Source organism: Rattus norvegicus, chromosome X (assembly GCF_021556685.1).
Source record: "Rattus norvegicus strain SHRSP/BbbUtx chromosome X, alternate assembly SHRSP_T2T, whole genome shotgun sequence".
In the NCBI taxonomy this organism is placed as follows: Eukaryota; Metazoa; Chordata; class Mammalia; order Rodentia; family Muridae; genus Rattus; species Rattus norvegicus.
In genome coordinates, this window is record NC_141554.1 from 38,442,549 (window position 1) to 38,514,637 (window position 72,089).

Genomic DNA, 72,089 nt, shown 5'->3' on the forward strand with positions numbered 1-72,089 from the left:
CCCCACTTCTGGTTATCTCCCCACCCTTGCATTTAAAGTCTGGGTAAGGCACACCCTTTCCCACCGAGGCCAAACAAGGCAGCCCAGCTAGAAAAACAGTCAGAGAACCGTTTTGGGGCTAGCTCCCTCTCCAATTGTTCAGGTTCCCTAATTCTTTATCCATAGTTTCTACTAACTTGTGTCTCAGCATATATTTTCCCCTTTATTCTTTGTTGTTCATGCGACTTCACAGGAGAACTCTGAGTCCTGGCTATTTTCCTATTTCTACCTTTTGTAGCTTGAAAAGAAGTGTGAACTGATGGCTGAGCTCTCAATGTAAAGACCAGAGTTTCAGCCATGAACTGGGAATGCAGCCATATTGTTTCTCCTCCCCTTTCTCCCCTCCTGGAAGAGTAGTGCAGATAGCCTTGCACTGTTGGATGCTTTTAAAGACTCCAGAAGAGAACTGATGTTGGTTATTTCTAGTACTGTGTTCTCTGTCTGTCCTCTTTCCACAGATCTTGCACTAGCTGTTATCTAGCTAGTTAGCTTGGCTTGTATTGAACACAAACAGATTTGAAACATACTCATTTGGAACCATGCATGTTAGTGTAAGCTTTTTTGGGGGGATGAAGTAGGATTGACATGAGTTCAAGGCTAGCCTGGGCTACAAAGGTCATCCAAGTGATATATAGCAAGAACATGCCTCAGAAATAAAATATAATGTCTACAGAGTGAAATGGAAAAGTGAAATGGATTGAGTAGGAGGGCAGTAAAAATGAAAAAATTTCAATGGATCTATGAGGCATTTCCCCAGGCTGACAAGTCATCAGCCACTATGAAATCACATGTTGTCCATGCCACTTCATTCTCAAGGTTGACTGATGTGGAATACCTAGAGGGTGGACTGGTGGCTTACTCTTCAGGGGAGGTTCCATTCTTCCTACTCAGCAGAGATCTCCACATTGGGAGACGAGTTCTGTGAACAGTGCTATGAGCCATGTTCATAATGAATTGCATTTCTGACACAGGAAAAGCCTATTTAGAATGGAGCATTTCAAGCACATACAGAGACACATGCAGAGCACGAGCCTAGGTACAACTAGTCTTAAGGAACTGTGAAACTACTTCTGTTTTTGTCCCTGTGCATTTCTCCACTTCCCATATGATGTTGAAACAAGTCCAGATGATCACAGCATTTTGGCCATAGATATGCCAGCAAGTTTCTGTGGGCTGGCATGCCATTTATAAATGAAGTATCCTGGAATGCAGCCACACTCGGTCATTTCCCTATGATCTCTTGGCTCTTTCCCAGAGTCAGCTTAAGGCTTTACAGAATCCAAAATATTTATCACTTTGTCCCTTTAAGAAAAAAGTGTACTGAGGCTTGCTTTAAACAAAAAGAATTGAAAAATTATTAATTTATTAAACAATAAAAAGAATGGCTTTTAAAAAACAATCATGATTATTATCGTGTCTAGAAGGTGATAATACTTGACAACATAGTCACTTGAGATTGTTTATGAATTTATACATTTTCAGATTCTTTGTTATTTGTTTTTCCCTTTGAATCTTGCAAAGCGAGTGTCAGAAAGAAAACCGAATCATAATGTTCTTTAAACTCCCTTTGTATGCAAAAACATGGAAGCGTAGTGAGTTTCTAAAAGAATGACCCTTGACTGATCAATTGAAGAGAACAGGAAACTGTGCTCTGCTCAGAATTAAATGGATTTTATATATTACCCACTCCTAAAGGATCTTCAAGAAAGCAGAGGCGGGGGCGGGGGAGAAAGATTGTAAGAGCCAAAGATGATGACCAGCTTCAAGGAAACTTTTCTGGTCACAGCAGGGTAGTTGCACTTAGGAACTCATAGGGATTGTGACACCTTGACAGGATGTCCACAAGATATTCCAATGGAACAGAGGTGGGCATGAGATCCTATCACAAACTAAGGAACTATTGGCATCTGACAGCTACTAGGACAGAGAATCTGTTGTCTTAATAGCCTGACACCTAGTAGGTCAACCACATTCCAGGGCAGCCCCTCCCACCACACTCCCAAGAGTAGCTGAGCAACACAAATTGGACCCGATGTATTATTTTTTTTTAATAAAAGAAAACTTAAAGTTGGGTAGATAGGGTGGGTATAGGAGGTGAGATGAATATGATCAGAAATCCTGTATGCAATTCTCAAAGGCTTAATAAAATATTATTTTAAAATGACATAAGCAAAGGCAGGTGGTTCAAAGACCACTTGAATAAGATGCCTCTATTGCATATGATGGGGCATAGAGAATTGTGAATCCTGTAATATGTGACTGATAAATTCCCATGTGTTTCTTAGGTGCTCCGTGTCAAGAGTATTTGACTTGAAAAAGCTAGTATGGGAAATATATTTCAGACATGACTTGGAGTTAATTTAAGGCAAGCCTCCTTCAAGCAGTAAAAGTAGTAGCAGTTTTATATCGAGTGAGAGTTCCTATGGAACCACTTTGAGTTTGAAGTGCTATACTGGTATTTGGAGAAAAAAAAATCCATGGGTAAGCCGTTTCTAGCATCTTCCTTCAAGAAGAACATGGTGTGTTATTTTACAGGCTAGATTGGGGCAGGGTGTGAAATGCAAGATTCGGACTGTTTTCAATTCCATGAGCACCTAGTGTCTGTAGGCACAGCCTGATTCCTTAAAACCTGCTACAAACAAAATAAAAAATAGATTTTTTTTCTTAGAAGAAACACATTGGAATTTATAACTGGGAAATTATAGTCTATATTTGAGAAGAGAATCCAAAAGAGCACATAAAAGTAGGAGATACAGTATGTTCAATAATACTTTAAAAACTCTAAGGATGATACATTCATTTGTTATTTATTTACTTATTTATTATTTTATGACAAAATCTTCTTATGTAGCCCAGGATAGCCTAAAGTTACTGATCTTCCTGCCTCATCCTTACAAACTCAAAGATTAAGAGCTTGTAACACCCAGTTTTGTTACCATTCATTGGTGCAACCAGAAAAGGCCAAAGGGAAGCATAGATCCCTAGAACTGGAGTTACTGATTGTTATGAGCCATCTGATGTGAGCTGTGGGAATTGAATTCTAGTTCTCTTCAAGAGTATTACACATACCTAACCACTGAGTCATCTCTTCGGCCCCTGATTGCCACCTTTATATAACCTGAAACCCATAAACAATTGAAGTTCATTACTGAAGCAAATTCCAGATTCTTTAAAGGGCATGCTTGTTTATACTGACTAATGAGATAATTTTTTAAAAGGACATTTAAAATGTTTTCCACAGAAATCAATTAACTCCTTAGGAGCAGGGCCCACTGCTTGATCATTTTTGTGTTTCCAGGACCTAGAACTAGATCTGGCAAGGAATATGACATTTCTTATATGTAACACTGAATGGCTATATAATGTTAACACCATTCCTTATCTATCATCTATCTCTATCCATCTCTGTCTCTATCTCTATCTGTCATCTATATCTATATAATTAAAATTGTGTTTCTAGTAATTAAGAGCAACTGATTACACTAAATCTTCACAATGGAGAATCCTAGCAGGCACCACTTTAACCAAGTGATCAAGTTTAGTATTGCCCCTGAGGAATGACTTGAGCATCAAATACCCTGTTGTGGACTTAATAATGTCTCCCAACAGTATCCAAAACCTGGCCCTATATACAGTGTGACTATATTCCTTTACATGACAAATGAACTCTGTAGACAAAGAGTTTTTATCAAGCATTAATTATGATTTTTAAGATGTAGATTATACTGGATTATCTCAGTAGAGCCAATGTCCCACAAGAATCCTTATAAGTTGGAGGCAGGCATGAAGACTTGCTCATAAAGAAGAAAAGGCAATGTGATGATAGAAACAGAGACTGGAGTAGTATGGCTGTAAGCCAAGGGAATAGTAGGCCCAGTCCTCCCAAGAGCCTTCAGAAGGTACCTGCCTGAACAACAATTTGAATTTGTCTTAACGGCTCCTTTCAGAATTTTGGGACACGGATGTGAGAGTGAACAAACCTTTCTTCTTCTTTTATACCATCAGTGATGCTCCTTGGTAATAGAAGAAATTACCACAAGTCGCTGATAAGATTTTGATGTTCTTTCTCTCCATTCATTCATCTCCTAAGTCTAATAATGAAGGATAAGGAAAACCAAAATTGAAGGGTATTCTACAAAGTACCTGAACTATACGCCTTTAAATAGTGTTAAGATCAAATTAGGTCTAGTAGCACAGGTCTGGAATGCTAGAGACTCAGAAGGATGGGGGCAGGAGGATAACACATTTGAGGACTGTATGAGCTACAGAGTGAATTCACGGCCAACATGTTAAACTAGTTTACAGGAAAAACTGGGCTCAATATTTAATAATGAACACACACACACACACACACACACACACACACACACACACACACACACATACAGCAGTGGCCTAAAGGATCATAATGATTATGTACCACAGAACATCTTGGATTGGACCCTGAAATTGAAGATGACAGTAAAAGGACCAGAAGTCTGATTAAAGTCTATAGTTTGTGCAACAGGATTGTACCAATGAGAACCTCTGAGTTTTGTAAAATGTTAACACTATGGTGAGTTGGGTGATGGATACATTTGCAGTCTTTCCCCTGTCTTTGAAATCTAAAGTTATTCCAGACAGCTATTATGGATAGGCAGAAGTAACCCAATGATGCCTTTCAGGGAATTTAGCATTTTCGGGGCAAGGGAAGACTGGGAAGAAATGGCTGATCTTAGAACGGTACCTCTCTTGCATGCTGTAACTGTTGCTGGATGGGACTGATGCCTCATGTTGTCCTGGGGCAAAGGCAAGGGGGAAATGTCCCAGTGTTTCCCAGATGGAAAAGCACAGCACAGGGCACTTCAGAAACAAATAATGTTCATTGAATTGATTTGACTTGCCCAAGCTCACTGAGCAGATATAGAGATGACATATAAATTGTCTAATTTCCAGATATATGGCGGCTGAGCAGTTTAGTTCAGCTCATTTATACTATTTTCAAAATACATATATCTTATCCAGATAAGAAACCTTGATGTTCTTGAATGACAAATGGTTTACAGGCTGCATCACTTCTTCAGACCTGACCAGATTTTCATGTCAATGAACACCCTGTTTAAACACTCAAGATTCAACTTAGGCTTACAGCACTTGCCTCTTGTGGTCCTTTTGTTTCTTTTTCCTTTTTCAATGGTTTGTGTTTTTTCCTTTTGTCCATCCATTGTCCTGACTAAGTGTGTTCTATTGGTGTGTAACAAATTATCATCAACCAGTGGTTTAACAATAACGAACATTTATTAACTCACAGTCTCTGGTGGTCAGGAATTGGTTGGTTGTGTGGTCCTGAGTCAGTGGCTATCATGAAGCTGCAGTCACCTATCAGCCAAAGCTTTGGCTCTAGATCAATGTTTCTCAACCTGTAGGTTATGACTCCTTTGGGGGTTGAAGGAATTTTTACGGGGGTCATCTAAGAACATCTGCCTACAAGGTATTTGCATTATGACTCATAACAGTAGTAAAATAACATTTATGAGATAGCAATGAATATAACTTTTTGGTTGGGGGTCACCACAAAATGAGGACTGGTGTTAAAGGGTTGTCCCAGAAATAGGAGAGTTGAGAAGCAATGCTCTAGAGAGTCCCACTCCTAAAATGTCACACAGCTATATAAGTTCTACAAGTAGTCTTATCCATAAGGCCATTTGAATGTTGTATTAGTTACTTTGTTAGCATGTGACAAAATGTTTGAGAGGAGCAACTTGAAGGAAGAGAGGAGTTTTTGGGCTTATGGTTTAGAGGGTATCTTCCATCATGATGGGGGGGATGCTTAGTCTGAGGTTGTATGACCTTGAGGTTGCTTGCTACATCTTGGCAGATTGTAGTTAGAGGCAGGATATCCTTCAAGGTCAGACTACATCATTCAGCAAGGGCCCATGTCCCAAAGCATCCATAACTGCTACCCCAAAGCACCACCGTCTCTGACCAAGCATTCAAATATATGGAACTATGAGAGGACAGTTCACATTCGAACCATAGCAAGTGTCCTCATAACATGGTGACTGGTTTCCCCCAGAGCAAATGATCCCAAAGAAGTTGCTATGATGGTTTGTTCACCATCTAGTCTTGGGAGTTGTACACTGCCTGCTTCATCCTTTTACTTGTTAGAATCAAGACACTGAGTAGAGCGCATATCCACCAGAAAGAAAATTAACCCTGGTTTCCTAAGTAGACACATTCCATGTTGCTTGTCTCGTTGCTATGAGCTGACAAAAATGGCGTAAGAAAGGAAACATTTATTTTGGCTCACGGTTCCTAGGAACAGTCCAGCATGGAGGAGAAGTTACAGTTTGAGGAGCTTGAGGTGGCTGAGCATCACAGTCAGGAAAAGAGAGCCGTGAATTCTTGTGATTACCTTGCCTTCTCTATATTCATTACAGGACCACCACCCATAGACTAGGACTGCCCACACTTAGGATGGGCCTTCCCATCTCAATGAACCTAGTCATGAAAATCCCTCCTAGCTATGCTCAGGGATTTGTTCCCAAGGTGGCACTAAGCCCACCAAGTGGACAATCAAGGTCATCCACCACACATATCAAGAACAGATGGACTTAAAAGCCACAACATTGGACATTCCTTTAACTTTGAGGTGGGTTAACAATGTGGTCTTCCTCTTCAGGCTTTCTCTGACCATCAGCATCTGTTTCTACATCTCTGTAGGGCTCAAACTGACACTTGACTCTTTGAGAACACTTCATCTTTTCCAGAAGTTTCCTGCCCATGAAAAGTCAAGAGTATTGAGAGCAGAAAAGGGAACTTGAAACAATCCCAGCGTTGTAGGATCTGGATAGAATCATCTGCCTTGTCTGTTCCTGCTGCAGTACTAAAATTTGACATCTCTGAATCTTTTCAAATGAGAGTTGCTGCAGCCCTCTACTCAGCTCCTCCCTTCTGTCGCCACAGCTCTCACATCTCCAGTGCCCACTGACCCTCAGCACATTACCTTGTCATCAAAGATGAATGTCACTCTACTATTGACTCTTTTGTCCTATGTTTGGACTATTTGACGTTCAGCATCTGGTTCTCAGTTCTCTTCATTACACATCTCTCTGTCTTCATCTCTAATTTCCAGTGATTCCTTTGTTCCTATAGTGAATTCAGTTTGTACCAGACCAGGCTCAAAATTTCCCTCTGGAGTGACTTCCATCTTGTCCTTGTTTTTTAGTCTCAGAGTGATATCCCTAAAGGCAAAGAAAACAATCACCATCCTATGGGTGAACCGGCACATACCATGATTCTCAAAACTCAGAAGGCAGAGGCCGGTGGGTCTCTGTGATTAGAGTCTTAACCCTAGTGTAGTGATGTAGCCTAAGACACCGGAACAACTCTTAGCCATTATCAGTGATATGAAGAAGCCCCAGTGCAGTGTTTTACTTTTTTGTCTATTTGTTTTGTAGTCTGCAACTCTTGGATCTCCTGCTTCAGACTCCTATGTATTAGAACCACAGTCTCACATTACTACGCTGAGCTGCAGGCCTGCAGTGGTTCTTAATCAAATTTGAGGTGGTCCACTGGCTGGTTTCATGCTGAGCCTGAACCTCTAGTTGCCCCTACCCCCATGAGCCTAGTTTCCTGTTCCTATTCTGTTTTTTTTAAACCATTGTTCCTAGGATGCCTACATCACGTAATCATAGACCTTAACCTGCATATGAGTTTCCTGGACATCTTGTTACAGTGAGGGTTATTTCTTTTAAATGCAACTTATTAGAACTAGAGTAGTGCCTAGGATCCTGAATTTCTGAAATTGTACTTATTTATTTTTGTATGTGTGTGAGCATGCAAGGGCATGTACATGCCACATAACATGGAGGTCAGAGGACAATTCCCTGGAGTCAGTTCTCTCCTGCCACCTTGTGGGGTTCACAGATGGAGTAAGCAAATGCCTCTACAGGATGAGCAACACCACTAGCCCGTGACTCTATATTTCTAGTAAACCCTGAGGTCATGCTGCTGGCTTAAGGATTTACTTTTGGGTAGCAAGAACACATAGCAGCAATCTAGATTTTTATATAAGTTCCCTTCCTTCCTCCCTCACGAGAAGGGACAGAATATGGACTGTCACGTTGACATGATCCCTATAGTCTATGCCATTAGTTCCCAGTATAACAATGTACTAGAACCCGCTAGGGACCTAAGGAAAAAGAATCATTATTGGGTTCTTTTATGAAGATTTAAAGTTAGTAATAGAGGATAAGACCTCAGAAGTTGTGCTTTTATGAAGCGCCCCTGACAATCTTGCTTATTTAAAAACATATTTTTGTCAATTATGTGTACGTGTGCATCTCTGTGGGGATACATGCTTGTCAGTGCATATACTTGCAGAGGTCAGGGACTTTGGATGCCTCCTAGGGCTGTAGTTTGTGAGACGTGGGTGCTGGGAACTAAAACCAGGTCCTCTTTTTTTTTTTTTTTTTTTTTTTTTTTTTTTTTGGAGCTGGGGACCGAACCCAGGGCCTTGCGCTGCGCTTACTAGGCAAGCGCTCTACCATTGAGCTAAATCCCCAACCCCAAACCAGGTCCTCTTGAAGAGTAGTATACACTCATAACCTCTGAACCATCTTTCTAGGACTGTCTTTTCTTTTTTAAAGATTTGTATCTTATAGGGCAATGCCAACCTAAAATCTTAAATAAAAAGTCTTCCATGATGGATCTAATGTCATTTATTTTACTTTGCGCTCTCTCTCTCTCTCTCTCTCTCTCTCTCTCTCTCTCTCTCTCTCTCCCTTTCCCTCTCTCCTTCTTCCCATCCCTTTTGCTATCTCTCTTTGTTCTGGACACAGTCACTATAGCTAATTCATCATATATATATATATATATATTCCTTACCAAGAATTTTAATGTAGCAAATAGTAGATGTCGAGCCTCAATATACATTCACTCTTAAACTACCATTAGAACATTTCTATATGGCTGTGGAAGGCACAATGCTAACGGCAGCTTTGAGAAATCAACACCTGTCCACATTTGCTTGGGAAGAAACACTAGTAGCCTAATTGGACTTAAGAAGTGAGACTGACTCAGCACAAGGACAGACAGATGAGAAGAAATAATGCCCAAAAGTACTCTTTGTGTACTCAGACTCTACAGGAAGAACTTCATAGCAATAGCAAGGGATTCAGCACTGTCTCATCCAACTGACTCTGGCTGTGTTTCATCTTGTACTTTCCTTGCCCTGTTTCTGCTAATTTGAGTGACCTTTATAAAGGGGCTTATAGTGGTTCTCTTGCTCAATACTACCCTGCTTTCTTTGTGCCATGAAGCGCATGCTGTTTTTCCTCTGTTCCAAAGCCCTGGCACACACTTAGGAAATCTTCAATGTCAGTGTCACATTTTCTGAAAAAAAGAAAAAGGTTACTCCATGATAGAAAGGGAATGGGTCTAACAAGTGACCACCCCATCAGCGGCACTCTCTAGATTCTCACATGTGTAGTGCGTGGCAACTGTATATTTCTCTTAAGTAAACAGAGGAGTTGATGACTCACTGGTGTGTGTATGGAACTCCTGTCTATTGATTTGAGATCAATCAGTCTTCTGAGCTGTTCCAAAGCAAATCTTTTCCCTTCAATCCCCAAATGGTAATCATGGTAATAGTGATAAGTAGCTAAAATTAATCAAATGGAATTAATACTATACCATCTTACCAGGGATTGTTTTTTATTGAACTTCATAAATTATCCCTGCTCTCCAAATAAAGAACTTGAACCTGAAGATGTGCAACTTGCCCAAGCAATGTGCCAAGCTAATAAATGGGAGGGTTTGTCAGGACTGAAGCTCATGTCCTGCATCAATAAGTTGTACTTCTAGCAACTGATTGACACCATTAGACTCATGTTTATTGACTCAGTCCTGGCAGGGCTGAACTCCACTAAGAAACTCTTTTACCTGCAAGCACATAACATTAGTCTTCTGACTGCAGCCTCAAAGGAACCTTTCATATTACTAAAAGGGTACTGCAGCCACCGGGGCATCAAATGCTGCAAATGTCCATGGTAACACATTTGGAAGTTTTCTTGGTGGGCCTTGACTCAGTACCAATCACACATTTCTTTATTTCTTATGGGTCCTGAAGCATGAGCCTTTCCCTAGCACTGTCTGCTATTAACTAGCTTTCTGACACATATTAAAAGGGCTGGGTCAATAGACATCATGAAGGTATGATGGATTTATTAGTGCTAGCTAAAGGTTAAGCCTCATTCTGATAGCATTTTAAATAGTCTTTCTCAGCACTCCTTTGATTATAACTCAATTCTTTTACCAGTACCCCCAACTACTGTCTCCCGTTTCCTGTTTCTTAGGAGAATCTACAACTGTTGTACACTGCAGAGGAAATTGAAAGCTTGCTAAAAATAAATGCAAAAGCTACACTAAAAATCCAGCTCATATAATTTTTAGATCAGAAGAATATAATGTACTATTTTTTGGTCTGGAAAAGATCATTGATCTATCTGTACTGAGCATGCAGCTGGCTCCGTGGTTAAGAAACGCGGTTAAGACAGAGGCTTGGGAAGTTTTTCAGAAAGAGCACATGTGCACCACGCTTCTGGTTTTCCTGAAGTCTGTTGCTGTAGGTTTAAGGTGTGAGACCGGTGCATGCAACTCTCCATAGCAGTCCCTATTCCAGGGGAACTAATTGGGACAACTCACACAAACCCAGATGTGCCGTTTTAATATATTACTAAAGATTAGAACCAGGAGAGTCATGAGTCACATCTGAGCTCATGGAGATAGTATCAGAGATATCCCCAGACTTTGCAGCGAACAGTATTTATTAAATGCCGACTATAGGTGCTGCCAGCTTGAATGAAAAGGCAATGATATCTGCTAAGCCACTTAGGAGTGGCGATCTGCTCCCTGATTCCCATTTGGAGAAAGCAGGCAGCTGGGCAGTGATTGAAGCGTCCAGCAGGGGGCCGGCATTCGCTGTATATTCCTGGCTCCCTCTTCAGAGCGGCAGCGCAGGAGAGCTGCCGTTTGCTGGGGAAGCCAGTGACGTCCAAGGCATCCTGCCTATAGGATTGGAGGCTTTCTTGGTGCAGTTTTTTTCTACCCACTTTAAACGTTCAGGTTCTACAAATCAGGGAAGACGGGGAAATGCTGTGTGAGAATAGCAATCCAAAAGTTCTTAGTAAACTGCAGCCAGAGAGACTCAGTCTAGGGTGGAGGTATGAAGAGCTGAGACAGAGTGGACTTAATTCTAAGCTTTTCTTCAGGCTGAGTTTCTGTTGCTTGTTCACTCAGTGAATTTACAGATGTATTGCCTGCTGGTGGTGTGAAGGCTGGGACAGAACTAACATCAACATACTGAGCTAGAGTTTGGAATACGTGTGTGTGTGTGTGTGTGTGTGTGTGTGTGTGTGTGTGTGTGAGAGAGAGAGAGAGAGAGAGAGAGAGAGAGAGAGAGAGAGAGAGAGAATTCAGACTGTTTTAAAGGAAGACCAAAAGCCTCGTACAGATCCTACCTTCATCACCTAACTGAAAAGAAGTTACAAAGTAGCATCCTGAAGGCACATTTGAAGAGAGAAGTCTTGAGATGGATCCAAATAATTGTTCCCACCTGAACTTGGAAGTGGATCCTTTCCTGTCCTGCAACAACACCTTCAATCAAACTCTGAATCCCCCCAAGATGGACAACTGGTTTCACCCGGGAATCATCTATGTCATTCCTGCAGTTTATGGGCTTATCATCGTGATAGGCCTCATTGGCAACATCACCCTGATCAAGATCTTCTGTACGGTCAAGTCCATGCGAAACGTGCCAAACCTGTTCATCTCTAGCCTGGCATTGGGAGACCTACTGCTGCTGGTTACATGCGCCCCTGTGGATGCCAGCAAGTACCTGGCTGACAGGTGGCTATTTGGCAGGATTGGCTGTAAACTGATCCCCTTTATACAACTTACTTCAGTGGGGGTGTCTGTCTTCACACTTACGGCACTGTCAGCTGACAGGTGAGTACTCATTGGAAGTTATACCTTCTCTTGGGGTGATGGACCACTCAGTGAATAACACGGGAGCGCTGTCTGCCTGAAAGGAAGTTTTACTCAAACTCACATTCCCTTCCAGGCACGGTTTTGTTCTGGAAATTACTTCTGGAGTTTGGCATATTAGTTTAAGAAAAGAAAAATGAGTGAATGGTGGAGACCCGAGGAGACAAATGAGAATTAAATCTCTAAGCCTGAGACTGAGGGGCATTTTTCTGAAGAAAAATCTTTGCGTCTCCCCATCTTCTCTGAAAAATTAATTGAACAGTGAGAAGGACAATCCTACCCCATAGTTTTAACCTCAGGCTAATGTTTCTTAGAAGCAATTCAGAATCTTTCAAAAAAACAGAGAAGTTCCTACTGACCCTTTGTATAATTTCCTTTGAGAAAGAACAACAACAAAAAATAGTTGGGTGTGTGACTGATCAGAACAGTTGTGTGCTGATTTTTCTAAGTCTACCTTCAGTGACTTTAAACATCATTGCTCCCTTTGGCCCAACTAATCAAGTTCAAGGTTGACTTATAATTTTAATAGCTTTATTAATGTCCTTCTATGTACAATGTCTTTGTAGCTCGGTGAGGCTGAGTTTCCCCTGTTATTCTGAAAAATGCACATCTGGAAGACACATGTGTGATATAATATATATATGATTTATATTGATACAATAATTAAAATCTGCATTTATCAAATATCAATAATGTTAAAAAAGAATACTCATGCTCAAACAAGCAAGTAAAGATATATTTGACAGATATTCACACACGTTGCTGATTGTATCTTATGTTCTGAAGACTGAACACAGAAATGATTAGACTATCAGATACAACATATGATAAATGGCTAATTTAAGAAAAATGGGTCTAGTGGACCAGAGATTACAAATTGTTGTCTTAAGTCAACTGTATGGTATATGTTAAAGGTATAGAAGACCAGAGTATATACTGGAGAAACTATAGCTGCAATTCTTTACAGTTTAGAATCTGAAGAAAATGGCCTATATTTTACTACTTGTGGTGCTTGAGTCTCTTGCTATAAAAGAACAAACTGTCCTCAGGTGAGCTGGCCTTCATAAGTAATGGACAAATAAAGATAGTGTTATCAGCATTTGCGGCCATGTGTTTGTTCTAAGCTACTTAAAGTACACTGCTCAGTACAGATGATATTCTCAGAGACTGAAAAGCAATGGTCCAGAAATGAGGGTATTGTGTGCACCAGACCTGGTTTCTCCACACACCCTCATCTTGCTTGCATCCTGCCTATTGGCCTTCCAGGTACTAATGACCACAGACACTTTCTGTGTTCGTTCAGGGCCAGCAAACTTCAGAGCTGGCAGAAGCTCTATGGCTGGTTCCCACTGGTGGAGGGCACGTCAGGCTGAGCATAATTTTCTTGATAGAAGAAGAGATTTGGGTTTCCGGGCTGGTGAATGCAGTGGTCCAGATGGTGTTTACTGTCTCCTCAGGGAGGCGAACAGAGTGGAAAGGGAGGGCATGGAATGGAAAACTGCAGCTGCAGGGACCCTCTTCCTGGAGTTCCAGACCAGACTGAGCTCGCCATCAGCAGTCAGGGACAGCTCTGTGCAAAGCTGAGTTGAATGCTACCGCAGCTGCAGTGTGTCCTCACTAACTTTTTGTAATTGGCCTTGCCTTGTAAAGGCTGATGGATCACTGGAATGACAGGTGGTACATCACACTAACTTCAACAAGAATAGATGCCCAGCCAGTTCGATAACACAAAACTAGACTTTTCTACTTATCTTATATTTGAAAGCCACAAGATTCTTACAAAGGTTTTATAGGCTTAGCCATGTAAATGTGAAACCTAAACTTTTCAACCATGTGTTATCTATGTACATAGTAAAAAGTGCAAGTTCACAGCTCGTCATTTTACATGATATCTGTGTAACTGTGCAACTATAATATTGTGGATATTGAGTCCCAATATGTTGCCCATTTCTACTTAATATTCCTAAAGAAAGGCAACTGTTACTGTGATTTCATATACCCAACATTACTTATGGCAATTCTTGAACGTATCCATGAGACCATACAGCAAAGACAACTTTGTGTTTGCCTTCTTTTTTTTTTTTTTTTTTTTTGTTCTTTTTTTCGGAGCTGGGGACCGAACCCAGGGCCTTGCGCTTCCTAGGTAAGCGCTCTACCACTGAGCTAAATCCCCAGCCCCTGTGTTTGCCTTCTTATGCTTGGCCTATTTTATGGTTTTAATCCATGTCGGCATGTTTAGCAGTGGTTTTTCGATTGTGTGCAGAGTCCCTTTGGAGGAAAAGACTTCCTGTTATCCTGACAAATAATGATGTATTTCTGATTTGGGGCAGATAACCTTTTTCTGGATTTTGTTGTTTGTTTGTTTGTTTAGAATTTCATACAATATATTTTGATGCTATTCTTTACTTATCCCCAACTCGTCCCATAGCCTATCTCATCCCTACCCAGCATGTTCTTCTCTTTTTAAATAGTGAACAAACAAGCAAAAGCACACGCACAGACACAAAACCAAACTAACATGGAGGCCATTTTGTATTGGACAACTGTTCCTGAGCATTAGTCTTACCCTGTATCTCCAGTGTCACTTCACTGAAGAAAACTGTTTTTCCCTCTCTCAGCAGCTATCAAGTACAGATAGCTTCTTGGTTAGGGCGGAAACTTTGCATCCTTTGGCTGACATAAGAATTTATTTCTTTTAGGTGTACGTTCAATTCTGAAATGCTTAAGTTACTAGTGCATACATTTAGTACATATTGTCAGTTTCCAACTGAGCCTCTATATTTGGTAACTTGGGAAAAAGGTGAACAAGACTGTCCAATGGGGATAACCATTAGAACTAAAAGGGGGCTTTGAAACAGAAGCCTAGGCCCTACCCTAAGCTACTTTAATAAGGTTTCCAACATGTGACTGGGGCTCATAACAGTAATCATACATGCCCACCCATTGTAGGTTTTTTTTAAACAAAGCCAGTATTTATCTTAGTCACCCTTCTGCAGCCCCCTGTATGAGCAAGGTCGAGTCTTTGTCACTAAGAACATTTTTCTAGAAAACTTTATACCACTGTCACCTTCCCAAAAAGGGGATTTCAAGGATTTTAAATGGAACCATGGGATTACCACGGTTTATGAATTTCAGGTTCACATTCAAGTACCTTTGATTTTAGTCCCTGTCTTCTCTCTCCATTTGCAGTCTCTGTTCTCATACACACACTGCTGTCTTCATACATGCTATTACATGGCCTCATTCAAAATACAGTCTGATTCCATTTCCCTTCTCGTGACAAGGAGCTCCAGACTCAAAATATGGCCATTTTAAAAGACTTTGGCTAAGTGACCCAAGGCAGATCAGTTTGGAAGGGGTTCTTCCGTGGTCAAGTTAACTGCTCTTAGGCTACCATGTCTAGCTTTCTGGATTCTGAAGAGATTGATCTCTTTCTCACAAAAGACGCAATTTAGTTCCTTATAGAGCATCCTCCCATAAAATTCCTCAGTTAGAGGAGGTTGGGTAGGTTGCCAGATCCTAAGTTCTAACTAGTTTGGTTTTTCAAAGGCATGTGCTACCACTCTGGGAGGAAATTCACCTTGTGTCTGTCCACAGCCACAGGGACCCAGAAGTGCTGCCAGTAGCTCCTGGGAAGGAACAGAGGCCAGGTGTTATGGAAGTGGGCTTTCCCGGGCTCTCAACTGGAATGCAGTGGCAGAGGAGAAGAGGGAAACAAAGAACTTCCATGTCTCTCACACATTATTTTTTCAAGTGTCAGACTTTCATGTGATTAATTAAGTATCATTCTGGCAACTTAATATGCACGAAGGGGAGAAAAGCACAAGCTTCATCATGAAACAGGCAGTGTCTCACGAAGGGCTCCCTGGTGAGGGTTTTTGAACTGTGCCTGTCAATAACATTCTTTAAAAATAGACTAAATTTGCATCCTTGCGCTTATAAATCTTCCTAGTGTGTATGGTTGCATAAATTCTCCTTTAATTAAAACACGTGCTTTTAGAATAAAACGGAAGTTTTCCCCCTTTTCACCTCCAAGTAAAAGCAAAGGGGGACATCCCAGAGGTTTCTTTTGTACAGTAGTCACTTCCTCTAAGAGACCTTCTTCGGCCACTCAGGCTAACAGAATGGGCAATGGGATCCTACTGACCATTTCTTTCCTTTTTAGGCTTATTGGAATGTACGTTGTATATAGTAAGTTCTTGGGGGGAGGGAACACATCTATGGACTTAGATACTCCTACCACTACCACATCACCTTCACCAACATAGCCCAAATACATGTCATGTCTATCATCCCCCCAAATTATTTCTGATCCCTTTTTAGTGCACCCCTACCTCCACCTCAGCTTCCGGAGAGCTTGCTCTTTTCCAGGATGCCCCATGAATATGTAGCATGCAACCTGGTTCTTTTTAGCACACTGTACTGCATGTCACACTTATGTAACTCACTCCTATTTTGCTATGTAGTAGTCACAGCATTGGTGTGTCAAGGCTTGTTTATCTGTCCTCCAGTTCACAATCAGTAGAACCATTTTCCACTTGGGATGAGGATGAATAGATCTGGCATCATTTCTCATTTATAATTTTAATATGGATATATGTCTTCAGTCCTCGTGGGTACCCATAATCTATGTTTATTTTCTCAAGAGTTTCCTTGTTCATTTGTTTTGTTATGTCATACTGTATATTTATAAGACACACAGGAGTCTAGGAGCTTGGGGAGATAACTCAGTTGGCAAAGTGTTTGTCATACTAATCTGAGGGCCTGAGTTAGACCCCCAGAACATGCCTGTAATTCCAGCACAGAGAAATAGAGATAGACGTTATCGGGGGCTTGCTAGCTAGCCATTCAACCTCAATTGTCAACTTCTGAGTTCAGTGAGAGACCGCGTTACAAAATATAAGATAGAGAGCCATCAATGTCAACTGCTGGCCTCTGCTCATGTGAGAATGCACACCTACAAAGTAGGAATCTATCTCATTCATTAATATACTCTCTGATACTAGACCAGTATGTAGCCTGTACTGAGTGCTCAAGATATCCTTTGCTGAACAGATGAAATAAATATGCATGAAAGAAAGAAAAAAGGAGTGAATGCATTCAGATGGCTCATACCGGATGAACCTAGAATACTTGATTATGATCTACAAATCATGTTCATTTCCTTAGATGATTCACAGAGCAGCACTAGCAGAACAATGGTTCCAGCCGTAGATGACAAGAGCTAGATTCTGTGGAAACCCACGAGTGCTTTTAAAAAGAAAAACCAAACAAAAGTTTCAACAGAAGGCAGATAAACAAATATTTAAAATCACTTAAAACTTATACAGTGCAGTTGGTAATCAAATGAGTTACAAATTAAATAGATTTAATAAGTTCCATAGTCATCATATGATTTAGGAAAGTACCATAATACCTGCAAACTAGCTTCCTCACTCTCCTTTACCATGCTTGTTTTCTTAAATGTTTTGGCCCCATCCTCATCTGTCTCCTCTTAAAAGATCCATCATTCAGACATCCTTATTTCCTTTCCTTTGTTTTTTTTTTAAAGTTCTGGATACTGCACTGAATGTCTTAATGCATATGTGCTAAACATACACTCTACAGCTGACCCACACTCCCAGACTGATAAGACATTGCTATAAGAAATTAAAATTAGTCTTCCCCAGAATAGTTCCCTGGTAACGTATCCATTCCCAAGTGGACAGCATTAAACATGTACAAGAGCAACACATGGATTCCACAGGCTGTACTTATATGAGCATATGCACAGTGTGTGTAAATTATATCTCTAGAAGAAGAGGTCATGGATCTGAAAAGAATTGGGGGAAAAGTTGAAGGAGTTGGAGGGGGAGATGAAGGGATGGAAATGATATAAATACAGTACTCATGTGTGAAATTCTCAAAAAAAAAAAAAAGGAGAACCCTCATGGCTACCATTTCCTTGAAAAACGAAAAAAAAAGGCATTAAAATGAGGAAATTTTTTTTTAAAAAATCAGAAGGATGCAGCTGAGTTTTATCATGGTTAATTAATCCAGCACTTTACCTGAGGTTAGAAAAGCTTTCGTCAGGCCCAGAAGGGGATAGGAACTCCACAGAAAGACCAAGAGAGTTAACTAACCTGGACCATTGGGGGCTCTTAGAGATCGATCCACCAACAAAAGAAGATACATAGACTAGATCTAGGCCTCCTACACATATATAGCAGATGTGTAGATCTGTCTTCATGTGGATCCTGAACAACTGGAGTGGGGCTATCCTTAAACTGTAGCCTGTTTGTGGATTCTGTTTCCCAACTGGGCTGCCTTGTCTGGCCTCAATGGGAAAGGACATGCCTAACCCTGAAGAGACTTGATGAGCTCAGAGACACCCAGAGGGAGCCTCCACCCTTTCAGAGGAGAAAGGGATGGGGAGAAGACGGAGGGATTTGTGAATGGGGAGCCAGGAGTTGGGGGGACAGCAATTAGGATGTAAAATTAATAAAAATGCTAAAAAAATTTCCATCCAATTTCACAGCTCATATTGAGCCTGTCATATAAGACATTTAGAACTATAAAGTTTTAGAAAACTATTGGCTTTATCTTGCTTGTCTCTTGTTACAATACAATAGTACTGAATAAATTTAAAAAGATGATAATGTATTTAGCTCATTATTCTGGAAGATGTGGCATCCAAAAAACACCAGTAGGTGGTGAGGGTCCCACTGCTGCACAGTGACATGGAGTAAAGGAAATAAAATGTGTGAAAGACACCCAGCAATTTACTGAGGAGAAGGGGAACCAGACAAGGTCATGGAGCAGGGGAGAGGAGGGGAGAGGAGAAAGACAAACTATCACACTTTGTCTCATGTTTAAAAGATAGATAGATAGATAGATAGATAGATAGATAGATAGATAGATAGGTGATAGATAGATAGATAGATAGATACATAGATGATAGATACATAGATACATAAATACATAGATGTTAAAAAGATACATGATGTTAAAATGATGATAGATATACACACATTCACACACACATACATACATACATACATACATACATACATACATACATACATACATACTCATAACAGAAAATTATTCTTCACTTCCCAAAGTTCCTTCTTATCCCTTTATAGTGTTATGGATCTTCAACCTCCACCTCACTTCCTAGAAACCTTGATCTTTTCTAGGGTGTCCCATGAATGATAATATACAGCATGGTTCCTTTCAACACACTGTATTACGAGTGTAAATAACCCACTCCTATTTTGTGGTGTAGTATTCATAACACCTATGTGCTATGGTTTATTTATCTGTCTTCTAGTTCATGATCAGTAGGTGTGTTTTCAGTTTGGGATGGTGATGAACAAACCTGGCGTACATGCTCATTTACAGTTTTCGTGTGGATATAGCTCTTCTATTCTCCCAAATACGTACAATCTGCAATTATTATTTTCTTGAGGACCCTCTTGTTTATTGTATACATATGACAGGGAAACAAAAAGAGAACTTTTCGGGAGGAGAAAACAATGGAGTGGATAGCAGGGAGGAAAATATGAGCAAAGCACAATTATACATACACCCCAAAGCTCATAATAAATATACAACTAAATTCAATAAATAAAAAAGTCAAGTAGCCATTCACTATTGGTATAAGTAATGTATTGCTGCAATAATGGTATTAGTCTGTTCCTAAGGGCAGAGACCTCCTAATCTGACCACCCTCTGGATGTCCTACCATTTGACACTGTATTGTCTGAATGACAACCAAGTTTCATGAGGTTTTTAGACAGACATTCAAACCACTGCAACCACTACCAAAATTCGTTTCCTATGTAGGCTCCTATAAATGACAGCAGTTCCATTTTCTTGCATCTTGGGTAAACTTAAGGACTCTTTGATGAATGGTGGCACCTACTACGAGCCCTTTGCTATCTTCCTCAGTCTTGGTACTTTGTCATTATGTAGAACACAAGTGAATTGATATTTGTAATTTGGTCACAGGCCAATTTACAAACTACATTAGTAAATTCAGTTCTATGTATATATTTAAATCAAATATCTTTATTATTTGATTTTTTATTGGCCTCACCTGGTCTATAATTTACTCTTTTCTTCCTTTCTATGCTTCCTAGTTTTTATATTCACTTGGCACAAGCTAGAGTGATCTGAGAGGAGGGAGCATCAATAATGCTTTTCTATAAGATCGGGCTGTAGCAGGCCTGTGGGGCATTTTCTTAATTGATGATCAATGGGGGAGGACCTAGCCCATTGTGAATGGTGTCATCCCTGGGCTGGTTGTTCTGTGTTCTATAATAAAGCAGGTCAAGCAATCCGGTGAGCATTATCCCTCCATGGTCTCTGCATCAGCTCCTGCCTCCAGGTTCTTGCCCTGCTTGAGTTCCTCTCCTAACTTCATTCAATGCTAAACTATTATGTGTAACTATGAGTGAAATAAATTCTTTTCTTTCCCAAGTTGCTATACTGGCCATGATGTTTTATCACAGCAATAGTAACCCTAAGACAAATTTTAAGTAAATTTAATACTTTAATTATTAAATTTTACTCCCCCATGAATGTGTTAATATAGAAATCCTTATTTTCACTACTCATTTAGGTACATCCCTAAAGTTTACAAGTGTGTTATTGACTTACTAGACTCTACTACAAATTCTAATTTCCTCACAATATAGGCCTGTGAGAACACTTCGACTTCATTTAAAACTCCTCCTTCCCCTTTGCCTTTTATTTTATCTGAGGAAGGGGAAGGGCTGTTGTGTGCCAAGGTACGTATGTGATTCTTATCTTCCACCTTTATGTGAGTTTCAGGGATTGAACTCTGGTCATGAGGCTTGGCAGCAAGCTCTTTTATGTAGTGAAACATCATGCTGGCCCCTGTATGTTCTATTTAATTCTCTCTGTGTATCTATAACCCACACCACACCATTCGTCTTGTTTGTACATTCTTTATGTTTACTCACATATTTATGTAATATTTAAGTCTAGATTTTGATTTACCTTTTCCGGTATTCTCCACTCCTGTCTGCATCTCTGTAGCTTTTCACCAAAAACCATTTCTTCTTATCCAAGAATTCCCTATAGAGTTCTATTTATTACTAAGTCCAATAGTGATGATTCCTCTCAGTTTATGCTTGACACTGTCTTATTCTGTGTTTATTTTGGAGAATATTTTCAGAATTCTACGACGAGGGTTTCTATCTTTTGACACTTTGCAGCTGCCATTCATCATCCTCTGAATTCCTCTGTGAAGTCAAATTTTTTTATAGTTCCTTTAACAACATAGTGTTGTGACTGTTGTTATTTTTCTGATTCAGCATATTTTCTTTACCCCCTCGTCTTTGTCTTTGCATCATATTACTGCGTTGCTTATAGACCTCTCTCTCTCTCTCTCTCTCTCTCTCTCTCTCTTCTTTCCTCTCTCCCTCTTTCATCCCTTCCTTCCTTCCTTCCTTCCTTCCTTCCTTCCTTCCTTCCTTATTTTCTTTCCATCCTTCTTTCCCATGCTTACGGTTCATAGCATTTCTTTAATCTGGGGCCTGAATGTTTTTGTCAGCTTGGGGAACTTTGTAATCATTACAACTTCAAGCATGAATTCCTTTCCTTTCTCTCTTATCTTTATACTTTCGTATAGAATAACACAAGCCAACTTTGCATCTTTAAAGTCTTCCCCTTTCACTGTTCCTAAGGCCAGAAATTTCATGCCAGCTCTGTCACTAAAAGAAATGTTTTTTTTATTTGTATGGAGCTTCTTATTTATTTTGGGGTGCTGGAGATAAAAACTACTTTAAACACATTTTACTGTAACCATTTTGTCATGACTTATAGATATGCTTTCCCATTTCTCTACTGCAATTCTAGAAATTCTATTTGGTTCACAATATATTTTTTAAACTTTCTGTGGCAGCTGGTAAGATAGCTTGGTAGTTAAGAGTGCTGGCTGTTGTTGAAGAAGATCCAGGTTCAATTCATAGAACCCACATGATAGTTCATGACTGTTTATGACTTCAAATCCTCTTCTGACCTCCTGGTGCTTCTTCACTTACATGCGTGCACATAAACTCATACAAGTTACACATAAGTCATAAGTAAATGAATCTTTAAAAAAATATATGTGTGGCAAATTCTAACCTCTGGAATACCTATCGATCTATTTCTATTAGAAATTTCCCTTCTTATTTTATGATCTTTTGTTTCCTACCAGACCAAGTAATTTTTGCTTGAATGCCTAATTTGTTTTGTATGAAAAACTGTAGACAAGTTGAGACTTTGGATGACATTACCTTCCAGAAAATGCTAGCCTTTGCTCTTGCTTGCAACTGGAAGGTAGTATTGTATCAGATTTATCTGGAAACTGAGAAGATTGGAAGCTGAGCTTTGGCATCTGTGAGAGTTAGTCTGTGTTTGTGGACACTTCATATCCAAGCTATAACCTGGTCCTTTTCCAGTTTTTCTCTTCTGCTGAAGTTTACATTTCTGGGCATCTCAACTTAACCTCTGTGGACTCTACTTATTATTCTTCTTCACCCTAAAGCTGCTTGAAATTTGTAAAGGACTCAAGAGGAAAATATGAACCTGAATGCCAGTCTCCTGCCTGCACTTCATTTCTCTCCAGGATTCAGGCGTCTCCCATTGTTATCTCCTTGGTATGCCTCTGATGTTTTTTTCAAAGAGATTTTTCCAACATCTTGTTTCTGAAGCTCTGCCTGGCCATCAACTAGTTTGGCCTGATCAAGAATGGAAAATCCTTCACCACCTCTCTGAAAGACCTTCTCTGCTGCCCTTGAAGACTCAGCCCAGGTCTGCTAACAAGGATTTTCCAGCAACCTAGTTGGGTCTGTGAGGTCAGCATTTAGAGTCTCAGCAACTTAGCATTAGAGAACTGAGTTGTGGCTCACTTCAGAGTGAGACAGTCAGAAATCTCAGCAGAGGTATGCGGGAGTGCCTATGCTGAGGGTGCAGGCTCGTCAAAGTCTCAGGCATCCTGAAACTAGGCCAGGACTCTCGGCCCAGTGAACAGGACTTGGAACTGATATTTAGCTACACAATGAGTTCATAACAGTTGAAATTCCATGGAAAGAAAAAAGCCAGAATGGTCCTAAAATATGTCTCTTTAAATTTCATTATTTAATAGTTTTGAGAATTTCGTACATGAGTACTGTATTTATATCATTTCAAGCCTTCCCTCTTTCTCCTGTGGCCCCCAAATCCCTCTCAAATTTATGACCTCTATTTCTATAACTATGATTGTCACATACATGTGCACGCATACATATTATACACATATATATGTATATATGTATATATATATAATCTACATTATCTTACTGAGTTGAATTAGTATTGTCCATATGTCCATGTGTCTAAGGCTCACTATTTCGGATTGGATAACAGTTCAGGGGAGCTTGTCCCTGGAGAAAACCGATTCTCTCTCTCTCTCTCTCTCTCTCTCTCTCTCTCTCTCTCTCTCTCTCAGAAGCTTCTCATGTTTAGAAGACACTGTCTCATAGTGATGTTCTGGTCCTCTGGATCTTGCAATGCTTCCATTTCCTTGAGCCTGAGGTGTGTGGGGGGTTGAGATGTAAATGCACCAACTGAAGCTGGTGGCCATATGGCCACTTATTCTCTAGATTTTGACTAGTTTGAGTTTGATTTTTAAAACCACTGTGTATCCTTGGTGTACATAATAGTGGATTATATTAAAACAGCTTCATACAAATATAAATTGCATGTTAAGCAAATGTCCTACACTACTTGACTCCCTTCATCTCCCCTTCTACTTCTTCTCATAGTTTCTTTTATAGTTTCATATTATATACGCATGTGTGACCTTATGTTATCTCGAATAAAAATCCAGGAAACACATCAAAGAGAAAGCACATGGTACCTTTGCAACACTGGCTTAATTTGCTTAATATGTGTGATGACTGGTTTGAATTGTCAACACAATCTTGAATGAGCTTGGAGAAGGGCCTCAGAGAAGGTCTGTGAAGGATTATCTTACTACATTGATTGATGTGGGAAGACCTCCCCACTATGGGTAGTACCAGGGGATCCTGAACTGTATAAGAACAGGAGCTGAGAAGCAGCACACACATTTTCATTGGTGCCTTCTGACTATGGACTTAATGTGATAGGTTGCTTCAAGCTCTTATTACTGTGACTTTCTCACCTAAAACTATAAGACAAAATAGTAGTTTTTGCCTAAGTATTTTATTGCAGCAACAGGAAAAGAAACTAAGACCTATTTTCCTGAAAATGATATGATTTCATTCTTTTCCTATGACTGAAATTCATATATATGATAGATATATATCATATATATATATCATACATCACATTTTCTTTATCTCTTCCTTTGAGTCACTTGAGTTAGTACTCTCACTTAGCTATTCTGAATCGTGCTGCAATAAACACTGATGTGCAAATAGCTCTGTGATATATTAGCTTGTAGTTCTTTTGGGTGAACTCCTAGGAGTGGCATCGCTGGGTTCTATGGAAAATCTATTTTTAGTTTTATTTCTTTATTATTTTCCTCTCTTCCTTGTCTTCCTATTTTTCTACCCCATCTGCTTTTATTACCTCTGTCCCTGTCTCTTGCACTTTACTCAGGCTAATAGGGCAGTGAAAACTACTGAAGATTATGAAGAATAGGGGAAATACAAACCTTTAGCACATGACGACATTTGTTTTCAATCAGAAGGACTTACTCTGATAATGTCTATGTCTATGTGACTCACTTGTCTCTTCACACTGTCTCCATATAAATAGAACTGTAGGTCATGTGGAAGTTTTTCCAAGTTTCTTTTTGCCATTTGCTAATTTTGTTTTATTCTGCTCTGTTCTTTTGCATTAGGATGTGTCATAATTGGGTCAAATGTTTGCTATGAAAAGTACTTTAAACATAATTTATAGAACAATAAAAATTATGTTACAATCAAACAACAGTAGTTTTCCCCCATGAAAATATATAGGGAATACTGTTTTTTTTTATTCTTTTTTATGTGTGTGGATGTTTTGTATCTATGTATGTGAGTGTACCACTTACATGGCCGGTGGCTTCAGATCACAGATATGGTGTTGTATTCACTTGAACTGTAGTTACAGAAGGTGGTGAGCCACTGTATTGGTACTGGGAATTGAACCCAGGTCCTCTACAAGAGCAGCACAAACACTTAACCACTGAGCCATCTCTTTAGTCTTTAGGATGCTTTTGAAAATATGGTGATCCAAACTAATTTTTAAAGGAATCTCATTATTGGGTGATTATCTAATGAGATATTTCCTATTCTTACATTAGATGATCAAACACATTAGAGAAAAATTAGAGCCAAATTTCTTTCCAAGATTGTCAACAAAAATGGATTTGAAGGTTGAAATGATAGTGTGAAGGAAGACTGTATCACAGGATGCACATAAACATAGTCAGTATTTAAGCATCCTTTACTTGTGCATTAAGGGAAAATATGAGAGTCTAAAGAGCAATGCTTTTTGTCCCTTCTCTGGGGACTGGCTTTTATGACACCAGAAGGCACCATGCTAGCATCCAGAGTAAGGAGGCAGCCAACAGTCCTACTCCGGTATGATGCCTATGAACCACATCCATGACTATCATAGCACATTCCCACTGAAGGTGCAGTAGTGGCACGCATACCTTGGCAATAACCAACAGCTCTTTAATTGGACTTAAGACTCACTTAACAAGAGGGAAACCATGCCTGGTATTGGATATTAGCTAACTACTCAAGACTACTAAATCATGGTTGTAAGAGGGGGATCACTAATTTACTACACTAGCCTAATCCATAGCCACAGTCTATAAGCAGAAGATGAGTATAGTCTTTACCCCTCATCAAAGAAACTTCTCTTTACAGTAGATTACATCCATTACAGAAATCCACACATAATCAAGATGCATATTTTCTATAAAACACTCACACCACCTAAGGCTCAAGGAACATTTTGGAAGAGGTGGCAGAAAGATTGTAGGAACTAGAGGATAGGGTAGTTTGCTATGAGATTGTGTCTCCTAGAAATATCTGATGCTACACCCATAAAGTCTTCCCAACATGCCCGTCTAAGCATGAGTAGAACATGTGGGCAGCCAAGGTGGAAAGGGAAAAGATTTTGAGGCTTTCAGCCTACACGAAGGACTATAGGCAGCCGAGAAAACCTGGAAGTTGGAGAGGTGATCTACTGCAGGGAAGGAAGAACACACCAATTGGTTGTCCAGGACTAAATGGTCAGCCTTAAAAACAACATATATATAAGTTTGTATCCCCCAGAACATTATATGGACTGAACAGGTTATACTTAGGATATTATATTATATATTCCTATCCAATATATCTTATTCAATATTATATATATATATATAATGAACATATTATTGAATGAATATATTATTCATGAATTAAAAATTAATGAAAAAGGCCATGAATTTGAAGAAGAGGTATATGAGAGGATTTAGAAGGAGAAAAGGAAAGAGAGAAATGTAAGTATATTATAATTTCAAAAATAAAACAATGGTCAGTCGTAGGAATTCATCACTGATTTGGCATCCAGAGCCTGAGGCTCGGGGAGATTCAGCTAACTGATTATAGGACTTCTCTTAGCTTTGACGTCTTCTTCAAGTGAAAGAAATTATACTTGATGATTGAATTGCTCTCAGGTCTACAGTTCCATAGAAGAGAGATTTGTAATTAGAACGGTGCATGCATTTGTCTGTATTGTAGTTGCACTTCACATATCGATCTACTGCCATCATCAACTCTAAGAGCTCTTCACAAGGATCTATGTAGAAATCATTGCTATGTTCATTAAGGGTTTCTTTTGGACATATTTTTCCTCTCTAGTTGAGAGTTTAAATCCTCATTGATCAGGAACTTTTACATTCATGGTACGAAGCAGAGCCTGAAATACCAACTTAGTACTTCAGTGCACTGCTAAATTAACCAAGTGTGCTGAGTAGTGATAGCTTGGCACTAGAAACCCAATGGCAGGGCTCTCTAGCCTATTGTCTTTATTATTATGAGGTAATAAGGCTAATAAGCAGTGTTGTGTGATGGAAGGCAGGCTTACTTCTATTTAAAGATGGAATGAACAGCTTTGACGGGGACAAGCAGAGAACACAGGAACATTAGCTGTGTTCCCATATTCAGTGCACATAGGCCAGAGCTTGGCAAATATTTCTGTAATGGCCAGTTGATAAACACATGAGGATCAGAAGACCATAGGGTCTCAAATGCAACCACTAAATTCTGCTTTATAGCATGAAAACAGCTATAGATATTGTGTAACACATGGGCATGGCTGTGTGCCAGTAAAACTTTATTTATGGATGCTGAACTTTGAATTCTGTGTAATTTTCACACATCCCATAAATATTTGTCTTTTTGGACTTTTTCCCAACCATTTAAAATGTAAAAAACATTATTAGTTCATAGCCATACTAAAAGAGACAGAAGACCAGATTTGATCAATGAGAGCCATATAGTTTCCTGTCCATGATGAAGATGTGTGTGCGTACTTTCTGCAACGACCATTTAACAGTGAGAGTTTCTTGTTTAAATGGAGTATGCCTAGGAAAACCCACACTTCTGTTCCAGTTAACCAGGAGAGAGGCCCTAAGGAATATTGTATATAAAATCCCTATATCTGGGGGTGGGGATGATTCAATGGTCAAGTGCTTGTCTTGCAAGCATGAGTTGGATCCCCTAGAACACATATGAAAAACTGCCCATGGTGGTATGAAATTGTAATGTCACCTTTAGGGAGTCAGAGACGTGAGTGCAACTCACTAGAGAGCTGGCCTAGCCTACATGATGACCTCCAGGTTAGTGAGAGATGCTGTCTCAAATAGCAAAGTGAACTGTAGTTGAGGAGGAACTCCCAACACACAGACACACACACACACACACACACACACACACACACACACACACAGAGAGAGAGAGAGAGAGAGAGAGAGAGAGAGAGAGAGAGAGAGAGAGAGAGAGTTCTATATCTCTGTGGTACTGTGATGGTTTGAGGCTCTGCCATAGCATACACCCAAGTTTTTCAGATTATTAAAAACCACTAATATCTATGTTTTTAAATGGTAAAGTGGGGGTTCTGCAGCACATGATCAGGAAACAGTAGAACTGAGAGCAAAACCAGTCAGCTATTTCCTCCTGCATGCTATTGGTTGTCTGTGATATGAAGTTTAAATAGGGAGAGGGAAAGGCTTTGGAAGACAAAGCTTTAGCTGGATTCCAGCACACGCCATATTTCTTGCTTCTCCCTCTCTTTTTGTGTTTCACCATTGTGCTTTCTCCAAGGTCTTTCCATCCAACTCATGGAACAGGTTTAGTAAGTTATAAAAAGTAATGGGGAGGGAACTGGGCCTGGCTAGATCACTTACTTAGTTATCCCTAGTAATTTTGAAGACTTGAAATGTTCAGAGAAGTAGGAAACATCTGGACTATGTAAGGTATTCAGAACAATGTTTCATAAGACTTTGACGGGATAGTTGAGAGGCTTTGAATCTCCTGGAGCTGGAGTTACATATGGCTGTGAGTCCCCTAACATGGGTGCTTGGAACTGAACACAAGTTCTCTGGAAGAGCAGCATGTGTTCTTAACCACTGAGCCATCTTGCAAGCCTGAATCATCATTCTTAATTTCCAAGACGAAGTAAGAAAAACATAGCTAAGCGTTCAGGTTTGTGGATCCATTTACATTAACTCATTGCTAGTACAGGGCCCGGCAAAAGTAGATACTTAAGATATGTTTGCGTTATCAGACATGCTGCTTTCTGGGTAGTTGTGGAAGTTTTTCTTCATTTGACCTAATTGGTGGAGGCACATGAAGAAGTAGAGATCACCAGACTTTCTTGGAAAAACTGGCTAGAGGCTTGTTAGCATCTTCAGAGTATGGCTTGATCTTTGGAGGGGCATCTGTGTTATATCACAAAATGTGTACATGACATACTGATGTTAAAAGATACAAAAAAGTTGACACTTTTGCACAGAAATTTAACATCTTTTATTGCAATCATAAAGAAGGAGAAACAAATACCATCTAACATGTATCTGTGTGATTTTTCACTAACTTTAATATCTGTAACTCTTTCCTTTTACTATTCTTTGTTGATTGCATAAAATAATAAACTTCTTATGATTTCCTTCATGAATGTATATAGTATACTGTTCTCATCCTCACTCATCTATCATCTATTCTGGTTCCCTCACTTTCCTTCTATGGTCCTTTCTTCTTTTATTTTATTTTTATGTCTCATAAAACACCTATAATCCACGTGTAATAAAAACTTCTAATCTTTGTCTGAAACTAGCTTATTTATCCTTGTATGGCCTTTACAATTTCCATTCATTTTTCCAAGGCGGGGGCATAATTTTGTTCTTCATAAGTGTGCACATGCGCGCGCGCGCACACACACACACACACACACACATTCTTGCCCTAATTTTCTTCTTTTTTATTAATAACTTTATTCATTTACATTTCAAATGATATCCTCTTTCCCAGTTACCCCTCCATCACCTCCCTTCCCCTCTTGCTTCCCCCCTCCCCTTTTCCTCTATGAGGGTACTCCTCCATCCATTGCCCACTACTGTGTCAGTGCTCTAGCATCGCCCTACACTGGGGCATCAAGCCTTCCTTCCATCCCATTAAGGCCAGATAAGGCCATCGATGCTCTGCTACATCTCTATCTGGAGTCCTGGCTCCCTCCATGTATACTCTTTGGTTGGTAGTTTAGTCCCTGGGAGCGCTTGCTGGTCCAGTTAGTTGACACTGTTCTTCTTATGGGGCTGCAATCCCCTTCAGCTCCTTCAGTCCTTCCCCTAGCTCTTCCATTGGGCTCCCCAGGCTCAGTCCGATGATTGGTTGTGACTATCAGCATCTGTATGGGGCAGGTGCTGGTAGAACCTCTCAGGGAACAGCCATATCAGGTTCCTGTCAGCAAGCACTTCCTGGCTTCCCCAATAGTGTGGGGGTTTTGTGTCTGCAGATGAGATGGGTCCCTAAGTGGGGCTGTCTCTGGATGGCCTATCCTTCATCCTGTAAAAGAAGACCAAAAATACCCATAGACATTGTATCAAAACATCATGTATAAGACTGCCGAGTGATTCTTGTCTTATTTGTAGGATTCTTCACTTTCTAGTTGTTTTATACTAAGCTCTTAGGACTCTTGTCCTGTGTTGTTTTAAGTGAAAAGTCCTCCTAATTAGCTTACTGCTTCTCACCCACCTTCCTTGTTGATCTCTTTACTGACTCGAGGCAACTATGTCAGTTGGTTCTTGCTATATATGTATATATGTGTTGGTTGGGAGGACTGGGGATGGAACCCAATGAAGAAAATGGAGCCTCTAAAATCTTTATATCTGAGCCTGGTTTCAGGAGCCAGATGGCCTTTGTTCAGATTCTAGCTCTGTCATTTGTTAATGTAGCCTTGGGAAAGTTAGTGACTCTGTCAGTTCTTTCCTTTATAAGAGCTGTAAGAGAGAAGAGGGGGTGAGGAGAGAGAGAGAGAGAGAAAAAGAGAGAGAGAGAGAGAGAGAGAGAGAGAGAGAGAGGCAAGCAGAGGCACAGAGAGACAAAGAGAGATCCAGAGATACAGAGACAGAGTTACAGAGAGACAGTGAGGGACAGATTGAGACAGAAACAGAGAGAATGAAGTGAGGAAAGAGAAATGCTAAACAGTACTTATAACCTTCTATTGTAATAAGGATTTTATAAAAGGTAAGAGTAACTATTGAAAAGCACTTCATAGACTATTATGCTCTTTCTTTCTCAAGCATGAGGTCCAAAGTCATTTGACTGAGGATGCTAATAGATACAGGCATAACTGCATTAAAATTAGATTCATATTTTAATGACAGAAAACATTTCAAGACTCTTCATCTCTTACATTGTAAAATTCAAATTAGAGACCTTTTTTATCATTTAGTGTCAATCGAGCACTTCTTTTTTGAGTTAATTCTTAAAACCAATTGAGAATTGTGCCAGGTACACAGTATGTGCAATGTGAGTTTTCATTGAATAACAAAACAGTAAAAAAGAAACCCAATAACAACAAAATAAATTGCTAATGAAGGAAGTAGAGTCTAGTGTTCCTAGGCGTCATCTTGCTTCTGTCCTTGCCTTAGACCTCTTCCTTACAAACTTATACCTCCTCACCATAAACAATGCCAACCTAAGAAGTTACAAAGCTGGTCACCCCCTTATTATTTCTCAACCTTCTCATCAAAGTGTATTTAAATATATAAACGTTTATAATTAGATACAGTGAGCCATGATGGTAGTTTTGACCTTCAATGCATCTTGTTTTGGAAAAGAAGTTGAAAGACATTTTATTAAGGTAATTTAGAAATTCTATTTTTAGCCCTATAATATGAAATGTATTTAAAACTAAACACTGTCTGTGGTATTTCAATGTTTAAATATATGTGAAATAAACTAAATTGACCAGGAGAAGAATTTATGCTGTAGGTGGTGGCTGTGTTCCCTGGTGTGCCCTGGATGACGTAGGCTTTTCTTCTTAGAGTAAAGCTAATTACTGAGCCTAAGGGAGGTTTGGGGCAGGCTGTGGCCATCCCAGAATGAACACCCTATGCAATTCTCAGCCCATAGGGCTCAAAGAGGGTTAGGGACTGGTGGGTAAGTGCTGTCACTTTGTTCTTGGCTGGCCCAGTTCTGCAACCTGTTCCTGACACTCTCAGGGGTCCTTGTTTCTTCCCTTCCTGTCTCACTTTCCATGCTCTCCCAGGCCTTTCTGGTGACTTAATCCCAATCTCCCCTCTGAACCTGTATGGGGATGAATGACCAGTTTTGAAGACAATCTATGACCCAGAATCAGTGATCTATTCTACCCTAGAACACGGGTGAACTTTGTCTTCAGACTTTGTCTTGTTCTGTGAATTTTCTAGGCTGCAAGGTACAGTGATTTCTCTATGTGTGCAAATGAAATCTGGAAATGTTCATCCAACTCTGGGGCTCATAAACTCTTGAGAAGTGTAACAAGATCTAAATATATGTTCATCCCTCCATAAAGTTTTTGAAAAATGATCCATGAACAGCTTGTGCCAAGATGCTTGCGTACCTATTGAAGTTTAACTGGATAACTGCTTTCCTTTGTCACTTTAAACATAACCAAGGCAAGGGCAATATTTCAGCCTGCTTATACCCCTTCTGACAGGCTCCCTTATAAGATTAGCATTGAACTCTGGAATTAGATCATCTTGATGAAACTCATTTTTGGCCCAAGGTTCAGTCGGTGTCCAATTCCTTATGAGAAAGCATTATAAGATGTCTGATAACTGAGTACTTCTCTAGTTCCACTTTATCCCTAAGATTTGACAGCTCTTATAGCCTAGAATCAGAGGGCTGTGTTGCTGTTGTTTTATAGTTTTGAGAATTGAACTTAAGGCCTTGCATGTGCTATGCAGGTGCTTCACAGCTGAGCTACACACTCAGCCTCATCTCTCAGAATCAATATCTTTCTTTCTGAAATATTCCTGGCATCATCCCAGGTGCATTCTAGCCTGGAGGCTTCTGGTTCTTCACTGATGCCAATGCCTTTTTCTTTTTAAACCTTACTCCAAGCTCTCACTCAGACGACCCTTTTGGGCCCTGGAGCTTCTAAATATAGAAGAGATCTCAGAGTTCACTCTAAGCCTTAGGACATATGGGTCTCTCCCTCTCTGTCTCTCTGTCTCTGTCTCTGTCTCTGTCTCTCTGTCTCTGTCTCTGTCTCTGTCTCTCTGTCTCTGTCTCTGTCTCTCTCTCTGTCTCTGTCTCTCTCTCTCTCTCTCTCTCTCTCTCTCTCTCTCTCTCTCTCTCTCTCTCTGTGTGTGTGTGCGCCTGCGTGCATGCACGCACGCACGCATGCACGCACACTCGAGTCCCAGGTCTGATGGTCAACACAGCAACATCAGATTAAGAAGCTATCTGGCCTAATGATATTCTTAGGAGTCATCTTGAAAAGGCTCAAATTTCGATACTAATGTTTAACATTGGTGGACTTAGGTAAGTTACTGAACCTCAGTTTACTCAGCTGTTAAAGAACATTAATATTGGTGTCTGCCCTCCAAGATTGGTGTGTGGACAAAACATGATCATTTAATCAAAGCATAGCCCAATCAATCATAGCACAAGTGCCCGATCCATAGCAAGTAGCTCACAAGCTTCAGCTATTATGGTGGTGGTGATTCCTTATTGAGTCAATCTAATCAAAACCCATATACAAATATTATATTCCTCAGAAATCTAAACACACACACACACACACACACACACACACACACACACACACACGCAAAGATACTAATGGAGGCTGGGGAGATGGCTTGATATGAGTCAAATCCCCAGTACTCACATTCAGGACCCCAAGCATGACTTCCTGTACCTGTAATTCCAGTACTTAGGGTAGCAGAGACAGGATCCCCTGGCCTTTCTAGTTGGCCAGTCTAGCTCAATTATTAAGCTCCAGATTTAGTGAGAGATTCTGTCTTAAGTCACAAGGTGGAAAGCTACTGAGGGAGACATGGACATGTGTCTCTGACCTCTACATACTATGTACACAGATGAACACATACACAGAAATTCACACAGATACAGATACACATTTTAAAAAATTCCCACGTGGTATATGCAAAGCAAGACTTTGAAGCAGAAAGTAAATAGGTAGATATATGGCCTTGTAGATATATTTGCCCTTGCTCCCAAACAATGGAGAGATTTTAAAAATTTCTTTGCTGGGAAACAGCCTTCTTCCCATAGCAGACGGTGAACACACTGACTTCCATTGTTCTGTGTAGCAAATAGAAGGCATCCCTACCTCCAAACCTAGCTATGTTCTCCAGGATATACTGGGTGCACACTAGGAGAGGATCAGATGGAGAAATTGCAGCCCCCAGATAAACCACTTTAGAATTGTACAGGGTATACAAGGGTTCTGCCTGCAAACACAATTTGTTTCTTGGTCTCTTCGAGAAAAATCAAAAGTCCAATTACATTGCACAACATGGACCATGACCCTTAAAACCTGCTTCTCCCCAAACTGGGAAGATCTCTGCTGAAGACTCCTAGGAAGTCCACTAAAACCTTAATTTCATCTGTGGGAACTTTCACGTGGGACAATGGATGCCAAAGTGGAGATCAGCCGCCTGGAGAGGGAGTTGAGACCTGTCTAATGGGTAAGAGAGGAAAGTATCAAGACATCTATTTATATTGGCTTCTATTTAAATGGAAGGGTGAATTAAACATTAGTGTTCAAACTGAGGTTCACTCCCTGTTTGCTCTATCCCAGTATCCCTTACTAAGTGTCCTTTAGGCATCAGAAACAGTGCCCTCATTCACAATGGCAGCTGCACTCTTCCCTGATCTCTCAGTTCATATCCAGCCACTATAAACTGATGTGTATTTTATATAATCTAGCTTTAATTAAACTAGCCTCCTCAAATGAGCAAGTGGCTTAAAAATAGTCCCGACAAAACAAAAAAGTACACAACAAAACCTCACTGGTTGTAGATGATATTAAAATCACAAACCCAAGAGAGCATTGACTATCCCTTGCTCTTGGTGTAGGTGTTGAGCAGATATAAAGCATTCAATCATGTTTTAATTATAATTTAATAATGTTGTGCATATGGCAAAGGTTTTTTCTTTAATGATATAAAATAAAATATATGACATTATGTCTTAGATACTTTTTTATTATTGTGAAGAAACACCAGGGGCAAGGCCACTTATAGAAGAAAGAGTTATTAGGTTTATAGTTTCAGAGGATGAGTCCTTGATCATCATGTCAGGGAGTATGACAGCAGGCCTGCAGGCATGCATGGTGCTGAAGCCATAGTTGAGAGCTTACATGTTAAGACAATAACCATGAGAAAGAAAGAGGAGAGGTAATTGGTGTGGGCTTTTGAAACCTCAAAGCTTGCTCCCAGCGACACATCTCCTCCCAAAAGGCCACACCTCCTAATTCTTCCCAAACAATTCCACCAACTGTGGACGAACCATTCAAATATGAGAGCCGATGGGAGCCATCCTCATTCAAACCTCACGCATTATTTTACCCCTTTTCTCTACTCTTAGATAATTTCTAAAAATGTATATTTTAAAATACCCACTTCATTCAATAGTAACTGTTTCCTTGAGTTTGGCTTTGCCGTGTAGCATGTGACTATGAGCACGCGTACTTACATTTGTTTCCTGTATTCTGTTTTGTTGAGCTTTGAAAAGGAAACACCTTAAGCTTTTACTCCTGTGAATTTCATCATTTTTCCTCTGAGCAAGGACAATCTTCTACATACTCAATTGTATCATGTTGAAAAAAATTAAAAATAGTTCTTTAATAACATCTAATATTTAATGCATAATTAAAATGTGTCCAATTGTCCTTTAAAAGTCTTTTATAGCTACTTTTTAATAATTACAGATCAAATAAAGACTTATGCATTACATGTTTTATATCTCTTTCATCACCTTCAAGATAAAATTTTCTTTGGTCTTGATTATTTTCATAGCAATAACAGTGCTATTTTAAGAATATTTCAAATTTGATGTGTGGCAATTTTATACATGCATACAGTGTATCCTGATTGTATCCATCCCCAGATTTCCACACAACTCCCTTTAGGCCCTCCCTAAAAATCCCCCACCCACTTCATGTCTTGTCTTCCTTTTTTAAAAATTGTATTTTTTTGGATAATTTATGTATTTTCATTTCAAATGTTATCCCCTCCCCCCATACATCCTCATTCCTCCCCCTATTTCTATGAGGATGCTCCCACTCCCACCAAAGCACTCCAAACTCAACGCCCTGGCATTACCCTAAATTGGGGCAATGAGTCTTCACTGGACCAAGGGCTTTTCCTCCTATTGATGCTGGACAATGTTATCCTCTGCTACGTATGTGGCTAGAGTGATGTGTCATTCAATATGTACTCATTGGTTGATGGTTTAGTCCCTGGGAGCTCTTGTGGGATTTGGTATGTTGATATTGTTGTTCTTCCTGTGGTGTTGCAAACCCCTTCAGTTCCTTCAGTCTTTTCTCTAACTCCTCCATTGAGGTCCCCTTGTTCAGTCCAATGGTTAGCTGCAACCATTTTCATCTGTATCAGTAGGGCTTTGGCAGAGCCTCTCAGAAGACATCCATATCAGGATCCTGTCAGCAAGCACTTCTTGGCATCAGCAATAGTGACTGGGTTTGGTGACTGCATATGGGATGGATCCCCAGGTGGGGCAGTCTCTGGTTGACCTTTCCTTCAGTCTCTGCTCCACTCCTTGTCCCTGTATTTTCTCATATGAGTATTTTGTTCTCCCTTCTAAAAAAGAAGGAAGCATCCTCATGTTGGTCTTCCTTCTTCTTGAGCTTCATATGATCTGTGAATTTTTTCTTAGGTATTCCAAGCATTTGGGCTAATATCCAATTATCAATGAGTGCATACCATATGAATTCTTTTGTGAGTGGGTTACCTCTCCAGACTGATAATTTCTAGTTCCATCCATTTGCCTGAGAATTTCATGTAGTCATTATTTTTAATAGATGATTACTACTCCATTATATAAATACCCCACATTTTCTGTATCCATTCCCCTGTTGAAGGACATCTGGGTTCTTTCCAGATTCTGGCCATTTATAAATATGGCTGCTATGAACATAGGAGTATGTGTCCTTGTTATATGTTTGAGCATCTTTTGGGTGTATGCCCAGGAGTGCTATAGCCAGGTCCTCAGGTGGCACTATGTCCAATTTTCTGAGGAAGTGCCAGACTGATTTCTAGAATGGTTGTATCAGCTTGCAATCCCAGCAATAAAGGAGGAGCATTCCTATTTCTCCACATCCTCACCAGCATCTACTGTCACCTGAGTTTGATCTTAGCCATTCTGACTGCTATAAGGTGAAATCTCAGATTTGTTTTGATTTGCATTTCCCTGATTACTAAGGATGTTGAACATACCTTTAGGTGCTTCTTTGCCATTTGGTATTCCTCAGTTGAGAATTCTTTGTTTAGCTCTGTGCCCCATTTTTAAATAGGGCTATTTGATTCTCTGATGAGTAACTTTTTGAGTTCATTGAATATATTAGATATTAGCCCTCTATTGGATGTAGGATTGGTAAAGATCCTTTCCCAATCTGTTGGTTGCCATTTTGTCCTATTGACAGTATCCTTTGCCTTACAGAAGCTTTGCAATTTTATGAGGTCCCATTTGTCGATTCTTGATCTTAGAGCATAAGCCATTGGTGTTCTCTTCAGGAAATTTTCCCCAGTGCCCATGTGTTCACGGGTCTTCCCCACTTCCTTTTCTATTAGTTCCCGTGTAGCTGGTTTTATGTGGAGGTCTTTGATCCACTTGGGCTTAAGCTGTGTACAAGGAGATAAGAATGGGTCAATGTGTATTGTTCACATGCTGATCTCCAGTTGAACAAGCATTATTTGTTGAAAATGCTGTCTTTTTTCCATTGGATACTTTGAGCTCCTTTGTCAAAATCAAGTGACCATAGGTATGTGGGTTCATTTCTGGGTCTTTGATTCTATTTCACTCATCTACCTACCTGTCTCTGTACCAATACAATACAGTTTTTATCATGATTGCTCTGTAATACTGCTTGAGGTCAGGGATGCTGTCTCCCCTCGAAGTTCTTTTATTGTTCAGAATAGTTTTTGCTATCCTGAGTTTTTTGCTTTTCCAAATGAATTTGCAAATTGCTCTTCCTAATTCTAGGACGAATTGAGTTGGAATTTTGATGGGGATTGCATTGAATCTGTAGATCGCTTTTGGCAAGATGGCCAGTTTTACTATATTAATCCTGTCAACCCATGAGCATGGGAGATCTTTCCACTTTCTGAGATCTTCAATTTCTTTCTTCAGAGACTTGAAGTTCTTGTCATACAGATCTTTCTCTAGCTAGGTCAAAGTCACACCAAGGTATTTAATATTATTTGTGTCTATTTTGAAGGGTATCATTTCCCTAATTTCTTTCTCAGCCTTTTTATCCTTTGAGTAGACAAAGGCTACTGATTTGTTGAGTTAATTTTACATCCAGCCACTTTCTTTAACTTATCAGCTGTAGGAGTTCCCTGGTGGTATTTTGTGGTCACTTAAGTATACTATCATATTATTTGCAAATAGTGATATTTTGACTTCTTCATTTCCCATCTGTATCCATTTTCCCTCTTTTTGTCTAATTGCTCTGGCTAAGACTTCAAGTACTATACTGAATAGGTAGGAAGATGGTGGGCAGCCTTGTCTAGTCCCCGATTTTAGTGGGGTTGCTTCAAGTTTCTCTCCAGTTAGTTTGATGTTGGCTACTGGTTTACTATATATTGCTTTTACTATGTTTAGTTATGGGCCTTAAATTTCTGATCTTTCCAACACTTTAGTCATGAAGAGGTGTTGAGATTTGTCAAATGGTTCTCAGCTTCTAATGAAATGATCATCCGTTTTTTATTTCCTTGAGTTTTTTTTTTATATAGCGGACTATATTGATGGATTTCCATATATTGTCCCATTCTTGCATCCCTGGAATGAAGCCTACTTGGCCATGGTGAGTGATCCTTTTGATATAGTCTTGAATTCGGTTTGCAAAACTTTTACTGAGGATATTTGCATTAATATTCGTGAGGGAAATTGGTCTGAAGTTCTCTTTCTTTGTTGGGTCTTTGGTTTAGGTATAAGCATAATTGTGGTTTCAAAGAATGAATTGGGCAGTGTTCTTTCTATTTTATGGAATAGTTTGAAGATTATTGGTATTAGGTCTTCTTTGAAGATCTAATAGAATTCTGCTGTAAACACATCTGGTCCTGGATGTTTTTTGATTGGAAGACTTTTAGTGACTGCTTTTATTTCTTTATAGGTTATGGGACTGTTTATATGGTTTATCTGATTCTGATTTAACTTTGGTGCCTGGTATCTGTCTAGAAAATTATCCTTTTCGCCCAGATACTCCAGTTTTGTTGCACATAGGCTTTGGTAGCAAGACCTGATAAATTTTTGAATTTCCTCAGTTTCTGTTGTTATGTCTCCCTTTTCATTTCTGATTTTGTTAATTTGGATACTGTCTCTGTGCCCTCCGGTTAGTCTGTCTAAGGGTTTATCTATCTTGTTGATTTTCTGAAAGAACCAGCTCCTGGTTTTGTTGATTCTTCGTATAGTCCTTTTTGTTTCTGCTTGGTTGATTTCAGGTCTTAGTTTGATTATTTCCTGCCTTCTACTCCTCCTGGGTGTACTTGCTTCTTTTTGTTCTAGAGCTTTCAGGTGTGCTGTCACGATGTTAGTGTATGCTCTCTCCTGTTTCTTTTTGGAGGCACTCAGAGCTATGAGCTTTCCTCTCGGCACTGCTTTCATTGTATCCCATATGTTTGGGTATGTCGTTCCTTCTTTTTCATTAAATTCTAAAAAGTAATTTCTTTCTCTATTTCTTCCTTGATCAAGTAGTCATTGAATAGAGCATTGTTCAGCTTCCATGTGTATGTAGGCTTTCTTTTGTTTGGCTGTTGTTGTTGTTGTTGTTGTTGTTGTTGTTGTTGTTGTTGTTGTTGTTGAAGACTAGCCTTATTAGTCCATGGTGATCTGACAGGATGCATGAGATATTTCAGTCTTTTATCTATTGAGGCCTGTTTTGTTACCATTTATATGGTCAGTTTTGGAGAATTACCATGAGGTGTTGAAAAGAACGTATATTCTTTTGTTTTAGGATGAAATGTCCTATAGATATCTGTTAAATCCATTTGTTTTATAATGTCTGTTACTTTCACTGCATCTCTGTTTAGTTTCTGTTTCCATGATCTGCCCATTAATGAGAGTGGAGTGTTGAAGTCTCCTACTATTTTTGTCTGTGGTGCAATGTGTGCTTTGAGCTCTAATGAAGTTTCTTTTATGAATGTGAGTCCTCTTGCATTTGGAGCATAGATGTTCAGAACTGAGAGTTCATCTTGGTAGATTTTTTTTTTATTTTGATGAGTATGAAGTGTCCTTCCTTATCTTTTTGGATAACTTTTGATAGAAAGTCGATTTCATTTGATATTAGAATTGCTACTCCAGCTTGTTTATTGGGACCATTTACTTGGAAACTTTTTTCCAGCCTTTTACTCTGAGTTAGTGTCTGTCTTTGTAACTGACGTGCATTTCCTATATGCAGCAAAATGCTTGGTACTGTTCACATATCCAGTATGTTAGTCTCTGTCTTTTTATTGGTGAATCGAGTCCATTGATGTTAAGAGATATTAAGGAATAGTGGTTGTTGTTTCCTGTTATTTTTGTTGTTAGAGGTGGAATTGTTTTCGTGGCTATCTTCTTTTGGGTTTCTCACCTTTGCTAGGGTGTCGTTTCCCTCTTTGTGTTGGAGGTTTCCATCTATTACCCTTTGTAGGGCTGGATTCGTGGAAAGATATTGTATAAATTTGGTTTTGTCATGTAATATCTAGGTCTCACCATCTATGTTTATTGAGAATTTTGCTGGATATAGAAACCTCAGCTGGCATTTGTGTTCTCTTAGGGTCTGTATGACATCTGTCCAGGATCTTCTAGCAGTCATAGTCTCTGGTGAGAAGACTGGTGTAATTCTGATAGGTCTGCCTTTATATGTTTCTTGACCTTTTCCCCTTATTGCTTTTAATATTCTTTCTTTGTTTAGTGCATTTTGTGTTTTGACTATTATATGATGGGAGGAATTTCTTTTCTGGTCCAATCTATTTGGAGTTCTGCAGTCTTCATATATATTCATGGGCCTCTCTTTCCTTAGGTTAGGCAAGTTTTCTTCTATAATTTTGTTGAAGATGTTTACTGGCCCTTTAAGTTGGGGATCTTTGCTCTTTTCTATACCTATTATTCTTAGGTTTGGTCTTCTCATTGTATTCTGGATTTCCTTGATGTTTTGTGTTAGGAACTTTTTGCATTTTACATTATCTTTACAGTTGTGTCGATGTTTTCTATGGTATCTTCTGCCTCTGAGATTCTCTCTTCTATCTCTTGTATTCTGTTGGTGATGCTTGTATCTATGTCTCCTGATCTCTTTCCTAGGTTTTCTATCTCTAGGGTTGTCTTCCTTTGTGCGTTCTTTATTGTTTCTATTTCCATTTTTAGATCCTGGATGGTTTTGTTCAATTCCTTCAACTGTTTGGTTGTTTTCCTGTAATTCTTTAATGGATTTTTGTGTTTCCTCTTTAAGGGCTTCTACTCATTTCCCTGTGTTGACTTGTATTTCTTTAAGGGATTTATTTATGTCCTTCTTAAAGTTCTCTATTACAATCATGAGATGTGATTTTAAATCCAAATCTTACTTTTCCGGTGTGTTGTGATATCCAGTATTAGCTGTGGTGGGAGAACTAGGTTCCGATGGTGCCAAGTAGTCTTAGTTGCTGTTGCTTATGTTCTCGTGCTTGCCTCTTGCCATCTGGCCATCTCTGATGTTAGTTGGTCTTGCTGTCTCTGACTGGAGCTTGTCCTTCCTTTGGGTCTGTGAACCTGTGAGGCTGTAATCTTAGGAGTGAGAGTGCTCCTGGGAGACCAGCTCTCTCAGGGCATGTTTTTTGTCTGAGAACAGCCCTGGGCACAGATGGAGACCAGAAGGGTCTTGTCCCAGGCTGCCTGGTGGCTCTTGAACCCTGTGCGCTTCCAGCAGGTTTCTCCTTGGACAGTCAATGGAGAGAAAGTGGGGTCCTATCTGGGGGATGAAGGCCTAGGAGGGAGAGCACTCCTGGCAGGCTGGCTCTCTGTGGGCAAGTTTTGTGTCCTATGGCTGTGAGACAACCCCAGCTCTGGGCACAGATGGAGTCCAGCAGGGTCTTGTCCTAGGCCGCCCTGTGGCCCCTGTGCCCCATGCACTCCTAACGTGTCTCCAAGTTTGAACTCTTAATTCTCCTGATTTTGATTGGCTTGATCCTGCACCAATCACCACAACTTCTATGAGTTCATGAGTGCAACAGCCATCTCATATCCAGAAGTCAGCATTTCACGGCATTCTCTACCTATATTATTTAAACCTTCTGAGATGTCCCTTGAGACTTGAACGTGGAAGTTAACATAGATGACCCATTTAGAGCTGAACATCCAACAGTTGTTCCAAACCCTTTTGTCAGTTATAAGTCTCTGCATGGAGTGCAACCCACTGAAAAAAGAAGTTTTACTGACCAAGATTGAAAGCAGCACAGACCTATGGATATAAATGTAAATACATGGTTAATGATTTATTTATTTTTATTTTATGCGTCTGAGTGTTTTGTCTGCATGTACACTGCTTGTGTGCCAAGTACCCATGGAACTGGATCTCCTGGACCTGGAATTATAGACAGTTGTAACCTGACATATGAGTGCTGGAAAACAAACCTGGTCCTTTGTAAGGGCAGTGAGTGCTCTTAATTGCAGAGCCATCTCTCCAGCCTCAAACATATTTAGATGGTAGTTTGACACATCTATTTAAAAGAGTAATACATTCTCTTGGGTGCATGATCTTCCCAACCATCAACTACTGACCAGGTTTATAGTATCAGGCATGAATCCTTTCTGTGGAGCAATCCTCGAACTCAATCATAAAAGGGCTGGTTACCTCTGTGACAGTCATTGCATTATTGCACAGGTGGGGGCTTCTTGTCTGCCAGGTTACTGTGCCATACAGGGTTCAATGCTGGGTAATTCTTCTAATGATTTTGCTCCTACTCCACCTCATCCAAGTGGCCTACATTGTCATCTCTGGCAGTAGAAAACTAGGCAATATGGAGAAAATGTCAAGCTTTATTTCTCTATATTCTGCGACAAAGTATGTGGTCTCTTTAGCAGTAGGTTCTTGCCATTTAGTTATAGTTGCAATGAACATGATCTTCTAAAATGTGCCAGAATTTTGTTTTACCTCCCCTTGCAACGTTTAGATTCTGGCTAAATGGTTTGACCAAGAATACTGATCATACATGTAGCCAATCTGATGATTCAGGACCTACTTCAGGGCCTGAGACAGGAGGATTGCAAATCGAAGATTTAGTTTCATGAGTGCATTGGTGTATATATAAAAAATGAGATCAGTCTTATTTTTCAAACTTTTAAATACAATAAAGTATTTTCTGGACCTCTGAGAGTGCCATAAGCATTGTATCATGTGCCTTCTCTGTTGAAAGGAATAATTGCCCTTACATTTGATATATTATGGGTTAACTTCCAGATTCATCTTTCAAAAAGGAAAAAAATTCCCACTTGTAACTTGGTGAGCACATTGTGTGAATATCCTGTCACTCCCAAACCTCTAACCCAATGAATGGCTTTACTACTTTCACCTAAATCAATGATTACAAATGGTTACAAATGGGCATCATCTAGACATATTTCTGCTTTATGAGCTGGCCTTTGTTTCTTTTGTTCATTATTTTTCAAAGAAAGGCTGCAAATATGTTTCATTCAGGCAACGCTTTTTATAGAGAACTGAGTTGGGTCTTATGTCTGGTAGCTTATAGCTGCCTGTAAATTGCAGCTCCAGGGACTCTGACACTGTCTTCTGGTCTCTACAGGCTCTCACATGCACATGGGGCACATAAACTCGTGCACTCGTACACATAAAACAAAACAAAAAACAAATAATAAAAATGGTATAGATTTATGAATAGCTTTAAATTCAGTGAATTATGTATTACCACCGCTCTAATTTTATTGCTAAAACTGTCCTAGGAAGACTCTTCAATGTGCTTTCTATGTTCATATATACAAATCCCTTATACTCCAAGACTTCCTTCTGACTGGCATCATAATGTATTTGAGGTTCCTGTTATACATTTTCTACTTCAGATGTACAGTTCAAGACTATCTATGTTTCAAAGTGGGTATAAATTTAACGTTTTCTTACTGTACATGTATATTATTTATAAATAAAATAACACAGGTGCATGTTCATATTTTTCTGTACCAAGTGAGTGGTGTTCCCAACTAGCACATGAGGAGTGCCTTTACTGTGTATTTGAAGCTGAGTGCGTCCTTGTGTCATTTCATTCATCATCTTTTGTTTAATGTGAATGAAAATCTTCTTTGGTACTTCTACAGTAGGGAAGAAAGATTGACCTCAACCCTATGCTCAACTTTTCTTTGTTCATATCACTTCTAACAAGCCTTGGATAGGGAAACAAGGTATACAATTGTATCAAGTGTGCAAATATTCAGAATCTTCAGCCATGTGCTCCTAACGCCTATAGCTTGCTTGGAAGGTATGTATTTCACATGGTGGAGTCGTGTTTCACTGAGAGTTACTACTTTTTGAGTGACAACCTTGCTCACACTTTAACAATTCTTGAGAAAAGAACACAGGTACTTTTCCTCTAAGTGTACAATTCCCCTTCAATTACTTACTGCTCTGATGCTAGCTTCCTTAGGGGCAGCAAGGCACACTGACAAATTCCAGGTGAATACATTGGTGAGGGTATGACAGAACAATAGAGTCATATTAAAAAATCAGTGTTGCAGTCAAAATTTAAAAAGGAACATTTTCTATCAGTTCCTGTGAGCCGAATCTGCTTGCTCTGGCTGTTACTCTGCCATTCTGTACACAAGCTGCCCACTACCAGCTATCTCCATGCAGTCACCTAGGTGGTAGTTACCATGAATCACACACACACACACACACACACACACACACACAGAGAGAGAGAGAGAGAGAGAGAGAGAGAGAGAGAGAGAGAGAGAGAGAGAGAGAGAGAACTTGTTCTGCGAGCCCTGCACGCAGGCAACAGAACCAGATCCGCATGCTCCAACTGCCTCTCAGCCATTTCTTTCACACACTGTCCTCTTTAGCCCAGTAAAATCAAAGTTCCAGAAACTTGTAATTGAGCAATTACATTTACATGTTAAATTCTCTATTGGCAATTCATCCACACAATGAAATGAACTTATAACTAATTGATAAGGATATAAACTGCCCAACTAGATAAGATAAATTTGTCTACAGAAATCCATCCCAGTTACCTTGGCCATTCAAGACCACCCAGATCTGGGTCATCTTTCTCCATCTTGATTCTCCTTTTTCCTCCTCTCTCCCACCTTACAAAATTTTGTCCCCTCCTCACTCTCTACTATCCACCTCCAAGTCAGACTATTCTTTATTTCATCTCCAGTTACCCAACTTTTTTCCTATTTCCTACTTCCTTCTCCATTCTTCTCCAATTTGCTTCTTTGTGTCCTTTTCTTTTTTAACCTCAACCCCTCCCACCATCCATCCATGTCACTGGGGATTCTGTTTTGATCACAAATCTATGTTATGAGTCAGTATATTAAGATGGGATGGAAAGGACCACCTGAAGAAAAATTAGGAAAGGATAACAGTAAGGAATCACATATTTAAAACATAACAGTTGGATCTGCTTCAAGGACCACTAAGTTGTTTGCTAAAATGGTTCAAAGGGGGATGTGAAGAGGATTTGGGAGGTGTTGAGGGAAGGAAATGCATTATCAGAATATATTCTATGAAAAAAATTGTAAAGATTCCATTGCTCTGTGCTCTTGGTTGCAGGCATCTTACAAGTCAATTAATGACAGCCTCTCATTTCTTCAAGGGGATTATAGGTGCTATTCTCAAGGGAATATAAATCCAGGCTTTTGGAGTTTTGTCAATGTTTATCAGGAGGATTCTCATTTAAATGCATGCAACGTGTCAATTAGCTCAGAGAATAGTTTGCTCATTTTGTTTTCTTCTAGACCAATCTTCCCTGTAGAATGAACATTTGGTTTGTATTGGGAGTTTTAAAGGGTTGATATTCAACAATTCCTACTGACTATGGTAGGTAATTATAGACAAGCAAGGCCTGAACTATTTGAATAAAATAATGAAACAAAAGACCATTTGAATAAATGCCATGCCTTTCTGCAGACAAAGGTTTCCAATCTTGGACTCAGGAGCCAATCAGTTTGAGTCTTTGACACATTAATTTTGTGAAGACCATCCTTCTCCCATTCCAATGTTGGTACCAGAAAAATGAAGCCCAGGTATTTTGAGCAGTGAAAAGAATTGTCTTGCGCAAAGTAAATTTGCCCATGTAGAGAAGAATGAGTCTTACTATGTGTGTAATAATGAAGCCCGGCCCCCACTTGTGAGAATGTGGTAATAAAAGAATCTTCTGGAAGTTATATTTGGCAACCAATAGCAAGTATTTGCTGAGTTCCTACTTAACCATGTACAAAAGGAAGACTTGAAACATTCTACATGATATAGAAAAAAATGGAGAGAAGCCAGAATCTTCAGACCTCAGAAAGCTGATTTAAAAAAAAATCAAATAGAAAAGTCATTCCAATAAAACATTAGCAAACAATAAATTAAAGTCTGGCTGGGTGCTGCAGCCTATATAGCTTTCAAAGGATGGCCTTGTTGGGCATCAGTGTGAGGAAAGGCCCTTGGTCCTGTGGAGGCTTGATGCCCTAGTGTAGGGGAATGCAAGGGTGGGGAGGCTGGAGGGAGTGGGTAGGGAGAAGCACCATTGGAGTGGCAGGGGTGGGGGATGGAATGGGAAGTTTCTGGAGGGGAAACTGGGAAGGGGTATAATATTTGAAATGTATGTAAAGGAAATATCCAATAAAAATGGGGGTGGAGGCAGAGGTAGGAGAGTTGCAAAATTCCAAGCCTACCTGAGCTACACAATGTTCAAGACAAACCTAGGAAATTTATAGGGACTGCCTCAAAATGAAAATTAAAAAGAAATCTAGTGTTTTATACAGAGCTTGTGTAGCTTACATGAGTAAAGTCTTGGGTTAATGGTTAATCCTCAGTACCCTAGATCTTAGGTAATTATCTAAAGACAGTGCATAGTTATGATAAGAGCTGATAACCCTATCAAAATTTTAGATAGATTGGGAGAATGAATGGGACAGTTTAAGGCATCAATTTGCCTGCAAAATCTTGAAGATGACACTTAAGCTGGGATACAGAAGGATTGGCTTCACATGTATGGAGACTGTGGGATAGAGCACGAAGAGAAAGAGGGAAGCAGAGGTACAATGGAGAGACATAAGCACTTGGGTACCTATCCCTTGAGTACAATTTAAAGAGGTAGCTTACTCTTTTAAGGGTTTGGAAATGACACATGGGAAGCAATCCTGGAAATAGATATAGTGACAACTTCAAATGGCCATTATTGTCAAATGTCTCATTTAAGGCTCTTTTGGTCACAAAGAACAGAACCCACTCAAAGTAATTCAAGAGAAAAGGCAATGAGAGAACACTTCAGATTATAACATGAGACTACATATTCAAATGTAGCTCACAGAGCAGAATACAAGGACCCTGTATGACACAGAACCATATCGGCTCTGTTTCTCTGGTCTACTTCATTCTCTTTACCTTCCAGTCTGTCGACTTTGTTTATCTTTTCCAGAGTTCAAGCACAGCTGCTCTGATCATTTCTTTGACAGTAAAACCTTTTCATCGTCAATCATTAACTAGCTATATTTTCTGGATAAATGTTTGAGAGAAAAAGAAACTCTTTTACCTGAGTAAATAGTCCATCAGCTGGTTTAGCTCGGGTATCCACCCCCAATAAACCTTTGTACCTTTGACTTCAGACCTGTGTTGGTTTCCCAGAGTCTTCAACCCAAGGCAGTAAGGTTGAAGTACGACACAAAGCAGTAGGGGTCTAAGAAAGAAGGAAGAGGGTAAGAAGCTGAAGCAAAGATTAGTTCGTTAATTACTGGCCTCCGTTTGTGTATAGCATTCTCAATGGTTTATTCATTCTCATTCTTTGGAAGAAAGAAGAGAAATATTGAAAATGTCTAATGACTTCAGATTCCTAGAACTGGGTGTGAATATTCAAACATGAAGATTTTACAAAATAAAAACAAGCTCGTTGTCTCCATCTCTCTATTTAGGTAGCAATTTGCTTTGTTTTTCATTTCTGAAATTTATTAAGAAAAATGAAAGGAACATCAGCTTTTCTGAGAATTTAAAATCAAGAGACAGTGTGAATTGTGCTGCACAGTGACTGCAGTTGTTAACAATGTATCATATACTTGAAAATCACTGAGTCATTTTTAATTGGCTTCACAGAAACAAAACCAGATAACTGTGAAATAATGCATATGCTAATTACTCAATCTAGCCTTTATATAATGTATACATATTTTGAAATGTAATATTGTATACAATAAATAAATATGTATAATTTTTAAAGAGGAAATCTCATGGGAGCCCACACATAGACAAAGAACTCCAAGCATCTAAGGAATACTGGGGGTGGAGGATAGACTCCCCTAGGGAAAACTTCACCTAATTGGTTATTCAATGCCAAGTGGTCAGCACTCAAGTTATATACATACAAGTAACACTAAATGGACTCAGCACATTCTCTTATATATTTAAATGTGTGTGTGTGTGTGTGTGTGTGTGTATGTGTGTGGGCATGTGCATGTGTGCACACATGAGAGGGGGTTACATGGTTGGAGGGAAGGGAGAAAAGAAAATGATATAAATTGCATTATATAAAAATTTAAACAAAGAAAATAGGGGAAATGTACATAAAATTATTTAGACCTCTAAACTCAAAAGAGAGAGAAAGGATAGACAAAAGGGGGAAAGGCAAAAGAATAGAATGTTACTTCATAAGGCATTATAGAGCAACCAGAATGCGGCAAGGAACATGCTTAGAGTGCCAAATTTCAGAAGGTACTCACTTTGGGGATCATGAGAATTCAGAGTGAACATTTTCAGGAACTTAAGGGAGAGCACCTCCTTAAATTTTGCACCTCAGCAGGCTACTTGCCACACCCTGGAACCAGCTTCTTCGCTATCATCCATAATGATGTCTAACAACTTACAGAGAATCATTCTCTTTTTTGCTGCCATAGGTACAAAGCCATCGTCAGGCCAATGGATATCCAGGCATCCCATGCCCTGATGAAGATCTGTCTCAAAGCTGCCTTAATCTGGATCGTCTCTATGCTGTTGGCCATCCCAGAGGCTGTATTTTCGGACCTTCACCCCTTTCATGTGAAAGATACCAACCAAACCTTCATTAGTTGTGCCCCCTACCCACACTCCAATGAGCTGCACCCTAAAATCCACTCCATGGCTTCCTTTCTGGTCTTTTACATTATCCCACTGTCGATCATCTCTGTCTACTACTACTTCATTGCCCGAAATCTGATTCAGAGTGCCTACAATCTTCCTGTGGAAGGAAATATACATGTCAAGAAGCAGGTGGGTGCTTCCTATAGATTTATTTTCCTCCTTATGCAATTGGCACCTTGCATTAATTTTGAATCTTAGTGACAAACACGGCGTAGAAGTGGCCCCATCGCTTGACTTTGACATTCTAGGAGGTGGGTGATGCTTCTTCATTAAGGTTTCCTTCATTGATAGGGCACTTGCCTAGCATACACAAGGCCCTGGGTTCAGTTCCCCAGAACTGTGAGGAAAATAATTTGAGGGACTGCAATGCGTTCTATAGATGCTTCTTTTTTTCCAAACGCTTTGTTTGTCCAGGAAGAGAGTTAGCACACAGATAAACAGAGGAAGCAGAAAACTGAGACTAGGTGAAAGAAAAGGGAGTATCTGGTTAGGAAAGGCTCGTGCTGGAGGGACAGATAGAGAGGCGACTAAGGTCAAAGGACATGGCATGCTGGAAAAACAGTGTCTCCATGAAATCCCTCTCTATGCGTGAGGAATATCTATCAATGGAAAAGAGAAAGGTTTACAGAATGATGGCTCTAATCCAGATTTGATTTCTCCTCTTGAGACCTTAATTTTCTTATCATTGTTATACCAGCAATAGCTTCTATTTTGTAATGTTAGTGGAAAATTATGAGAGTGTGTCACAGCATGCAGGATACCCCAATATATTATCCTTCCCCCTATCTTCCATAAACCTCTGCAATTTAATCCTAGAGGAAGAAAGAGTAGAAACTAAGGGTGCTGGCTTTTCTTTCCTTGTCAGTATTTTTAATTTTTAAAAGATTCATGCATTTTAATTTTATGTGAGTATTTACTTGCAATGTATGTATACCACCAACATGACTGGTACCCACAAAAGTCAGAAGAGGGCACCAAATCCCATGAGACTAGCCTTACACCCATGTGGGTGCTGGAAACTGAACTCAGGCCCTCTGTAAGCCATCTCTCCAAACCCAGGCAGTTTGTTTTGCCTCCCGCTACCTACATGTAGATCTTTAATATATTTAATGATAGAACAAAAAGACCTCCAACTCCATGGAATTGAATAGATGACCCCATTTAGAGAGCTCCCTTTTCAAAGTTCTTTTCCTACGAAGGAGAAATGGCAGTTGACGATGCAATTGGCTGCCTATTTGAAAAGCCTGTCAGTAAGCAAATACTCACCGTACCCCAAATTGTTTAAGGAGAAAGAAGTCCCCCCTGAAGTCACAAAGGGAATGAAGTGCAAAAAGAGATGTTCACTCCACTTCGCACAATCACCTTCCTGACCGTGTCATCCAGAAATAGCTAGAGATTAAAAAATAATAATATAGGCTTATCTCAGCTTGGCCAATGAGGAAGAATAAAGCTGGCTGCTGTTTCGAGCATCAGAAGGGATAAGAAATAATTAACTGTAGAGCAAAGAAAGGCATGAAGGAGAATGGCTGATAAACTGCCTCAATGCTCTCTGGAGGAAAAAGAGGGCACTTACTAGAATTTCATTGTGCAGTCCATTCAAGCATGTAATCAACTTTGTTTAAAGATCTGTTCTCCGCAGTATGTTCTAACTATTTTGCCTCACAGGTTTCTGCTTCCCACCTTGTCAATCTGTGTGTTTCTGAGTCTTTTTTGCTTCTTCTTCTCTCTCTCTCTCTCTCTCTCTCTCTCTCTCTCTCTCTCTCTCTCTCTCTCTCTCTCTCTCTCCCCCCCCCTGCCTTGCTGTATATGTCTGTCTGTCTTGCCTGTCTCTGTCTTTGTCTCTTCCCCCTCTCTCATTATCATCAGCTCCAATTACACTCTTTCTGTGGCCCTGCTCCCTCACCCATTTCTCTCTCTCTCTGTGTCATCTATCTTTAACACCGCCGCCCCCCTTTCTGCCTCTTTTCCTGCTCAGATCGAATCCCGGAAGCGGCTTGCCAAGACAGTACTGGTGTTTGTGGGCCTCTTCGCCTTCTGCTGGCTCCCCAATCATGTCATCTACCTGTACCGTTCCTACCACTACTCTGAGGTGGACACCTCCATGCTCCACTTTATCACCAGCATCTGTGCCCGCCTCCTGGCCTTCACCAACTCCTGTGTGAACCCCTTTGCCCTGTATCTGCTGAGCAAGAGCTTCAGGAAGCAGTTCAACACTCAACTTCTCTGCTGCCAGCCCAGCCTGTTGAACAGGTCTCACAGCACAGGCAGAAGTACCACCTGCATGACCTCCTTCAAGAGCACCAACCCCTCAGCTACCTTCAGCCTCATCAACGGAAATATCTGCCATGAGGGGTATGTCTAGACAAACCTTCAGCCTCGACTCTTAAGGAACTCCTGGTACTATTCTACAGATATCTAGGATCCCTGAAATTGATTGTTGTCTCTATACCTTCCAAAGACCCTTCAGGAGGCTGAGTGATATCGATTGGTGAGAGAGATGTCCAAATGAATCAATCACCATTGTATCTCAAAGTAAGCCATCACGGTTCATTTTCCGCCTCAACTTGTGAGGACTTCTTCTGATGGAGATCAAATCTTCCTTTAAAAAACAAGGAACAAGTTGGAAAATATTCAAAGCACCAAGCCCTGCTAAGCAAGTATGATCAATTAAGTCTTAGAAATTATATGAACACAGAGAGCAGAGAAACCATGCATTGGCTATCTGCTTTGTGAATTATTTTCTTTAAACAGAAGCTGATTGCTTTCAAAATATGGCTTAGCTCTTTTCCCCCAGAAATATCTATAATATGTAAACCAAGGGACAACTTTTATTTACATTCCTAAAATGAAAAGCCAACTCTAAAAAAGAGTCCCATGTGTGAGGAATGGACTTCATTTATAACATTGGAAGCTGGTGTAATATAAAATAAGCCTCTAAATATTGACTTTTTCAAAGATGTTGCTGAGGACACAGAAGAAACACTCAATAGAAAATGTTAAGGCATAATACAACCAAATGATCCATGTACAGCAAAGGAGCAATGACTTATTCTCGTATTTCTTATTTCATAGAAATTCTGATTCTTGTTAACCCAATTTTGACCACTATAGTGTCATCCTACCATAGAAGAGAGATCATTTTTGTGAGAAAAATGTTCATTTTATCAAAGTAGTAACTATTACAAATGTGTAAAGGATGACATTTATTCTTGATGTACATGTTTTAAATCAAGTGTATTTGCTTAGGATTAACTGTCTTTGCAGTAGCCTCAATACAAGAAAGATAAATTTTTCTGTGAAGAAATTAAATCATGTTTATATTGAATATATAGTTTCCCTCCACAAAGAAAATTAATATAATTTTACTAATGTGACATTGTGTCTGAACATATGTTTAAAAAAAGCCACAGAAATCTTAAATTGTTGAACTGACCATAAAGGGTACATATCTGTTTCCGCTTAAAAATGTGTGTGAAATAGCCCACATGCAGCAAAAAAAGACTGGACTAATGGCTCCATCTCATTGTAAAGTCATAGAAGTGGCTCTGTAGTATAGTTGGGCTTGTCTTATTTGAAAAATCCTGCTTTCACTGTTTCTGAACTCAAATATGGGCCAATCCTGACAGACTGTGAATATGAGGACCCACTTGACTCTAAATCCAAGATGTCCAAGTGTCTCCTAGTATGTATCCCTTAAATCCTAAGGCAATTTTACTTCAAGCTCTCTCTGCTTGGGTGGGATATAAACAGCAAGCACACAGCACATGAAAGGAGGCCTTCTGTTGTTTGACGTGGACCAGTACTGGCTGGCAAGGGAGCTTTAGGCATTAGGACTAAGGCGGTGTAAAGATCTGTGGTTACAGTTGGGTCAAAAACCTCTCCACTCTCACTTTTTCTGGGCTTTTCTGTACTATAAACGCTGGATTTCGTTGTAGTTCCTAACTACATTGCACTCTTTGAAAAACAAGACAGACTGGAGGTAAAGAACCACGATGTCTTACTACCCTAACCCCACTTTTATCTATATGACTTTGGTATCTGGTTTCCCCATCTAGGCTCCTTTTTCCAGGAATGAGAAGAGAGAGCTACGTCCCTTCTCTTGCTAAGGTTCTCTAAGCTTCCTCATCTCCTCTAGTTCTGTCCTGAGAGCATGTGTGTGCCCCAGCCCTTAACAGTTAATACACTTCTGCTTCTTTTACAACCACAAAATTTTAGAGACCCCTCTACCCCAACCATTCTTCCATGCTCCAGCTCACTCATGTGGCAGAACAAAATAGGCTAGGTTGTTCTGCTACTTGGGGATTTCTTGGCATCATTCATATTAATGAAGTTCCATGAACTTGCAGTGTTTTATAGTTAGAGCTGAAGGATACATAAGAAAATGTGTGGCCTGGTCTTCTCACTAGTCAAAGGGAATTCTTGCTCTTCATTCTCCTTCAGCTTTTCATATACCTGCTTTCTTGAAACAACTGTGGGTCCAACAAACCTTGAGACCAACTTTGCTCTTTTGATTCAATCCTTCAAAACCCTTGAACACAAATGGCTCTGTTCCTAGACAATTGCTAACATAGACAGCATTCTGGATGTCTAAAATTCTGGAATATGGAACTTAAGGTAGTTGTTTTAGCATCTCTGCTATACCTGCTTCTAGAGATGATTTAGGAACAGGGTACAGCTTCCTGTCTCCTTCAGTCAACATCAGGGCACAGACCGTGTGTCTCTTTACTAGCTACTAGACAAACAGTGAGAAGATCAAGGTCTGGGTATTGCTATGTATCCTAAGGCAAATCTTGTTACTTCCTTGTGAGTTGTAAATCAAATAATTGGAGGGAGTTTTTGTCAGCCAGTGACCAAAACTGATAAAACATATAGTGAATTAAATAATGGGTTGAGCTAGACCTTCTCATTAGGAAAAATGTAATTGGCCCATCTCTTCTCTAAGGAAGCTGAAGTTTTATTTTAAAATCAAGAACCTAAAATCAGATGAAAAACCTGAGACCCATGTGGCGTCCCTTCTTTGCCAGGGCAGAACACACAGGGACTGGAACCGAGACATTTCATGCCTGGCTTCCAAAGATAATCACGTTTAGCACTTAAGTCTTTGGCGAAGGAAAAAGAATCAATTTTTGCTGTGGAAAACCATCTGTGTTTATTCAATTGACAGATACTACCTTTCAATCTATCTTAAATTGAGACTCCCTGAGGCGGGCAGCTCAAGAGTGATAGATTAAGCAATAAACAAAGCAGTCTCCCCACCAAGGAAGGGCTGCTGCTGGCAGGGAAGGTCCAGCTGCCATTGGGAGTGATATTCTACAGCGAGATGATTGTCCCTGCTTAGTGCAGACAAAGTCCCTCCCTGCTGATGATTTTATGATTCCTCATAAATGTGAATGGCTCAACCCAGTTCTTCTGGCTGCTCTTCCCTGCTGAATCTAGCTTTCTGCCTCATTAGCAAGGCGTCTTTGCCCCACTAATAATTTGGTTCTTCATCTTGGAGGATGGATAGTCCATAGGGAAACTACTCAAAAGCTGCTACAGATGAAGCAACCTTGTCTTGTTATGAAAGTGCACAGTGAGTAGAAATAAATGAGCTTGACTATAGGACATGGGGCAACTTGGGTTATAAAGTTCTCGTTTCTGCAAAAAGAACAGTTAATTATTGGTTTCTGAGCCCCAGCATGTGTCAGATGGCTTCTAGGAAAAGGGATTATCTTTGTTTGGAGAATGACATGTTGAATGGCACCCTCATCCGTTGGCTAAAAGGTGGCTAAGTCACTTTCCCCTGAAGCCAGATAAAAACAGTTGCTCTGAAGACCTGACTGTATGAGAACTGAATGAACAGTGTACCTTGAATCTTGGTAAAATGGGGAGAGAGACACTTTCCTGCCATATTCTCTCTTCCCATCCATATTAGGAAGAAGCTGTTGTTAGAAAATGGATTAGAATTAGGCCTGGCGTTCTGGGAAGAACAGAGAATATTTTACAAAATTTATCTATCTGTGGCCCCAATTTCATGGGATTAATTAAGAGCTAAAAGGAAGCAGACATTCTTTACTTTTATGGGACCAATCTCTCTCACTCTCTCTTCTCTCTCTTCCTCTCTCTCTCCCCGTTTGCATGCACACACATGTTATTCAATGACAACACAACCACCCTAGGCTCTGCTTTCTTCTGTGTCTGGATTACTGTTTCTCCCAGCCACCCCTCTACCACAGCATACAGACACAACATGTTAAACATTGCTCCATTATTACTCTGCCTTTGGCCTTCAGGATCCGAGAGATAGCTCAACTGGTAAAGACACTTACCACCAAGCCAGACAATGTGGGTTCCACCTAAAGAACCCATGTGGTAAAAGGAGAGAACTATCCTGCAAGTTCTCTTCTGACTTCCACACATATTCCATGGCACATGCATGCCCCACACATAACCACCCTCCCCCCCCCACAAAGGAAATAAGAAGAAGTTTTACAATATCATTTGGGCCTTCAAAGATATCCTTTATCAGATAAAGGAGGATCAAGTGTATGCTCCAGAAGAATATCTATCTAGAGCAGTCAACAAATAGCACACAAAGAACAAATTTTCCTCTTATGTTAGAAATGCACTGGATGGAGTTCAAATATTTTCATAAAGTTTCAAGGTTGCGCATGTGTTCAATTTAGAAACCTTGGGTTATACTATTACGATCCATGATTAATTCAAAAGAATATTGCATTTACCTCATGTTCATGGTCTATAAAGTATTCTCACACTCATTACCTCATTAAACTGAAGGTTTTCCCACTGGCCAAAGAGCCAATCCTTTACTGTGGGAATTTAGAAGGTATTAAATTCACTTGCTTATGACCATCTAGCACTGAATTAAAATGCCCATGGAACCATGGGACTGAAACATGAGCTGTCCAAATCAGAGCTACAGAAAACCTGCTTCATCCACACAGCAATTTAATCTGATTTCCATTTGCTCTAATCTGAATTAACTATGCTTTAGTCTTTGTGGCTCATTCTGTGAAAATGACAATCATTGCTTCCCTGGTTTCCAGGACAGAGTCTACTTACCTTGATATAAAAGAGTCAGTAAGGTTATTCTTGGCTGAATAGAAGTGGGAATAACTTCCTATGTTATAAGGAAGTGGAAGGCAGAGACACAGGACAAGATACTTGGGGGGAAACGATGGTCATGAGATGTGTAACATTTATCCAACATCTGAATGAGGTCCTGTGGCTTTGAATGTGATGGAAGACAAGGAATGTAATGTCACCACGCATTCATATATGAACCTGGTCAAGACCATTACTTAATAATCCTAAGGTTATATGAAAGAGTCAAGTAGCAGGATGTACATATAGGCCAGAACTTTTCTTCCACCCAGTATCACTTCCCAAATCCAGACTGCGTGAGAGATGAAGTTCACAGGACTTATTGCAAAGCTCTTTCGGTACTCTAGATATTGCCCAAAGACCTGAACTAGTGATAGACTGAAAGGGAATCAAAGCACACAGGTAAAGGACTCACTGAGAGCCAAGGCTAAGGTGCATTGCAAATTGATGAAGCAGGGAAGTCCCTGAGCTCACACCCTCATCCCAATCCACAGATATACTTCAGTTGCAAGCACCAACTGAATCACATGGTTGTAATCACAGCCATCAAGAGGCTGGTGCCTAAGAACTGCTGTAAGTTCCAGGCCAGCCAAGGCTACACAATGAGGAATCCTTTCAAAATAGCAACAAAAACCAACTCAATGATAAAAGACTCAGCAACAAAGTCAGAGAAGAGGACCCAAGGATTCACAATGTAGCCTTCTTTGATGGCAGGGTTCACTGGAGAAGGGATATCAGGACAGAGGCAGAGCCATTTACTCACTCACCAGCTTCCTCACTAAATGAATAAGATATGGCAATTGTTGATTTCTAGAAGCCTGGAGGCATAGGCTCCATGAATGGCCTCTAATAGAACAATACATTGTGGACTAAGGAACCTGGCCAGGAACTCAAATATGAATCAGTAGCTGAGATGCATAGCTCTGGATGCTCTGCTAGAATCCCAGATCCCACTGTCTCTCCTACTCTCCCTGAGTTCCACATTTCTAGAAGGTAAGATTTATATTTCCCCAAATTCAAAATTCACTCCCAGAATAATAGAACATAGCGAGACTTTCATAACTTTATGATTTCTTAAGAGAATCGTTTTAATGGATGATAAAACTTCATATATTCAAGACTTCATTAACTCCCAGACAAGCTTGAATTTTTTTTCAGTATAACACAGGACCTCAATATTGAAGACACACTGTAGAATTCAAGGTTTTCTTTACCTTGGCCTTAGCTATTGACATTGATATGCTTATGACAATGATATACAAGGTTTGAGATGACACAGTCCAGTGAGTTGTGAAGCTACATAGTACAAGTTCCTTTAGTGTTATTTTATGTTTTGTTTTAAATACTAGACACATGTTATGTAAATTATAATTGAACTTGTTAATATTAGCATAAATATTTATTGCTTTGAAAAATACACTCTGGGTTAAATAACTCAGAATGAGTTCCAGATGTGTGATTTAATGTAAATAATGTCATAGTTTGGTTTTGTCTGGACTCTTAGGATTAATGATTCATGTTGAAGAAGTTCACAACACAACACAACAGACTCAGATCCTTTTAACTTTGCCATGTGTGTAACTGTGTGACCGGGTGAAGCTCACTTGGTAGAGAGTATGCTCTGTGATTGATTTGGATTTTTCCAGAAAATTTTCCAATGCTACTCTCCCATCATATGTGCTCTCTGTGACAGTATCTTGACTCTGGCGTAGAAAACCATTCAAAGTGTTAGACGATAAGTGGTTACTCTTATTTTGTGACATAATAGAGCATAATTTATGAACTGGACAAGTGCATGTATCCAATGTTCAATAAAAATAGCTGTTGCATGACTGCACTCTGTGGCTCTGAGTCCCTTTTATTATTATTAATACAGGTTTATCATTATTGTTATTATTATTATTATTATTATTATTATTATTATTATTATTATTTAGGGGGACTTTACACCAAGGCATGCATGCAGAAGACCAGACAACAATTCACGGGAGTCAGTTTCTTCCCCTGCCCTGTGGGTCCTGGGGATCAAATTCAGTTCTATGGCTTAGTAGCAAGAACCTTTTACCTACAGAAGCATCTCACCAGCCCTGCCCTGTAGATTGCTGGCTCCTCCAACTTACATCAGAATCAATCCGGCTGATTTGTTGCAAAATACAGAGTTTCTAATATTTTATTGAGATGAACACTACATTAAAAAAGTAAGCATTCCAGGTAATTCCCCATAACTAGAATTTTATTGAATTTTTTCTTATACACTTAATATTTAAATGTATTTTATTAAGACTTTGAAAATTTCACACATGCATTTTGATCTTATTCTTCCTTTACCCATCCTCTTCAAACCCACCCTGACCTCCCTATGCACCCACAACTTCATATAGGTTTTTTTTCTTCTTCTTTCAATTGGATATTTTTTATTTACATTTCAAATGTTATCTCCTTTCCCAGTTTCTCGTCCACAAACCCCCTATCCCATCCCGCCTCCCCTTCTTCTATGAGGGAGTTTCCCCACCCAATCACCCTCCCCTTTCTGTCTCCCTGCCCTGACATTCCCTTACACTAAGGAGTGGACCCTTGGCAGGACCGAGGGCTTTTCCTCCCACTAGTGCCCAACAAGCCCATTCTCTGCTACATTTGCAGCTGGAGCCATGGATCTGTCCATGCATATTCTTTGGATGGTAGTTTAGTCCCTGGGATTTCTGGTTGGTTGGTATTGTTCTTATGGGGTTGCAAATCCCTTCAGCTCCTTCAGGCCTTTCTCTAACTCCTCCAATGGAGACCCCATTCTCAGTTTAATAGTTGGCTGTGAGCATTCGCCTCTGTATTTGCCATGCTCTGACAGAGCCTCTCAGGAGAAAGGTATATCAGGCTCCTGTCAGCAAACACTTCTTGGCATCAGTAATATTGTCTAGGTTTGGTGGCTGTATGTATATGGTCTGGATCTCCAGGTGGGGCTCTGAACTCCAAACTCCTCCTCCTCCTCCTCCTCCTCCTCCTCCTCCTCCTCCTTCCCCTCCTTCTTTTTTCTTCTCTTCTTTCTTCATTTAAATAACTCATTGATTCCTAATTTGTGCTGTCCATATAATCCTGAACATCTGGTGGAACATGATTGACCTACCAGGAATTACACCCTTAAAGAAAATCAATTATACCTCCCCCAGAAACCATCAAGTGTCCATAGCTCCTCAGTTAAGGGAGGATGCTTACGAACCTCTTCTCCCTCCATGCTAGAAGGTTGACTGTCTTGGTCTTATATAGGCCTTGTCAGGCAACCACCACTGATATGAGTTTGTAAGTACAGTGGGCCCCTTATGTCCAGAAGACATTGGTTTGCTCTGATGCTCCCCAATCTGTCTCACTGTTCAGAACTCTAAAGGCATGGAAAATGATATCCAGTGCAAAGTTATTCAACGATCAATGTCTCATGATGCTCAATATTTATCTCCCTAACCCTGAAGTGGGTGATCATGGTTGATGTGTTATGAGTTTCTTTATATGTTTCCTGCAGTGTTTACACACAGACAGAGAAATTACAAAATGCTTTCAAATATTCCATCCTCAGTTATCAGAAATGGTAGCCTATTGGTTGCTATGCCCATGTGTTTACACATGACACACCTTATCTTGAAGTTCTTTCCCTACCAGTGACTAAAATGGTTCCTCATCCTTAACTACACTTACATAGCACAGCCACATTTGTTTACCCACTCTCATTTGAGCAATATTTTGCTATCATCGGCAATGACATGATAAATAACAAACATATTTGTAATTTCGTGCATGTAAAAGTGTCTTTGTAGGAAAAATTCTAGAATGTAGATTTGTAGAAACAAGGAGTAGATGGTTTTATAATGGTGACAATTCTTCCAAATTGTTCTCCTTAAGATGTGGATGCTCAGCTTTAAGGATCCTCGTTTTCTGGAATTATCCTAGATAATATGAGACAGAAGAACTCTTAAAATTCATGGCTTACAACAGACCACAGCATGGAGTGCAGAGGTGGCCATGAAGTCCCACCCCTAGCCAAGGAGGTATTGACGATCATTAGCTGCTGAAGGAGAGCCAGTTTTCTCTGTGAGTATAGGCCCTAGTAATTTCACTGTGGTCCAGTGGAAGACCACATATCTAAGAATATTTGGGCAGAATAAACAGGACTTTATGGGATTTATATTTTTAAAGGACATAAGCTTGTCTTGGTGGTGGGGGCAGGTCTTTGAAAAGTTGAGAGAGGGGAATGAAAGTAGTCAAAATTTGTTATGTGAAACTCTCAAATAATTTTTTTAAAACCTGCATTAAAAAGAAAAGGCAAATGTGAATGAGAATGACTCCTATTATTTTGTACAATGAAGATATAATATTATGCAAGAGATTACAATTTAGGTGTGTTGGGGGTGAGGCAGGGGGATCCTTATGAATCAAAGTGAGGAAATCTAGCTAAAGATGCAACATAGTTAACACATTGCTCTCCTGGGTTTTGCTCTTCTTTCTTTCCATCTAGCCAATGGCTGGTTGTGAAGAAAAATTAGCAGATAAAGTGATATTTCCAAAGATATCTAACATTTAGTTCATCAACTGTTTTATTCATTTCTACAGAGCCAATAATAAAAACCTAATTCTTTCACCCTTTGTCACCAACTCACTTATCTGAAATGTGTGTCTGCAATGGTTTCCACAGTGATAAAGTCTTTTGAAATATTTAAAATAGTCAACAATAGCTATGGCTGGGTATGGTTTGATTATCTCCTAGGGCTTCATTCTTGAGCTGCAGACCCTGGTGTGAGGTAACAAGAGGATCAAATTTAATCCAACTATGATATTTAGGGGTGGGCTCTTCAGATGATGAGGATTAAATAAGGCCCCCATGATTATCCTGATGGCTTTATAGAAGGAGGGGAAGAATCAGAAAGCAAATATCATATATTTCCTCTCATTTGAAGTTTCTGGGTTTTAAGTCATATACAGAGACATACATGTACATGCAAAATGAAAGTGGAAGTGATATAAGGAGAACAAAAGAGAGGAGGGAGGGGTGAGAAAAGGGAGGGCATGATTGCAGGCAATATGATTCTTATATAAATCTATAGAAAATTTAAAAATCAAATAGAATTTAAAACTGAAGCTAAAAGAAACACACATACATACCATCCCACATTCCCTACACTACACACACACACACACACACACACACACACACACACACACACACTGCACCTGTATCTTGACACATGATACCCTGAACTGCCATAAAGAAAGCTATCTGGGCATAGTGGCAAAAGAATGCCTGTAATGTTAGCACTTGAAAGGCAGAGACAGAGGTCCGCCTTGGGAACTTAATGAGTTTCAGGTCAGCTAGGACCATGGGGGTGGGGGGGTGGAAGAGGGGAGAAAGAGAGGGGGCAGGAGGAGAGGGAGGGAGGGAAGATGATCACCAGTCCTGGCTCCTTAAACTTTGGTCCTCCACAGATGTAATAAATCGATTTTCTATATAAATCTGTATTCTTGGTAACAGAAAATGGATAATGCCAGAAAGTTGCCAGCAGAGTAATGGCATAGTCACAGTGTGTATAAATATGGCCCACATGAGCCTGGTGCTCTGGCAAAAAGAGGTCAATCTAGAGGTGCCTATCATATGTAGTCAGCAAATCTCTTGTTTTTTATTATTTGTATATTTTATTGGGTATTTTATGTATTTACATTACAAATGTTATCACCTTTCCCAGTTGCTCCCTCTCCCATTCCCCCTCCCCCTCCCACACACCAACTCCAACCTCAACACCCTGGCATTCCCCTACACTGGGGAAATGAGGCTTCACATGACCAAGGGCTTTCCTCCAATTGTTGCTGGACAATGCCATCCTCTGCCACATATGCAGCTAGAGCCATGGGTCCCCCTCCATGTGTACTCTTTTGTTGGTGGTATAGTCCCTGGGAGCTCGGGGAGGGGGGTTGGTTGGTTGATATTATTGTTTTTCTATGGAGTTGCAAACCCCTTTAGCTCCTTCAGTCATTTCTCTAATTCCACCATTGGGGTCCCCGTGCTCAGGCCCAAGGTTAGCTGCAAGCATCCTCATTTGTATCAGTAAGGCTCTGGCAGAGCATCTCGGGAGACATCTATATCAGGATCCTATCAGCAAGTATTTCTTAGCATCAGCAATAGTGGCTGAGTTTGGTGGCTACATATGGGATGGATCCCCAGATGGGGCAGTCTCTGGATGGCCTTTCCTTCAGTCTCTGCTCCACTCTTTGTCCCCGTATTTCCTCTCATGAGTATTTTATTCCCCCTTCCAAGAAGGTCTGAAGCATTCATATTTTGGTCTTCCTTCTTCTTGAGCTTCATATGGTCTGTGAATTGTATCTTGGTTAATCCGAGCTTTGCAGCTAATATCCACTAATTAGTGAGTGCATACAATGTGTGTTCTTTTGTGACTGGGTTACCTTACTCAGGATGATATTTTCTAGTTCCATCCATTTGCCTAAGAATTTCATGAAGTCATTGTTTTTAATACCAGAGTAGTACTTCATTGGGGAAATGTACCATATTTTCTGTATCTATTTCTTTGTTGAAGGATATTTGGGTTCTTTACAGCTTCTGGTTGTTATAAATAAGGCTGCCATGAATTTGGTGGAACATGTCTTTGTTGTATGTTGGAGCATCTTTAGGGTATATGCCCAGGAGTGGTAGAGCAGGGTTCTCAGGTAGTAGTATGTCCAATTTTCTGAGGAACTTCTAAATTGATTTCCAGAGTGGTTGTCCCAGTGTACAACTCCACCAATGGAGGAGTGTTACTTTCTCCACATCCTCGCCAGCATCTGTTGTCACCTGACTTTTTGATCTTAGCCATTCCAACTGCTGTGAGGTGAAATCTCAGGGTTGTTTTGATTTGCATTTCCCTATGACTAAAGATGTTGAACATTTCTTTAGGTGCTTCTTGGCCATCCGATATTCCTCAGTTGAGAATTGTTTGTTTAGCTCTGTACCCCATTTGGTTATCTGGAGTCTAACTTATTGAGTTCTTTGTATATTTTGGATATTAGCCCTCTATCTGATATAGGAATGGTAAAGATCTTTTCCAAATCTGTTGGTTGCTGCTTTGTCCTAGTGACAGTGTCCTTTGCCTTACAGAAGCTTTTCAACTTTATGAGGTCCCATTTATCAGTTGTTGATCTTAGATGCTAAGCCATTGGTGTTCTGTTCACCAATTTTCTCCTGTGTCCATGTGTTCAAGTCTCTTTCCCACTTCTTCTTCTATTAGTTTCAGTGTATCTGGTTTTATATGGAAGTCCTTGATCCATTTGGACTTGAGCTTTGTACAAGGAGATAAGAATGGATTGATTTGTATTCTTCTACATGCTGACCTTTAGTTGAACCAGCACGATTTGTTGAAAATATGTTTTTTTTCCACTGGATGGTTTTAGCTCCTTTGTCAAAGACCAAGTAACCATAGGTGTGTGGGTTCATTTCTGGGTCTTCAATTCTATTCCATTAATCTACCTGCCTGTCTCTGTACAAATACCATACAGGTTTTTATCAGTATAGCTCTGTAATACTGCTTGAGGTCAGGGATGGTGATTCCCCCAGAAGTTATTTTATTGTTGAGAATATTTTTCACAATCCTGGGTTTTTTGTTATTACAAATGATTTTGCAAATTGCTCTTTCTAACTCTAAGAAGAATTGAGTTGGAATTTTGATGGGAATTGCATTGAATCTGTAGATTGTTCTTGGCAAAATGGCCATTTTTATTATATTAGGACTGACAATCCATGAGCATGGACGATCTTTCCATCTTCTGAGATCTTTGATTTCTTTCTTCAGAGACTTGAAGTTCTTTTCATACAGATTTTCCCCTTCTTTGTTAGAGTCACACCAAGGTATTTTATATTATTTGTGACTGTTCTGAAGGATGTCCTTTTCCTAATTTCTTTCTCACCCTGTTTATCCTTTGAGTAGAGGAAGGCTACTGATTTGTTTCAGTTAATTTTACATCCAGCCACTTTGCTGAAGGTGTTTATGAGGTTTAGTAGTTCTCTGGTGGAACTTTTGGGGTCACTTAAGCATACTATCACATCATCTACAAATAGTGGTATTTTGATTTCTTCCTTTCCAATTTGTATTCTTTTGACATTTTTTGTTGTCTAATTTCTCTGTCTAGGACTTCAAGTACTATATTTAAAAGGTAGGGAGTGTGCAGCCTTTTCTAGTCCCTGATTTTAGTAGGATTGCTTCAAGTTTCTCTCCATTTAGTTTGATGTTAGCTACTGGTTTGCTGTATATTGCTTTTACTATGTTTAAGTATGGGCCTTGAATTCCTGATCTTTACAAAACTATTATCATCAAGATGTGTTGAATTTTGTCAAATGCTTTCTCAGCATCTAATGAGATGATCATGCGATTTTTTTATTTTAGTTTGTTTATATAGTGGATTATATTGATGGATTTCTGTATATTGAACCATCCTGTATCCCTGGGATGAAGTCTACTTGATCATGGTGAAAGATCATTTTGATGTGTTTCTGGATTCGGTTTGTGAGAATTTTATTGAGCTTTTTGCTTTGTTATTCATAAGGGAAATTGGTCAGAAATTCTCTTTCTTTGTTGGGGCTTTATGTGGTTTAGGTATAAGCATAATTGTGGCTTCAAAGAACAAATTGGGTAGTGTTCCTTCTGTTTCTACTTTGTGGAATAGTTTGAAGAGTATTGGTATCAGGTCTTCTTTGAAGTCTGATAGAATTCCGCACTAAATCCATCTGGTCCTGGGCTTTTTTTTTTTTTTTTTTTTTTTTTTATCGTCAGACTTTGAGTGATTGCTTCAATTTCTTTCGAAGTTATGGAACTGTTTAGATGTTTTATCTGATCCTGATTGAACTTTGGTACCTGGTATTTGTTTAGAAAATGTCCATTTCATCCAGATTTTCCAGTTTTGTTGAGCATGGGCTTTTGTAGTAGTATCTGAGGACACACTGGTCACCATATCCAGGGGCCTTCCAGAGAGTAGGCCTTCGAGTTCATTTGAAAGGAAGTTCCTTCATCTTCTGTATTTCTCTGCCACTCATTCCACCCTCTTGCTACTATGGTGTGTACAATCCACAGTTAAGTTGTAAATGCTTTATGGAAGTGTCATTACTTCCATCTCATAACTATTTCTAAAGTAGTGCTTGTGTCCCTGGGTTCTATTGGTAATATGCGCTGGTAACCCAGCTAAAGTCTTTTGGGATATCCACGCAATGCAATGTTAACTGACAGTAAGGTTGTTCTACTTTAATCATTCAGAGCTTCATCCAAAGCAATGGAAACCTTATGGATTCTATGAGCTGATTCTAGGGAAGACTCCTAGGAGTGGGTGACAGGAAGCCTGAACTGGCCATCCTCTATAACCAGGCTAGCCTCAAGTGGAGGGATTGGGACACCAACTTATCCACAAAAATTCTCTGACCTACAGTTTTTTTATGCCTGCAGGAAGTGTTGGGGTCAGAGCTTAGCATATTAGTCATCAGAGTGATCAGAGACTTCATCCGACAACTGATGGGAACAGATGCAGAATTCCACAGCCAAATATTAGGTGGAGCTCATGGAGTCCTGCAGAGGAAGGGGAGGAAATTTTTCAATAATCAGAGGGGTTAGGGACACCATGAGAACATAGCCCACAGAATCTGTGAAGGGAACTCATGAGGTCTCACATAGATCAAGGAGCCTGTATGGATTTCTACATTTAACTTATGGGTGTGTAGCTCAGTGTTCTTGTGGGATTCCTAACAGTGGGAGCAAGGGTTGTCTCTGACTCTTTTCCCTGTCTTTGGGACCCCCTTTCTTCCTACTGGGTTGCTTCATCCAGCCTTGATGTGAGTATATGTGCCTGGCCTTATTATAGCTTGCTATGCCAGATTTTGTTGATTGCTGGAAGGCCTGCTCTTTTCTGATGGTGCATGAAGCGGGAGAATGGAAGAAAGAGGAGGTGAAGTGAAAAGATTGGGGGTATGGGAGGGAGGGGAATTTGTAGTTGGGATGTGATATATGAGCGAATACATTAAAAAATTAAAAGAAAGAAAGAAAGAAAGAAAGAAAGTCTGAAGTCTTTGTAAGCAGTCTACTACTGTGTCAGAAAAGACAACTTTGCTAATCCACAGACTGTAATGTAGAGAGGGTGATACTCTCTCAGGAGCACAGAGTATTAACATTGGAAGACACCTCAGAGAATGCCTTATATCGCCCCTAATTTGACAAATGAAGAAGTTAAAGAAAAGTGTCACAATTTATGCTTCACTTAGTCATTGGGGTTTGGGAAAATGAGAACTAATGGGCTTGGAGATGCTGTATAGATGAAGTGGGCAGAGTTTCATCAGTCCTTTCTTGCCAGAGAATTTGCCTTGCAAATCTGTACAGGACTACATTGTAACACACCAAGCTTATTAATTAGGCTCAAAACTGATAAGACATGGTTTCTACTACAAGAAAGATGGGATAATTTCTTAAGGAAATAACACAAAAGCACAACTCCTATCCTTTGCATATGAACTGAATTGTGCCTTCTAGTATAAAAAAATGAATTTCTGAAAATATAACCCCTTTGTAGAATTGAAGCCGGCCCTACTTTAACTTCTCTCAGACTTTCTAGACTTTTCAGAGGGGCTGCAATAGTTCTTATCATTGCTATCTTTACCAGCATTAGTCTACTTTTGGGTGTTCACCCTGGGCAATGGAAGCTGCTATATGGGTTAGGAATCCATCATCTAGGAACTGGTTAAAATACACACCCTACCTCAGAGTTACTGAATCCAAATTAGCCTTTTAATCAATTCCTAATTGATTTCATTCTTTGTGATTCCTTAGGATAGCTATATTTTAAGTTTGGAATGACTGAATTTATGTAGTATATAACATTCAAAATAAAAGAATAAATAGCGAGCAACAAATACCTAGCAAAACATCACCAAATGGATATGTAAAGTATCCAGTAGAAACCAGACCATGATGGCAAATGGCTTTAATTCCCGCACTTGAGAGGCAGAGGCAAGAGGATCTTAAAGATTTCAAGGCTACCTGGTTTACAGAGAGGTCCAGGACAGCCAAGGCTACATAGGGAGACCCTGCCTCAACAAACAAACAAACAAACAAACAAACAAACAAACAAACAAACATCGAGGAGAGACCACTGGAGCAAACCAAATGAGAAAGCAAACAAAGAATAACACCACCAAATCAAGGATTACAAATATCCAGCAGAAATTTTCTGAAGAAGCCCCACTGAGACAATCAACTGGAGTTCCCAGCAGAGTCTCAGGCAGAACAAAATGTCTCCTCAGGTGAGATTTCCAAGTGAAAGAATAGGAGCAATAGAGATAACATCATCAAATCAGACACTGGCAACATCCAGCAGAAACCAAGGGAAGGAGCTGAGGGAGTCAGATGGAGTTTCTAACAGATTAGTGTCTCTATGAATGAGCTGCCCAGAGATGGGCTTCTAGTTCCTTATTTCCATGATAGGCACTATTATATCATGGGATAAAATAATAGTGGCCTCTGTTGGAGATGCTTCACCTTCTGTCTTTTCTCAAGGACAGTTTTCTCTCCTCCCTATCACAGTGTTAGGAAGAGGCAGTCCATTGCTTGAGAAAGGACTTTGAAGGACACTTTGAAACAAAACTGCTTGGGTTTGAGATGGAGGGTGGAAACCCTTCTTCAAGTGCCAGCTTCTTGGTGATGTCAAGCAGTACATGACTATTTACCAATATAATAGAAGTTACAAGTCTCTGCGTATACTAAATTCATGGCCACTAACCAAGAACCTCAGTTACTATGAAAAACATATGTTGAACGTGGTACATCTGATGCCTATCCACTTATCAATACTTTTCATGTCTTTGGAATGTAAATGAAGTCAACATACAATGGCTATTGTCTACTAACCCCAAGTCACACTTAGCTCTCAAAATCCAGTTTTCTCTAATAGCATCTGTAGTGGTTTGAATAGGAATGACCCCTATAAACGCATGTGTGTTCATGTTTGGCCCATAGGGAGTGGCACTATTAAGAGATGTGGCCTTATTGAAGGAAGTGTGACCTTATTGAGGAAGTGTGTCACTGTGGAGGCAGAAGTTTGAGGTTGTGCATGCCCAGGGTACACCAGTGTGGTAGCCAGTTCCCTTCTGCTGCCTGCAGATCAAGATGCAGAACTCTTGACTCTTCAAGCACCACGTCTGCCTGCATGCTGCCATGTTTCCCACCATGATGATAATGGACTAGACTTCTGAAAATATAAACCAGCCACAGTTAAATGTTTTCCTTTATAGGAATTGCCTTGGTCATGATGTCTCTTAAGCCTAAGACAGCAGCTAATTGAGATATGTATCTAAGGTTCCCATGAGAACCTTTTGAGGAAACAATAATAAAACCTGTATCTATTGATGGAGCTTGGGAATTCTTAGAGAAAAATATCAGGAAGGATTGCAGGCTGCTAAGGGAATAGGAATTTGACAGGAAAACCAACACAGTCAAGTAACCTGAACTCTTGGGTATCTCAGACTCTGAACCACCAACCAAAGAGCATACAACAGATGGACCTAGGCCTCCCAACACATATGTAGCAGATGTGCAGTTTGGTCTTCATGTGAGTCCCAAACAACTGGAGCAGTGGCTAGCCCAAAAGATATTGCCTGTATGTGAAATATGTTCTTCTAGCTGGGCTGCCTTGTGGGAGATGCAGTGCCTAGCCTCACAGAGACTTGAAGTGCCAGGGTAGGGGATAGCCAGGGCAGCCCCACTCAGAGGAGAAGGGGAGGGGATAGGAGAAGGATTGTGGGAGGGGGTGACCCAGGAGTGTGGCAGTGAGCAAGATGTAAAGTGAGTAAGTAAAAAAGAAAATTAAATTAAAAAAAAAAAAACCTTGTGTCTGGAGGCTGGAGAGAAAACTCTCTCTATAATTAAGAGCTCTTTTAGAGGACCAGGTTCCATTTCCAGCACCCGCATGGCTATCTGATCATTAAATCCACCTCAAAGGAAATACTGTCTTTCTGATTTGATCCTGTCACCTCAATTTTCTTTAAGTTATTGGAGATTGTTTAAAGGCTAACTGTACCTAACTGCTCACAAACACATTCCTGATTCTAGCCAACCCTTTTGTTGTGTCTCTTTTCCCAAGGATGTGTGACCAAGCTCTAGACAGGTCATTGATAAACTAAAGAAATAATTTCATTCAAGCTCATGCTGGTGAACCAATGAATTTATTGTAATTACTTGCAGGAGTTTGAGTGACTCAAAATCAACTATATCATTAAAAAAAAATTTTGCTCCAGCCGAGTGACAACCTCTCAAAATCTGCTTAGATGAAGTCTCACCGTCAAGTCAACATTTCATCTCCTATATTCTCTAATATTCCTTCAAGACAATATGTATCTGGGAAGCAGAAGCAAGCGGTAAATGGAATCTCAGGAGAGGGCCTTGTGATTGTCCCCTTTCCTCCTCTGAGAGTACTAGGAGTCCCATTACTATTACCATACATCTATCTACTGCTGTATATTTTACTGCTGGACCAAGGTATTCTGTAGGTCAGAATAAGAATTTTACCTCCACAATAGACAATGTTACTGTCAGGTCCAGAGGAAATAGCTCTACTATATCTCTCTTTGCTGTGTCCTTGAAGTGGGAGGATACTATTCTGCTTTGACACATAAAAAGGGGAAATATCTTACAAGCCAAGAACCAAATCCAGCTGGATCCTATCTGAATTCTGTCAAGAGAACAAAGGCAACAAGTCCCTTAATGATCTCAAGGTGTCATGGTGTCTTAAAACACCTTCCTTGTTGCATATTTTAAGAAAACATGAAAGTTGCTTTCAATTCTGCAGGTACCCAATAATAAAATCTAGTCCCACACCGATGCCCAGACAGATTAGGTTCAAAATCTGTATTAGAGTCCCTTAAGTTCCTTCACTGATTTTTTTCTGTGCTTTGCCTTCTAAAGGCTGTCAAGATGCCCTCCGTACCAAACCTCTGGAGTTTATCATCATTTCTGATTCCTTCCACTTTGATCACTCACATCAACCTGTCCAAAGGTCTAAAAATGTCCTTCTAAAAGGTGTTAAACAGAAAGCTTATCTCCCAAGGGCTACATGTAACATTGAAATGTTGGTTCAAAGGTCCAAGAGTTTCCTGTAACCTCAGTTTCTCTAGGACCCTGTATTTCTATTTCTTTGTCATGCAGAAAGTAAAAGGTTAGGTGTCCAGAGCAGAGGACAGTGAAGGCTCTTCCGCTGGTAGACTGTTCTTGTACCATGCCTAAGTTACCATTTTTCCTACTTTTAGATCTTTAACCTACTTTAAATCCACAGTGTAAACATCTGTAAAATAACCTCCTCCCCCCAACTGCTTTATCTTTCACTTCCAGATAACTGTTCATCATTGAAGGGAGTCAGGGTAGGAACTCAAGCAGAGCAGGAACCTGTAGGCAGGAACTAAAGCAGAGATCACGGCAGAGTTCTGCTTAGTGGCTTGCTACTTGTGGCTTACTCAGCTTACTTTCTTATACAAATCAGAACTATCTTCCCAGGGGTGGCATCATCTCCCCTCTCATGGACTGGGACCACTGACATCAAACATTAATCAAGAAAATGCCTTATAGACATACCTTTAGGCAATTTGTTGAGGCATTTCCTCATCTGAAGTTCCTTTTCACAACATCTAGGACAGCTGAACTTTTGTTAATTTGTCACATCAATACATTACTATTAAGCTGTAAACCTTCATTATTTGTTTATTCCTCAAGTTCCTATATGAATATCAATATCACAATATAAAATATTCCAAAGTCCAACAGTCATTAAAACTCCAAACACAAGTTCAGTCTATTTAAAACATCCAAAGTCTTCTTCAAAGTTCTAAGTATCTCTAAAATTCCAAAGTCTTTCTAAAATATCCAAAATCTGTTTAAAATTTCAAAGTTTCTGTAAAATTCCAAAATCTCACAACTGAGAGCTCCTGTTAAAAGGGGGGAGGTGAGGTTATACACTATCTTACTCCAAGAGAGAAGAACCTGGGCACGGATTCAAATGGAAGCAGTGCAATTCCAATATTGTAAAGCTCTATGTCAGACATCTGGAATTCACAACCTTCTAGGCTTCAAAGGGCTCCCTTTCTTGAGCTCTACTACCATTGTCAGCACTCAAAGTTCATCTCCTAGGTTCAGTCCAGCTCTAATCCACAGCTTCTGCTGTCCCTATCAATCATCCTATGGGACTAGCATCCCTAAAATGCTGTGGTCTCTGTTGCAACTGAGCTATGCATTCACCAATGGTCTCTACTAGGCTCTCTTCAGGGACTCAAACCCTGCCACATGTTGCCAGACATCAACTTCTCACGATGACCTGGCCTTTCATGCCTCATTGGATTTCCATGAGCCCTCAAGACATTCCAAGCCTCTTCCACCTGAGAGACTTTTACACATTACCAAGTCTGGCTGCCAGCACAAGATACGACCTTGAAACTCTCTGAACCATAGCTTCTGTAAGCTGACTGTGGAAATAATTTCCAGAGAATTTTGGCTTAATGATAGTTGTTTCTTCTTCCTCTCCTATTCCTCTTCTTCCTCCTCCAGACTCCTCCTCCATTTTCCCTTTTATTAAAAATAGACTCTTTCCTCATACAGTATAAAAGCAAATTTTATTCACCAAATATAATTGTTGCCTTAGAGGCTTACTGCTGAATAAACTCATCCTTTCTAGTTCTTTCTGAACTCTGGTTGGCTGGTTCAACTCAGCTGTTCAGGCTCAAAATTCCTCTCCAAGCTGATTCATTCTAACATACATACACACACAAACACACACACACACACACACACACACACTTTTCTTCTTGTACTGCTCTTAAGTAGACACTTTCCTGTCTGTTCACATAC

General features: G+C 39.9%; 1 protein-coding gene across 1 annotated transcript; it reads left to right on the plus strand.

Annotated features, from left to right (window-relative positions):
* Positions 1 to 11,135: 11,135 nt before the first annotated feature.
* On the plus strand, positions 11,136 to 58,042 carry Grpr (gastrin releasing peptide receptor). Its single transcript, NM_012706.3, is given in 3 exon segments — positions 11,136 to 12,027; positions 48,879 to 49,230; positions 51,077 to 58,042. Coding segments are annotated over 3 exon segments (1,155 nt in total). The 5' UTR covers positions 11,136 to 11,611; the 3' UTR covers positions 51,464 to 58,042.
* Positions 58,043 to 72,089: the final 14,047 nt, after the last annotated feature.